Source organism: Barbus barbus, assembly GCF_936440315.1.
Source record: "Barbus barbus genome assembly, chromosome: 26".
In the NCBI taxonomy this organism is placed as follows: Eukaryota; Metazoa; Chordata; class Actinopteri; order Cypriniformes; family Cyprinidae; genus Barbus; species Barbus barbus.
Genome location: NC_136754.1, coordinates 25606886 through 25678974, shown reverse-complemented (window position 1 = coordinate 25678974; position 72089 = coordinate 25606886). Strand labels below are relative to the sequence as shown.

The 72089-nt window shown below is 36.5% G+C and overlaps 1 protein-coding gene across 2 annotated transcripts; it reads left to right on the top strand.

The window, feature by feature from the left end:
* The first annotated feature begins 16281 nt into the window (after positions 1–16281).
* Positions 16282–42699, top strand: dipk2aa (divergent protein kinase domain 2Aa). 2 transcript variants are annotated; one of them, XM_079379008.1, is made up of 5 exons: positions 16336–16544; positions 23306–23591; positions 23671–24204; positions 34922–35225; positions 40431–42699. In XM_079379008.1, the coding sequence occupies exons 3-5, from the start codon at positions 23752–23754 to the stop codon at positions 40769–40771; spliced, it is 1098 nt and encodes a 365-aa protein (XP_079235134.1). In that variant the 5' UTR covers positions 16336–16544; positions 23306–23591; positions 23671–23751; the 3' UTR covers positions 40772–42699. The 2 variants fall into 2 exon arrangements, with proteins under 2 accessions (XP_079235133.1, XP_079235134.1); XM_079379007.1 differs by having other exon boundaries at positions 16282–16544; positions 23306–24204.
* Positions 42700–72089: the final 29390 nt, after the last annotated feature.

Sequence of the window (72089 nt, the reverse complement as noted above, 5' to 3'; positions counted from 1 at the left end):
AATATGACACGAGAGTCAGTAAATGATGACAGAATTTTCGTTTTTATATGAAAATTACATTAATGCAATGACATTCAGACATTAGGAAGTCTGATTAAAGTGTCCGAATGCATTTGAGAGGTGCTTTATGTTTTAATAGATGTTCCTTTAGTAGTCCATTAATGTTTAACAGTTTAAAGGTACTATATGTCGTTTTTTGATTGTACTAACATAAAAATACCTAATATGTTTGCAGATATTAAGAAAACATTCAAAGTTCTCATACTTGTTTCTCTGAAAAGCAACGCTACAGCTAATTTGAAAAGTGTATTCTGTATCCGAATGTCTGTTTTTGCTGTGGTCTGTGTGACTCCACCCACTGCCAGTTTACCCACTAGTATTTTGATGCCATTTGGTGGAAACCACAGCACATTGCAGCCATGGAAGCCAGCAAATGAACTGGATCAGATTGCAAATACTACCCAACCTAAAAAGCCTTGGCAGCCAACTAAAAATCTCTATAACGGAGTGATATTAAAACAAGGATAAAACAACTCAACTTATACTTAAAGCCTTGCTGCATCTCATTTTCAGTTCTGCTCATTCCAGTTGCATGTCCTCAATCTGGCAACCCATGTGAGCGTCAAGTCTGAGGAAGAGAGACGGGAGAAACAACTCTCTCCGATATTTTGAATTTACTGTGGTACCTGTTTCAACTCCTAGCTTTCAATATCACATACTGCACCTTTAAACTAAAACACTTCATGTTGTGTGTGTGTGTGTGTGTGTGTGTGTGTGTGTGTGTGTGTGAAAGAGAGAGAGAAACCTCAGGAGAGCAAATACAATTTACAGCAAATAAACAACAAGAGAGAGGAAACAAAATACAGCTTGGCTTGTGCAAATGTCAGGAAACCAGGGAGCAAAGGTCATTGTCCTCATCCTGATCTATTGACCACTGACTTCTGGGAATTCTTGAAAAAAACAATAACAGAACTTTAAAGCTGCACCTTCTTCATCCCAAAAAGCATCAGTGCTTTAATAAAAGAACACACCCAATGAACCGGCCCACCCTATTTAAACCACTTCTGTCTACTGCCCCTCAGGGTCTGTCTTGTTTTCGTACTCATAAATGCTTGCTTGACGTGGCAGAAGAACACCCCAGTCAACAGGAGTGCATTGTAGGTCTCTGGAGAGAGATTTGGTGTAGAGCAGCTCTTTTTCTCGCCCTCCCCCATTCTTTCCCTTCTGCTCTGTGGGTTGTAGTCTACTGAGAATACACTTATAATCGGTTTCAAGCTCTGAAACTCATGTCTATTGGCTATTGTGGACAAAATGTTTCATTATTTAAACCCCACCCTTAAAAATATAGTGCACTAATTATCTGACAAACAGAATAACATGAAGAAAAACCAGGCATAGTAAAGGCAAAATAAAGTTTAATGCTGCGTAGCCATCTATCTATCTATCTATCTATCTATCTATCTATCTATCTATCTATCTATCTATCTATCTATCTATCTATCTATCTATCTATCTATCTATCTATCTATCTATCTATCTATCTATCTAGACTCATACATATTTTTGGTCCCACTTTATATTAGGTGGCCTTAACTACTATGTACTAACATCAAAAAATAAGTGCAATTACTTATTGTGTTCATATTGTATTGCAAAACACTTTTGCTGCTATTGAGGTGGGATATGGGTAAGGTTAGGAACAAGTTTGGTGGTATGGGGTAGGTTTAAGAGTGGGTTAAGAGTGTAATTATAAATGTAATTACAGAAAGTAATTACAGATGTAATTACATATAGGTATGTTTAAAAATAGAAGTACAATGTAAGAACATATATGTACACAATAAGTGCATCGTATTAAATGATTAATTTAAATGTAAGTACATAGTAGTTAAGGTCACCTAATATAAAGTGGGTCCATATTTTTAACCCCATATAGACAAAATCAATCAATCAATCAAAAATATTTTTTAATTATATGATTATGATATACTCTCTGAAACCAAAAACTTCTGATCTGATGCTAAGTTTCTTTTTTAGTTGTTTATATATTTTTACTTGAAAAAGGACAAACATACTGATTAAGAAAACTGAAATCTGATGATTATTGAAATTAAAATCAGGGGTAAAAAAATCAGCGCTGCTACTACTACTACTACTAATAGCAATAATGTATGAGCAAATAGTTTTTGTTTTTAGGAACCATTTTTGTTTATATACTTTATATACATTACTTTTGTTTATAGTATTTTCTAGAAAAATGGAAAATACAGTTAAAGCATGTTTGTTTATTTTTTACTAATAAGGACTTTTTTTTTTATTTGATATTGGAAAAACAGCACTCCCAAATAACTGACTCACCTTTTTTTTTTGCACTGAATGTAAAGCAACTTTGAGAGAATTCTGAACATAATTAATCTGATGTTAGTAAAGACAATACAAATACAAATAAATCTCAGAATACATCAAATATCACGAAACAGTCAATAGCAAAAATATGCCTAATTGTCACAGAGAATCAGTGGTATATGTTCACCTGAACTGTGCCTTTTTACCCCAAAATGTTTATCCTTCTCTGAACACATGGTGTAATGATAAAATCTCTGATAGGTTCTGATCAAGAATCAGATTTCTTTAGCTACATTTGAATAATTTGGTCTTGTAGTGTAACTGTAAACTAGAGTCGGTCGCAGTCCCAGATGCCTGGCAGCAACTGTGACCAGACACACAGCACAGATGCCAGCAGCCCTCAGGCTCTCTCAGCTCACTGCTGTTTGTCCAGATGCTTCGTTATGGACAATATGCACAATATTGAGTCCAACGCTGATTTATGCCTGTTTCTCCTAGATACTTTACTGGAAATATGGAAAGCAATGCACACCTTAATGCACCTGAAGTCTTTTTGCCTTTCAGCCTTGGCACATCTGGACATGGTTATTTCCAATAAGAACTAATGGATGCCATTTTCTGTAAAAAATAAAATAAAATAATGAAAACATTGAGGGATATTGTGTTGTATGTGTCTGTTTACAGAGTGCTGTGGGTCAGCACAACTCCTAATGCTCTTTAATGAATAATAGCGCCGGTTACAGCTTGGTTTTAATATGGGAGCTTGTGGTTTGAGGCTGATGGTCTTCAAGAATTTAATCAATTTGAGTTTTATTGCTGCATTGCTTTGTTTTCTGTTTGTAGCGTAATGGCTGATTTCTTGAGTTAATCAGTGTTGTTTCAACTGAAATTAACAAAAACAAATTTGGTTAATTAAAATAAATCTGAAATAAATAAAGTGTAATATTAGATGAAAAACTGTATATAGAAAATGGAAATGATGAAAACTTAATTAAAATAAAAAACTAAAAAAAAACTAAAATGACAATTGTGACCCTGGAGCACAAAACCAGTCTTAAGTCGCTGGGGTATATATTTGTAGCAATAACCAAAAATGCATTGTATGGGTCAAAATTATTGATTTTTCTTTTATTCCAAAAATCATTAGGACATTAAGTAAAGATCGTGTTCCTTGTATATATCAAAACGTAATTTTTGATTATTAATATGCATTGCTAAGGACTTCATTTGGACAACTTCAAAGGCGATTTTCTCAATATTTCGATTTTTTTTGCACCCTCAGATTCCAGATTTTCAAATAGTTGTATCTCAGCCATATTGTCCTATCCTAACAAACCATACATCAACGGAAAGCTTATTTATTTAGCTTTCAGATGATGTATAAATCTCAATTTCGGAAAATTGACCTTTATGACTGGTTTTGTGGTCCAGGGTCACAAATGTGCATAACAAAATAACTAAAGATGAAATTGTTTTACATTGTTTCTTAGGAAAACCAATCTTGTTTTAAGGATCTAAAATTAAAAAAGGGAAGAAAAAGAAATATGTTTATACATAAAAGTGGGCTGATAAAGAAAATTATCATTTCCATGGGTTATTTGTGTGGTAAACTTGAGATAAATTAGCTGCAAGAAAGAGGGAACACTAAAGAGAGAGAAAATGAAAGTCATACATTCTAAACAAGCAGCTATTTCCTTGCAAATTGGATCCATGAATGAGAAAACAACAAACATAATAAAAAAGGATTTATATGTTTGTGACTACGAAACAGCCTTCTTTTTAAATCAAAAAGCAAACATTTTTAATAGACACGGGACGGTTTCACCCTGAAATCCAGGTTTCTCCATCCCTGCAAAAGTCATACAGTGCAAGAAGAGAATATTCACTTGCCTGCTTTTGATTTATCAGTCTGCGTGCTTGCTTTTAAAAGATGTGTTTTTCCTTTGTTTATGGTAATGAAGGAACCATGGCTTTGTTGGATGTTGCTCACTTTTATTACATTATATTAATAAAGTACACTGAATCAGGGGTATGTGAGCCGACAGCGGGCCGGCGTGGGCCAAGGAAGCGGGTCTTATTGACTGAATTAGAGCAAGGATTGATGGGTTCATGCTTTCTTCGTCAGTGCTCAGCAGAAAAGCATCACAATTAAATCCAGAGCTTTCTATTTTCTCATGCGGTTATTATAAAAGTCTGTAGCTGATCGTGCTGTCTACTAAGCCAAGTCAATATGCTTTATTTAATGATTTAAAGCTTTCGAATGATATCAACCAATCAGAAAAAGAGCTTTTCATTATTTTGTTGCCTTCAGCTTTTTGAGGGTATTTACACTCCATGATTCTGATTTTATTTGTCTGACTGTTGCACCAATATGTGATAAAAATGCTAAAACAAAATTCCATGAAAATGATAAAAAATCTGTTATATCATAAGTAGTGGAACATAATATTTTTGACAGTTAAAAATGATAAAAAATCTGTAGTCCTCCAAGATGTTTGGTCAGCAGAGCACTGATATCAGAGTATTTTTACACAACGATGTTGTACTAAAAACAGAAAAGTTTTTCCTTTGCGTTTTTGATAAGTTTTGCTTACAGATGTCAATGTTGTCAAAACAATTCCTGTTCACACAGATCCACAAAAAATCAAGCAAAAAAATAAAAAATAAAAAAACTGTATTAATCATGCTAGGCCAGTAGATGGCGTTGTCAAATTGTAAAGTAACGCTATGTGCCTGCGCACATAACTAGACTGAAGAAATAGTATTTATGCACACGACGTCACATTTTTTAGTTTACACACACAATAACAATATTGTTTTCAAAAACCTCAAGTTTGTGTTTTTCAAGTCCCAAAAACAACGCTGTTATTGTGTAAAAGAACAGCCGAAACATTTAAAAAGTTTTAGTTTTTTAGTTAAAAATGGTATCGTTTAAAAGCCCTCTCCGTATAACACTGTTGGGTCATTTCACTTTTGGCATTGCTTTGCTTTTCTTGACATTATGAGTCTGAGTGCGTAACGAGTAAGCTGTCTGTTGCAGTATCTTATTTTTAGCTCATCTGGAATGAAACATTTCCAGTTTTTTTGGAAACTGATCTCAAGCTGTTATGTCAGAGCCAACCGAGCCCCTATTAGCAGCAGATCCACCTTGACTTGCTTCTACTTGCCACATTCTTTCTGTTCCTCCTCCAGCCCTGGTGTTTCTCCAGGGTCTTCTGCTCATTTGTTGTTTGGCACGTTTACTACGAGTAACAATAACATTGCTGCTTTCTAGCCTTTATGTAAGATCAGTATATGGTCGATATTTAAATATCAATAACTCTGATACAGATGAATTGATAGGATGAAACCTTTGCAAATCATTTGTTTCTAACCAACGGTTTGGAGCATGTATTAAACTTCCAAAGTCACGTGATTTGTGTAAACAAGACATTTTAATGAGACATTTGTGTTATTAAAGGGTAGAGTAGTAGTTAATAGTCTCTTATTGGCCTGTTTAATTAATCAAATAACATATCTATTGGTATTGATATTGGTCATATGGTATTGGCCTGATAGTAGCCTACTGTATCAGACAGAAAATACAAACAAAATAAACAACACTATCAGTATCAAATTGAGTTGGTTTGAGTCAATACTTGTCTGTCTGGATCTGAATCTTTCTGATAAACTATCCTGACAGCTTGCTTGATTGTATCATTGTAGGCTTTTTCCTGCATCTATTTTTCTAGGATCTTGGATAATAACAGGACTTTTTTTCATTCATGTAAATAATATTATTTGTTAATACTGTCTATGTTGATACAAAATCTTAAATGTATATTATGTGCATGTGTGCGTATACACTATTTATTTTATATTTTTTACTAATATATTTTGTGTGTGTGTTTTTTTTAATAAATAAATGAACTGAATGAATTGAGTTTGCATGTATCTTTTTTAGAGCACTGAATTTCATTTTATGGCAAATGAGGCCATAAATACAGGTTGTCCACCCGCATGGATACAAATCAAAATGACCAAATAATTTCCAGCACACCGCTACTGATTCACAACATTGTCACAATGTCACAGTTACTTACTGACAACCTCACAAAGTTGCATTGTGTACACATGCAACAATTTACATCGCCACAATGAAATTTCGGTCATCAGATTAGGTTTCAGTTAAGCAATGGTCACATATTATGTTTAGCTGGGCCTTTGTTCTTTGTCTCTTGATGCATGCTGTAGCTGTATTATTTCTTTAGGTGATGGAGTAACTTTTCATGTTTTAATCTATTTTTTGTTACTGTTGAGTATATGTGTGTACATGCAAGATGTACTCCAGAGTGCATTACTCTGTTTAATTTATCTGTTTATCTCTCGTATATATTTAATTTATGCTGTATTTGTCTTATTTCTTGTAAACGGTGTAATAGAAAAAATAAATAGTTCAGTGGAGACCAATTTGTCTCAAATTAAATGTACCACAGAAATAAAATAACGTGATAAACCACGCAAAGCTCAAGCTTAAAGCAAAAAATGAAAGAGTGCATTTGAAGCCTGTTACGGGATACACAATAGTGGTGAATACAGAACAAGACAGAGCATTGTGAAAGAGTTTACACAGAGGCTCATTGAGAGGAAAGGGGCACTTAGCTATAATTGAAATCTCTTGGTAATAGACTCAATCTACAGGCAACAAAGCAACTACAGCATTTATGCACTCATTTAAATGATGTGCCATTAAGCTGTCAACAGGGCTCTACTGTTGGGTATGGGGCTTGATCTGCATGTTTTTTGTCTTTGTCAGCCTTGATATATAAACATTAGTATATGTAATGGAAGCTACACGAAAAAGTCATCTCTCAAATGAAACCAGTGTTTTTATTTTTCACTTGTGGCTTTTTATATCGTGACGTGAGCAGGTATCAGGACAGGCATTATCAGTTAAAGGAATAGTTCATTTGCTGAAAATTTTCTCGCCTTTAGGCCATCCAAGATGTAAATGAGTTTGTTCCTTCATCAGAACAGATTTGGAGAATGTACAGATTTAGCATTACATCACTTGCTCGCCAATGAATCCTCTGCAGTGAATGGGTGCCGTCAGAATAAGAGTCCAAATAGCTGATAAAAACATCCCAATATTCCACAAGTAATTCACACCACTCCAGTCCATCAGTTAACATTGTGAGGTGTTTGTAATAATAATAAAATAAAAAAATAAATCCATCATAAAGATGTTCTTCAAACTGTTGTTTCCAGCTAAAATACAAGTCATCTATCTATAATATTGCTTTCTCCAGTGAAAAAGTAAGGAAACAAGCAAAAACAGTCAAAAAAAACGTTTTCACTGGAGGAAGCATTATTATTATGGACTTGTATTTTGGCCAGAAGTGTTGGTTTAAAATTAAAATGCCTTAATGATGGATTTGTTTATTATAAACACATGGCTTTTCTCTTCACAAGATGTTAACTGATGGACTGTAGTGGTGTGGATTGCTTGTGGTTTATTGTGATGTTTTTATCAGCTGTTTGTATTCTGACGGCACCCATTCACTGCAGAGGATCCTTTGGTGAGCAAATGATGGAATGCTAAATTACTAATCTGTTTCAATGAAGAAACAAACTCATCTACACCTTGCATGGCATTAGGGTGAGTACATTTTTAGCAAAATGTTATTTTGGGGTGATCTATTTCTTTAATTCTACATTTTTATGATTTGGATAAAATTAAAATCTTATGTCAGCAAAACAGAAGAGCTGGATACCAAGGTTTGGTGGAAGCCTGCACAGTACCGGCTGTAGGTTAGTATAGCTTCTTACAATGACCAAAGCTACCGTGTGTTTGAACCAGACATTTAATGCACTGAAATTTCTCCAAGATGCATCCACCCTAGTGAATAAAGCGTCCCTTGGGTGCAACAAAAAACTCTTTCTTTCTGTTCTGTGATCATAAGCCTTTGAGGTAACAAAGAGACACAATGATTATATTAGTCGGCTCTATTCTTTCATTTCATTCTCAACCCTAAAAAAGGATTGCATCAGCTTACAAATGTTCAAAACTACTTTAAATTGAGCATAAAATGCAGTACCATAGTACAATAAGATTGAAATGAAGCTTTAATTTGGTATCTGATCTGGTCCAAAGCCTCTTTTTTGAAGCAAAACTGACAATAATTGTTTTGAAAGCTCGGCTTTATATAAAACAAGAGCATTTCTGTTTCATCCGTAATTTTCTAAGAGTGATCCAAGAGATTTAAATACTTACACTTCCATAAAAGAGCAAACTCTTTTAGTCTATATTGCAACCATTTCTTAAAAATGACTTAAACCAGATGTTCTGAGGATTATGACACAGACATATTTTCATACAAAGAAACTTATGTCCAGTAATTCTCCATGGAAAATTAGAGTCATGGTTGGATCCTGCCAAATCTTTAGAAGGCTGGAGGCTTGGAGGAGTGATGTAGCGTGCCTTTTTGGTCTATTTCTTGTCAGGGTCATTTCAGTTTTATGTGGTCAGCCCTTTCCATCAGCTAGTCCTAGAATAGTTTCTTTTCAATAAGAAGGAAATGTACTCCTGTCTCTCTTTTCATGAAATGCTCTTTGCAACAAAGCCTATTTTAAGTGATATCGAGCATTTGCCTGAAATATACTGTAGGGCAGAAAAAAATCTAAATAAAACATGCTCTCAGAGCGGTGTCAGCAGCTTATTGAACGAAGTCAACTCCTCACAGTCAGAGGTCATTGAACTCTTGCTGAGTGACTGGGTGCTACAGTACATGCCCTTAAAAAATTTCTTCCAAGAATAGCTTTTCACTTATTGCCGTGATCTCTGTGTATCTGTGTGCCTCTTCAGTCTGCTAAGAGAAAGAATGCAACACAATAGTGGTAAGACTCCAGGTCTTAATTAACTTAGAATGTAGGAGGTGTTAAAATATCCTCCTATATGATCCCTCAGGTTTGGGACAGAGGTCACTTTCAAAAGCAGTGGGGCCATTTTGGGCAAGTGTAATAATAAAAAAAAGTAAAAAAAAAAAAAAAAGTAAAATAAAAATCTATAATAAAAAAAATAATTTTAAATTAATAAATAAATTATATTTTATTATTTTAAATAATAATGCATTTTCTTAAATAACGTGTAAGTATAAAACTGTCCACAAATCTCAATTTTATGTCTGTCAACATTAATGGAAAAAGGTAGTCCTTAAATTCTAACAAGCAATTCTCAACAATGGAAATATAGCGCCATCTAGTGCACACTGTAAGTAAGTATGAATTAATAAGTATAATTAAAAAAGTAAAACACAAAACAGATGTAATGAAAACCAAATTTCAGTTGAAATAATGTAAGAACAGTTAATTATTAATTTAAATATCTAACAATATGAGTAATTAATTCAATATTTTTGTTACTTAAAGTTATAATTTGAAAGTTAAGAATATCAATAATGATGTGAGTTACAGGAGAAAAAAAAATGGCAGGAATAAATAATCCTAAACTCTAATACAAAGAAGAAGAAGAAAAAGTTCTTCATGCACATGGTTCTTAATAGGACTGTTATCATATATAAAGACCTTTAAACTTTTAAAGTGTATTTATCAAATGCTGGAATATATAAATGTATAAAACACATTGTTATGCACTCATTAAATAACTGCTCGCCTCATGCAGTTTTTTTTCGTTCATGTATTTGCGTGCCTACAGATGAATATGTAATTATGTTGGTATTTCTTTACTGATGCTTTGCTAGAATAAAATATGGTGCCTCATTATGCAGTAAATGTAACTCTTTGCCCAAAAAGTGTCCTTATTTGTTGTGTTAACTATGAGAGCAACTACATCCATTACACATTTGGAGAAATGGATCAAATTGACCAAGACTAAACTAGGACTGTTTGTGTAAAATAATTGTCTAGAAAGCAGAAAACAGTGTAATGTTTATAATGTTTATATAATTATTGCATTAAATAAATCAAATTCATGTCTTAAGTTTGACATATTTTGTATCTTTTTCTTTCATTCAATTTTTTACAGACCCCAATTTGAACCTCCTGCTCTAACAAACATTGCTGTCCCCCAAACCTGTTTTTCATTTTATTTATACACATATTTGTGTGGTACTGAAAGAACAAACACACCTTTATAGTATCAAGCCAACACAGATCTTTTTTACAGGGTTATTGCGTAATTCTAAATTAATTTCTGCTCTTTATGATATATGGTTTATAGCAGGTCTAAACAGATTATCAATCACTATAAAAGTTAATATAATAAATTATTTATAGGATTCTTGCAGCTGATCGTCATTCAGAAGCTTCAAGCCCTTCGATATTCCAAACAATCTTCTTGTCACGCAGTGCACTGTCGCTGTCATGTGTCGTTATTCGGATCAGTTCTGAATATTACGCATCTGTCTCGGGTTATGTGTTCTTCAGACTCATCTCTCCACGTCTTGTGGATTGTGGGTCTGGATCTGCAAATTCGGGGTTATGTACCTGCTGACCTGAATGGTTTACATTGGCACTTGGCTTCATTACCTGGGCCTGTATGCCAGGGTTGTGGTGGGTAGGTGCAGGGGCGGCCCTACACTGTCAGAAAAAAAAAGGTCCAAAAGCTGTCACTGCGGTGGTACCTTTCAAAAGATACACTTTTGTACCTTTAAGTTACCAATTTGAACCCCTCTTTAGGTCAGGGGTCACCACTCAGTTCTGGAAGGCTGGTGTCCTGCAGAGTTTAGCTCCAACCAGTGGCGTAACTTTGCTTTGAAAAGTGGTGGGGACACCGCACAAAACGTTTTGCTATTTGTTTATTTAATAACCGAATTTACTTGGGGACTGAGTTCAGAGTTGGAAATGCACTTAATTTCCACACATGCATCACATTCACAAATATGTCTATAAACATCCAAATAAGCAAAACGTAACATTCACAATGTGGAACAACTTGCTAAAAGGACAACTTGCTAAAAGTAGGTGTGATCAATGCACGCGCTGAACGAAGAATCAACATTACGTCAAGAGTCAAGACAAGCCCACAAAATGTTTCCTCATCCAATCAAATAATTTAACCAATCCTGAACTACGCAAAACCTTGTGTAAAACATGAATGAGAGTTCATTTGTGTTTGAAATAGTTAAACTACCTTTATTAATTAAATAATTAAATAAATGAAATTGTTTTGACGAAAAATTTTTTTATGACGTTTTTATAAAAGCTCTATTTTTTCCTCCCCCACCCCACATGTAAAGGCTAGTTAACGGTAAATGTTGCTACCTATAGCATAAATGTTAAAACATAAACAAAATGTCCAAAAGAAAGTGTGGAAGTGATATAAGAAGCTTTTTAGTGAAGCAGCCACGCACAGTAAAGGCCATTGCACACTGAGTCCGAATTTTTCGTCCGAAATTTTCGCACGTTGAAAAATAAATACGAACTCACGTTGTCAATCACGTTTGCACACTGCCTCCGAAATTGTCGTCCGTCAAAAAAAAATCGGATCGGGTTCGATTTTTTGCGTTTTTCGCATCCGTATAAAGCATTTTGAGATGCTTTGAGAAGTTGTTTTGACCATTTAGAGCCACCGTACAAGCGAAAGCCAAAATGGTGTCAGACAAATTAATACACTTCGTCTTGCAGCACAGAGCACTTTATGACAAACAAATTGCGGAATACAAAGATACAGAATATAAAGAACTGCTGTTGCCTATTTTTTTTATGCCTGGCACGCACCTTTCCGATGCCGCAGTTCGGGGTGTGTGTGTGTGTGTGTGTGTGTGTGTCTGTGTGTGTATCCATACCTCAGACAGTCTCTGTTCAGGATAAATTGGTTCACGGAAATTGGTGGTCTTCTTTTTAATATGTGGATTCAGTATCGCTAGCAAAGTATCAAACTGAGGCACTGACATCCTGAAATAAACTTTGAATCTCTCGGGATAATCCCGCAGCTCTTTGATAAGGAGGTGGAACTCTCCTTCATCTCTGCGCAATCTAAGGATTGGATGGACCCAATATTTCCTTTTTCTTTTTCTTTTTTTAAAAAGAGAGAGGCCAACAAAATCATCCTCGCTGCTTGAAGACATTTTGTATAGTTTTGCGAATTCTTTCGCAACGGATTAATTAAAACGCATTGGACTCAGTGTGCAAGGTCTCTGTGCGTGACGAATTTTTAAGATTGCGAATGCGAAAAAACGCATGCGAAAATTTCGGACTCAGTGTGCAGAGACCTTAAGACTAAAATACAGTATTAACATTGTAGACTACAAATAAATTTTAAAAGAGGTACAGGATCTGTAGACTAATTAATTATAGGGAAAGGAAACTACATATCCCATGACGCATATCGCGTATCTCGCGATAGTTTCACAACGAGACTTAATATTCATCTTTGAGGATGTTGAAAAGCTTCTGACCGGCGGAAAAATTTGTTAAATGAATGAATTAGATTATGAAGAGTGACGATTTGTAGATGGTGCTTTTCCTTTAATACATACCTTACGCAATCTATTTTTCAGTTACTTTTTAAAAGTGGTGGGGACAATATCGAGCCTGGTAAAAAGTGGTGGGGACATGTCCCACCCGTCCCACCCGTAAATTACGCCTATGGCTCCAACCCTAATAAAACCCTAATTTTATGTGTGGTAGGGTGTGAACCGGTTTTGACCCCTTCAGATTAATTCATGTTACTGACCTTTGGCTTATAGCACAAAGAGCATCTCAGAATGAGCCATAAAACAATGAACTACTTCACAAAGCACATTCAAATTCAATAACTCATTATTCAATAACATTCAATTCCTATTTTGTAATACATTTTTATTTGTAACATATTTTGTTACTCTGTCATATGTGTATAATGATAAATAAAAGCAAGAGAACACAAAATGTCAGTGTTTTGATATTTATGATCTTTATAGCCTGCTCTGAGCCCTCTCGTTTCCATATAAAATACAAAAGATCATTATAAAGTACACTCTTCAACAGACTTTAAAATCATAAGTTGCTGACAATAAATCTATCTGTTATTCACTGCTGATCAAAAGTTTGGAAAAATTGAGGTTTTTTAACGTTCTTGAAAGAATACATTATTCTGTAGTGTGTTACATGCTATTTCAACATGCTCTCTTGCACCAACAGAAATAAGCTTTTTAGAATCACCAATGCCTCCTGGTTATTACTAATATGTCCTATAACTACCTCTGGCCATTAGAGGGTTAAACTCACAGAAACTGTGGAGTGTGTAATTAAATAAATAAATACAAAAAACCTACGTAACACTTTATTTTAAGGTGTCCATAATACAGAGTAATTACCTATTAAGTACTTAGTATTAGCCGTTGTACTTACATGCAATAAAATGTACTAACACACACACACACACACACACACACACACTTCTGTCTGTATTTGCCAGCAGTTTACTTAATGGCTTTGGTTTTAAGTAACCTTAACCTTGAAGGCAAATATCAGTTTTGATATAATGGCCTATGGTCAACAAATAAAACACAAGGGAGTCAGTACTTAACAGTTAAAGTCATCCAGGATAATGAGCCAAAGCTCTGTGAGTGTGTGTGTGTGTGAGTAGTGTGTCTCGTCTGTCAACTAATTATCTCTGTGCTCTGATGGTGAATGAAATCTGACTGCAGACGGCATGGATTTCTCCCTCCTCTGGCTCTCTTAATGGACTCAATAATGGGATGATATTCCTATCATTCTTGTCTCTGCTCATTTGGAACATCAGGTTAATGACTCTTATTGGGTTGTGGCCACAGAGATTCATCAAATGGCCTCGGGAGAACTCATACTCAGAGACATACTATGTGGAAGGATTTAGGTTAGGATTTGGTTGCAGGATCAGCATATTGGCAGCATCTACAGTTGGCTGCAAACCTTTTTCCTGAATTTACATTCAGGTAAAATGATAATCATAAATATACAGAAAGAACAGAAAACAACTTAACTGTACCACAGAAATTTAAAAAGAATAACAATTAATTAAAAACGTCAGTAAATCACCTTGCAAATAGATGCCATAAGTCATTAAATCTAAATTTGTATGCAATTAAAAGGTACACTCTTAATAAAAATGGTTCTAAACAGTAGCAGATTTAACGGGGTTTTCAGCTTGTAATAATACACTGTAAAAAAAATAAATAAATAAAAAATAGTTGGGCAAACTTAAAAGTTTAAGGCAACCCCCAGCTTCAGCAGATTTTTGAGTTTTCTCAATTTCTTGTTTTAAGTTTATACAACAAAAAGTTGAGAAAATTCCTAAAAAAAAAAACCTAAAAAATCTGCTGAAGCTGGTTGCATTAAACTTTTAAGTTGGCTTAAGGTTTTTTTTTTTTTTTTTACAGTGTAGCAGGTGCTAAACAGAACCATTTTTTAAAATTTTTAAATTAAAATTAATTTAAAAAAAAAAAAAAAAAAACAACAACAGTGCTCTAAGTTTTAATATTATGAAATATTATGATAAATAAATAACTTGTTTTCTATTTTAATATATTTTAGAATTTATTCCTCTGATGGCACAGCTGCATTTTCATCAGCCATTGCGCCAGTCTTCAATGTCACATGATTCTTCAGAACTTATTATAATAAAAAAATCTGTCATTTTATTAACTGGATAATTGATAACTGACATTCAACATAAATAAAGACATAAAAAAACATACAAAAAAGATACAGTGAAGACCGAGTTCCAGTGAAATATCTCCACAGTCATATGAAGTCTTACTGTATGTCCATCATTGTAACTGAGTCGCAGTTTCTCCCAGCAGATGATGAGGTTGTAGGATGTGACAATTATTAGAAAAACAATTGTTTATGCATGCCCAAAATAGCCATTGGAGTATGTGAGTCCTTCACAATAATAATAATAAAATATTATTTGACGAGAGTGAAGAGTAAAGTAATAAAATAATAGGTTAAATGAACTGACTACACACAGAAAATTATAATACTGAAGAAAAAATTAAATAAAAAACAGCATCATTTGTTTGCAGATGGCACTTGGTACTTAAGAGTTTGATATTTTATCTAATGCAACTGGACATTTCCCACAACTGTGTTATGTGTGCCTTAAGGGTCCAAATACTTTTAGAGCCAGTTTATAACATTCATAAAATAAAGTCAATAAATACCACTAGATGTCACGAGAGTATTGATATCTGGTTGAGAGCTTTTTATTTTGTGACGAGGAGCGATTCATGGGTTTCTTCTAGGTTATCTCACTTTGAAAATGACATTTCTTATTTTAATGAATTTTTATTAATCAACGTGCTTTCATTAAATAATTTGATATAAGGTTAACCCGAGCCAAAGCTATATTTGCATTTTCTGTTCATTCATAGTCTAGTCATATATTGTGATAATACTAAATTGCATAAAATCCAAACATGTGTTTGCCAATGCAATCAGCGTTATACTTTCATTGCATAATCTCATATAAATGTATCCGGAGCCAAAATAAAGCTATTTGCATATTCATTCAAAGTCATAAACTGTGAAAAATAAAAAATGCTAAATTGTATAAAATCCAAAAATGTGATTTTCCTGCGTTATTGTTTGATTTCCCATGCGTAAATAAAAGGAAATGAATGTTCACGTCCTCACAGGAACTCAAAATAACTGCGTGGGAAAAAGCGAGAGACAAAAGTGGCTTTCAATCTCTTGACTCTCATCAATTGCAGCTTCGCTGTATGAAACAATTTATGAGTAATGTGGGTGTTCAGATCAAATGATATTCTCTTATTTTCATTCACTAGAGTGTTCAAATATAGCAGCTCTCCACCACGAAACAGGGTTTTCTTATAAGATGCCTCCAGCCTTTACACAGGTCAGGGTCCTGTTGGAAAGCCTGCACTCACTCCTGCAGGAGGACGCTTAAGAGATCGGGGGAGGAGATACAACACGATCACCTAGTAACCAGTAACGTAAACTGACCAGAAGGGTCGTAAATACGAAACCCGATCCACGAAGTCGGATCTTTTGTGCAGCTGCTTCAGCGCTCGCAGACTGAACTTGTCTCGAGATTGAAAAGACAGCCCTTGCGAATTTTACAGAAATAAAGAAACAGTAATAGCAGTGTGCACGCAACATTTGGACAACGTGGGAAAGCATGGATGCGCGCGGCTGGTAGCAAGAGTTCGCAAATAGACGGAAGCTTCCTCGAGCGACTGGAATAAACCGGGAATTTCACTCATTTTTATTTGGTAGGTTGTGGGATTTGCGTGTAATCACGATATGTGATCGGTTTCATATATGCAATGGTTTCTACTATACAATTTGAATGGACTTCTGAACTTTGCATCGAAAGTAACTTCAGTCGGTTGTTGTTCTCTAGTAAAGCGAATGAATCGAGAAAGTTTGCTATTTTGGTTGCTCAAGCATGTTTATTATTATTATTGCAATGAACATTCTGATATAGCTATCGCGTTATTCTTATAGACCACCAGCGGTGAAAATAATTAGATAATCAAAATACTTTGTGATTGTGTACGTTAATGCACATCACATACACGCGGTTGTCGTTTACATAACGATTGCGCTAACAAACAAAGTTCCTGCGAGCATTAACTTGTCTCCTTCCTATCGTTTACCTGCTGTTGTGCTCTTATCCGCAACATGAGGCGAGATGATTGTTGCCTTCAGCGTCAAGCTGGTCATCTAGTTTAAAGCACAACGTGTAAAGGTTTTACTTGTGTTTTTGTGACTATAATTAATTTGTAATGAGAACTTAAACCAGCTATGTTATTTTTATATTACGTTCGTTCGGACGTCTCAAGTGAATATGTTTGTAATATTTGGAAAGGTGCACTAAATACAAGCTCAAATCAAGCTGATCAGTTCCTGAAGCCTATCAGCTGAGTAAGATAATTATTACAACATTTCTTATATTATTACCAAACAGTCACTACGGAAGTGGGTGACACATCAGACGAGTAGTCCCATTTTTTTCTGTATTTTAGGGAATAGTGTTAAAGAGAGAGTTCACCTAAAAATAAACATTTTCTACATACCTTCATGTTGTTTTAAACCTTTATGGCTCTCTTTTTTTTTCATCTCTGGAATAAAGAATGAGATTTATGTCTCTTGTTGATTTATATTAACTAGTAACTTTATAGTATTATCCTCTATATGGTGACAGCTATCATTTGTTTTTCACAAAAAATCTATCCTATTCCTATTCTCTGCACACTGAGTCTGACATTTTCTCATGTTAAAAAATAAATAGGACCTCATGTTGTGTCAATCACGTTTGCACACTGCCTCTGAAACTTTCGTCTATCAAAAAAAAAAAAAAAAAAAAATCGGATCAGGTTAGATTATCTGCGTTATCGCATCCGTAGCATGCATTTTGATAGGAAAGGATGGGGAATACGAAAAAAAAAACTGAATAACGCATGTGAAAATTTCCGACTCCGTGTGCAATTACCTTAAGAATATGTTGCATGATCTGAATTAACTACTTTCATTATGCTTTTACTGTGTTGTTTTTGGTTTGATAGCCCCTGGTGGCCCATTGGGCCCCATTATATGGAGGTGAGCAATATTAATATCTGTCACAACTTTTGTGTGTTAGATAGAAATAGAGTTTGGACTGACATGAGGCTTTCTAAATGCTGACAGAGATTTCATTTTTGTATTTTTTTTTGGTGAACTGTCCCTTTAAGGGTGGTTCATGTAGGTCACCCACTTGCTTCCATACAGTACAGCCATCAATCATAAGAGTGTAAAGTGCAAGCTGATATCTGCCCCCCTCACATTCGTTGTTGGTTCCTGTTCTGTATGGCTTCTCACACGCACAGCATGGTTAATTTATAGCTCTTTAACTGGTTGGGTTAGTGACTGTTGTACTCGCAGCATAACGGCACGGCCACGTCGTGTGATCAAACATTATTGACTTGAACAGTCGATAGCTGTGACAACTGTGGTTTTTCATTCTCATTACCACAGAGAAGTGAAACTTAAAGCAGCATGCAACACAATAAATGGCCCAGCACACATCGTTTAAGCATTTATAGAGAAGAGAGCTGCTCTTTTGAGGACTTTAACTTTTAATTTATACATATGTGTTCAGATCGAGGTTAAGTCGGACCCCTTTACATTCTGAATTAGTCATTGTTGACTTATTTTAGCACTGAAGTGTGTGTGATACTAAAGAGAGAGGCCTGCTTTTGACTCATTTTAGTAAGCGTTGGTTCTTGCTTTTCGTATAACATTTTGGAGTCCTGCAGATGGAAATTTGTCAAAATATGATGAGAGAGAGGAGAAGAGTTTGCATAGTGTGACAGGGCTCATTTGAATTCTCAAACATCATCGTTTAAATTCATTTGTGAGGGTAAATGTTGAACGTTTTAACTAGAAACTGGATTTTGTTTCGCAGTCTTGGAGCCCAGGTTTGTTGTGAAGCTTTGAAACTGGTGTTGATGAATCATCTTGAAAGCCGTCACCATCTGCCAGACGTTTTCCAGGTCTGTTTACCCCTCGTTCGTGTGGCTTATCCTTTCAGAAGAAGTTTTACACTCTACACAAAGTCTTAAAAGTTGTGAGCAGCGAGAGCTTTGTGTCTTTTTCTGTATGGAAAACATGTCCGGTGAGCAGGCTGTTTAGTTATCTGAGCTCTCTCTCCATGATAAGGTGTGGTTTTTATTGGACCTTTTCCCCTGCTTGTAAAGTGCTGAGGGAGAGGCAGAAAATGACTACAGCTTTACTCACATCAGCCTCAAAGAACCGCATGAAACACTCTAAGCGTACGTGTTCTAGAAGTTGTCATGCTAATAATTTGGCTGCATAGTTGTGAAAGTGTTTTGATTTCCAGTACTATTGCTTTTTAATGCCTTTTTCATTTTTTTTCTTTTGTGGCATGCAAATCAATATACAGGTGCATCTCAATAAATTAGAATGTTGTGAAAAAGTTTTTTTTCTTGTAAGATATTTCAAAAAGTGAAACTTTCATATATTTTCGATTCATTGCATGTAAATTAAAACATTTCAAAAGTTTTTTTTGTTTTAATTTTGATGATTAGAGCTTACAGCTGATGAAAGTCAAAAATCCGTATCTCAAAATATTAGAATATTTACATTTGAGTTTCAATTAATGACATCCCTACAGTATAAATTCCGGGTATCTCTTGTTCTTTGAAACCACAATAATGGAGAAGACTGCTGACTTGGCAATGATCCAGAAGACGAACATTGACGCCCTCCACAAAGAGGGTAAGTCACAGAGGGTCATTACTGAAAGGTGTGGCTGTTTACAGAGTGCTGTATCAAAGCATATTAAATGCAAAGTTGACTGGAAGGAAGAATTTGAGTAGGAAAGGGTGCACAAACAACAGGGATGACTGCAAGCTGGAGAATACTGTCAAGCAAAGCTGATTCAAACACTTGTGAGAGCTTCACAAGGAGTGGACTGAAGCTGGAGTCAGTGCATCAAGAGTCGCCACGCTCAGACGTCTTCAGGAAAAGGGCTACCAAGCCACTTCTGAACCAGAGACAACGTCAGAAGCGTCTTACCTGGGCTGTGGAGAAAAAGAACTGGACTGTTGCTCAGTGATCCAAAGTCCTCTTTTCAGATGAAAGTAAATTTTGCGTTTCATTTGGAAATCAAGGTCCCAGAATCTGGAGGAAGAGTGGAGAGGCACAGAATCGATTTTGCTTGAAGTCCAGTGTGAAGTTTCCACAGTCAGTGATGATTTGGGCTGCCATGTCATCTGCTGGTGTTGGTCCACTGTGTTTTCTGAAGTCCACAGTCAACGCAGCCATCTACCAGGAGATTTTAGAGCACTTCATGCTTCCTTCTGCTGACAAGCTTTATGGAGATGCTGATTTCCTTTTCCAGCAGGACTTGGCACCTGTCCACACTGCCAAAGGTACCAAAAGCTGGTTCAGTGACCATGGTGTTACTGTGCTTGATTGGCCAGCAAACTCGCCTGACCTGAACCCCATAGAGAATCTATGGGGTATTGTCAAGAGGAAGATGATGGCGGGTGGTGATGGCGCAGTGGATAAGACACATGCCTTTGGTGTGAGAGACCCGGGTTCGAATCCACTGTGAGACACCAATGTGTCCCTGAGCAAGACACTTAACCCCTAGTTGCTCCAGAGGCGTGCGACCTCTGACATATATAGCAATTGTAAGTCGCTTTGGATAAAAGCGTCAGCTAAATGTAATAAATGTAAGATGAGAGACACCAGACCCAACAATGCAGATGACCTGAAGGCCGCTATCAAAGCAACCTGGGCTTCCATACCACCTCAGCAGTGCCACAAATTGATCAACTCCATGCCTCGCCGAATTGAGGCAGTAATTAAAGCAAAGGGAGCCCCTACCAAGTATTGAGTACATATACAGTAAATGAACATACTTTCCAGAAGGCCAACAATTCACTAAAAATGTTTTATGAATGTTAGCATTATGAAGTATTCTAATTTGTTGAGATAGTGAATTGGTGGGTTTTTGTTAAATGTGACCCTAAATCATTACAATTAAAAGAACCAAACAATGTAGACCCCCCCCCCCCCCCCCCCCCATTTTCAGGTGTTTTCTATATACAGGGTTTCTGTGGGTCTTAAAGTCTTAATTTGCCCTTCCCTTCCACAGATTTAAGGGACAGTTCTCCCAAAAATTTAAATTGTCATCATTTACTTAACCTCAAGTTGTTCCAACTGTTTGAGTTTCTTTCTTCTGCTAAATACAAATTAAAATATTTTGAAGAAAGTTGGTAACCAAAAAGTTGACGGTAGCCATTAACTTTAATAGTGTGGGAAAATATCTGGAAGTCAATGCTATTGTCACTATCTCTATAAGTCCTTTAAAAAGTCTTGCACCAGAGCAGAAAGTCTTAAATTCATTTCATTTTAAAATGTGTTAAGTTGATCGGCAGACACTTCTCAAGTAACTGTATCTTGTTATTTTCATATAGTGGTTGGGAACAGGATTATTCAAGCCTGTTCCCAACCTATTGTGTGTGTGTGTGTGTGTGTGTAAAATATTTTTTAGTAACGGAGATGGCTTGGTAATTTTGCTATTACAAATGACTGTTCCCTTCAAATTATTCCTTAAATTGTCTTTACTTGGTCTTAAAAAGGTCTTAAATTTACCTGCAAACCTGACAGTTTTTTGACCCTACTTTAGTGCTGTCAAACGATTAATCGCGATTAATTGCATCCATAATGAAAGTTTTTGTTTACATAATATATGTGCGTATGCTGTACATTTATGATGTATAAATACAAACACATGCATGTATATATTTAAAAAATATATATTTTTATATATTAAATATATTTATGTATAATATAAAATATAAGCATATGAATATATAAAAGTATAAACGTAAATGTTTTCAAAATATATACTGTATGTGTTTGTATTTTTATATACATAATAAATATACACAGTACACTTATATAATGTAAACAAAAACTTTTATTTTGGATGCGATTAATCGCAATTAATAATTTGACAGCACTACCCTTCTTACTTTTCCCCATTATTGTTTTATCAGCCATTTCAGATAAATGACATGTAATAACAAAACAAACTGTGGTTGAGTGCATTAGATGCTGGTCTCTTCCTGTCTAATTGAGTTCCTCTTTACCGAAATAAGCTGCAAAGTCGACCACACTATATGCTCATATATTGAGGCTACTAGTACAATGTGCCGAACACCGTTTAACACATACAGATACATTTATGAAACATGAAAGACTTTTGTGTACAAAGGGGTTGTACTATCATTTCAAATAGCTTTACCCTTCACTACCCAGTATTTAGTCAAATACTATATTCAAAGTATGCTTTGTTTGAAACATTGTTTGATGTAATTGAGTCATATCTAGTTTGAGCTGGACACATTTGACTAGCCCGATCATGTCTGGATTATCTGCAGATTGACTGTGTGCTGTTCTCCACTATTCTCTGTGAGCTAAACATTTCTTCTTTTTTTATCTCATCATTGAAAGCAGCCAGTTTCACACTGAGCTCCATATTTGCGATTTATGCAAGTTATGTTTTTTATTTGAGTCATGTTTGTTATTTGATGTAATTATGTATAGTATCATACTGTAGGATTTCACACTATTACTCCTTAGTTGAACATATTTTGAAGGATCATACAGGTATACTAAGCTGCAATTTTATTGGTTTGTGCTGTATCTTTTATGAGGTTGAAGATGATGAGCAAAACCATGCCTAAACTTTTATAGTCTTATACCACATTCTTCTGGAAATATTATTCGCAACAGCCTCTGCTTTACATCAATGGGATTTTCGAGCCTCCTATCAACTCTTGCTAATTGTATATTTTAGTATTATAAAGGTTTGCATGAACAATTCTAATTAGCTAACACATTTGAATGTACTCTAACATGCTGCTTAACCTCACTGTGTAATTCTGTCTTTGTCTAAGCTGTCTGCTAAAGTTAAATGCTTTGAAATATACACCACTGTATTTGAAGCATTAATAGGTCACATTAAACGGTGCTATAGTGTAGAGTGAGCTAACATTTAAATTTTGTAACATCTCCCACTTCCTGTCGCTGTCCCCACAAGACTGGGGTTTGGCTATTATGTTAGCGCTTACAAACTAACATGAAGATTGATTGTTCGTCTGTCTGTTCTCTTAAAGGGATAGTTCACTGAAAAATGAAATAATTTACTCACCCTCATGTTGTTCCAAGCCTGTATTTCTTTTTCTTCTGTGGAATACAGAAGAAAGTCAAAATGGTAATGAAAATCAATGGTAACCACAACTGTTTGGTTGCAAATGTTCTTCAAAATATCTTCTTTTGTTTTACAAGGAAGAATGAAAGTCATACAGGTCTGGGTGAGGGTATGTAAATTATGACAGGATTGTTTTGGGGTGAACTATGCGGATAGCTCCGAAATGCCAGCTGATAATGTCCTCATTACACTTACGACTTCAATGTATGGTTTTATTAATCTGATTTCATTTATCTGTTTCAGGTAGAGTGATTTCTGATGTCGCAGCTTTATGCCAACTCGACGTAAAACCATAAATCCCTTCTGTAAAACATGGTGAGAGGGGCTCTTGAAACCGATGAGCTTACCAGGCAACACTACTGCCAATATGGAGCACTCTAACTAACGTGAACGTGATGGGGATGATGATATTACACAAAGCAATGATGGAACAGCCGCATTGACAAAGATTAACTGCACTTGCTCTCAGTGCACTGCTGCCAATCAGCATGCTGCGGATACTGTCACTCAAATTTGGCCGCGTCTACCGGTGTGGCAAGTTCCTCTTCATCGTAGCTCTTTTTGTGATCCTGCTGATGAACACTCACAACCTCTTTGCCTCTTTCCAGAGGAACGAACTCACCGACCGGCGATTCATCGGCCTCAACAAGTGTCCGGCCTGCTTTGGCACTAGCTGGTGCCGCAAGTTCATGAACAGCCAGGTGACCTTTGAGATGTGGGGTCGCCTGCGCTTCCTAGACTTTTTCAACGTAAAGAACGTTTATTTCGCTCAATACGGAGAACCCAGGGAAGGAACGCGCAGGGTCGTGCTCAAACGCCTGGGCTCCAACCAAGAGCTCGCAGAGATCGATCAAAAGATCTGCAAACGGGCCACTGGAAGGCCTCGCTGTGATCTCATTCAAGGTATGTACAAAACAGAGTTCGCCCGGCTTAATGGGGACGTAAGGCTGCTGACCCCAGAAGTAGTGGAGGGCTGGTCGGATCTGGTGCACTGCCCGTCGCAGAGGCTTCTGGACCGGGTGGTCAGGAGGTATGCGGAGACCAAGGACTCTGGAAGCTTCCTGCTGAAGAACCTTAAGGACACGGAACGAATGCAGCTGCTGATGACATTGGCGTTCAACCCTGAGCCGCTTGTGCTGCAGGTATCTACACACTAGCCACTAAAATATCTTCTTTAAATGCATTTTTAAGTTGCTTTTGATGCTGAAGCTCTGTGTCTGATGCCCGCTTGGAAGTTAAAGGGATTAACGGTGCATCTTTGCATATTTTAAAGTTGTGCACAAGACTATGTAAATAATAGATACTTTGTGTCTGTCGGTGGTCACATAGAGATTTCTCTGCTTTGGGCAACAGCGTGCTTGTCATGAAGAATTCCTTCAGACATAAATCATAAAGCGTTTATTATTCCATAAGCAAAGTTTAAAAACACAGAGGTGGCGTATTGTTCCAAAAGTTGTTTTGTTCAAAACTTGTTTTCGGTTTGATAAACATTTTCCACTTAAGTGTGTATAATACTGACAAAAAAATGTGTGGTGGTTAATTCACAGCAGTGACAGAAAGGAACTTTTCCCATTAAGGACTGATATTTACGGACTGGCCCAGTAGTGCACAACAAATTTTAGACTACACAACGAAAGCTCCACAACACAACAAATTGTGATATCCAATATATTTTTCTGAACCATTGAAGTTTCTATGGGACGTTATATATCAGGCCATTTCACGATGTTGTTTCTATAACAGAGTGTCTAAACACTAAGTGCAATTTACCCTCCTTGTTGACATTTAGGCGGTTTACACTAACTCCACCCACCAATGTCTTGTTGGGCCACACAAATTAAAAATGACACCCGATATTTAACAGCTGAAGTGGCGTTGGGAGTAAGGCACATAGAAGAACCATATGACGCAATTTAGTTTCAGTGAAGAAAGGCATTTACTATCAATGAAGGAAATATTATTGGAAATAATGTGCAGAACGAGTGTCGCACATTTATATTAATAAACCATATAATTCATAGTAATGAGCCTTTAATTGGCTATAACCTATCAGTGCTCAAGCGCAAGCATTGAGAAGCAGAAGTAATGATTATGAATGCTTCAGGGAAAAAACTGCAAGAATACTACCTTAACATCCTCATAATTCATTGACAAACACTTCATTGTGCTTTCTGTATTTTCGCGCAAGTTCACAGTGACCTACATGGCAGAAAGCACACCCTGCTTGCTTTCATTATTTTACAAAAAGCACAGGTTTTTTTTTGTTCTTGTGAGTGCACACAAATGAAAATAGACCTTTTACAGATTCAAAAGGTGTATTACTCTTATGACAAAAGTGACAGGAGTATTTTAAAAGTTAAGCATGTTGATTTCTGGGGAATACAGCGTCTGATATAAATCTTAAGAGAAAAGGGGAAAAATGGTCCTGTATGTCTTGAAGTTTGGGGCATTCTAAGTAGAGTTAAAATGGTATGTAAATTTGGGTATAGTGATCAAAATGATCCCCGTTATCAATATTATCACAGTATTGCTTAAATGTGCTGGCAGTGTTCAACAAACTGACCCACACTAAAATCACTTCACCAAGTTTTGTCAAAAACAGTGAAAGTGACATACTTAAAAATGTCAGCTGGCACGTTGTTAAAACAATAATTGCCATATCATCATTGACAATTTATACCACATACCCCTATTTCCAGTGTATTTTGTCCTGTGCTTTTCATTCACAGCAATGAGAGTACTTGACAGCTCTCTTTTTTTGCACCCCTCGGTCCAGCATTGATTTTCAGACCCAGCTAATCTATTCCAATTTCTTTTGCGATTGACCCAGCTTGTCGAAGGCCTGGGCAAACAAAAGGACATCTCTGTGTGAGCAGCCAATATCCGTTCTCACCTCCCATCATTCACTCCATCTGCCACACCTCAAGCATTCTAGGTGATAAAGGCAATCTGAGCTCTCTCCGGAGAGCGAGCCGCTCGATTTGATTAGCAACATACAGTTTAGCCCCCTTTTGCCCTGCAACCTCTGCAGCGGTTCGGTCAACATAATGACATGTCATTAGTTTGCTGTGGATGCCACTAATGAATTGGCTCCTAATCCATAGGTGCGATTAAGTGTGATCTTCACCAGTGCTTGCTGTTCCTTCCCCTGCTGAAAACATGATGTTAAAGCTAACAGATGCTTGTCTCCTCAGAATGCTCTAAATGATTCATCTCACTTCCTGGAGCTAAGAAAAGCCAGTTTTCTAGTTTGCCAGAAGTTGTAGCAACCTATTGCAGTTTCATAAGGCAGGCAAAATCTGCTTTCTGATTTTTTTTGATTGTGTTTGAAACCTGAGGCAGCTGCCTTGCTGTCAATCAAGGTGTATGAAGGTGCCTCTAAAACACCATAATGTTGCGTTTAATAGGGCTGCACAAAATGGAAGAAAAAATGTGATCAATTATGAAATTGTGATGCGATTAGTACACATTGGAACCTGATAAAAATGCTCATTTTAGAAGCAAATTTTTAATAGCACTTAGAAGCTTTTGCATTTGAACTCTTTATATATTTACTATTATGTTTACTATATTACATTTACTAGGTTCCAACAATGGTTGACCCACACACAGGATTGTAGGATATCGTAGGCAACAATGGATACATCTAATCTGCATTTAGAGACGGAAGGCAACTTGGTAGACTGATATATAAACCAATATTGCATTTGGACATGCTTCATTGGCTTTCTTCCTCTATATTCTGCTTGCGAAGGCATTTTTTGACCATAAAGGAGACACAAAGGTCTCTTTTAGCAGATATAAGGATTTCTGTATGGAAAGCTGAATTTAGATTCTATGTTTGTTTTCCGTTTGCCCGGCTGGATGGATCAATCAAATTTAGATTTTTGTGGTAGCTGTGTATTTTTAGGTTTGAGTAGAAAAAATAATAGACTAATTTGTTATGTTAGGAGTTGATGGGAGTGCTGCTCTCAAGTGGTGGAAAAAAAACACCTATGGAACCGGAGACTAGCAAGACAGTGAGAGGATTACAAAATCAGCGTGTGACAAGAATTCAGATGTCCCTTCATGTAGATGTTTTTTTTTAAAGTTTTGCCCACTGGCATTTTTACTGCTATTTATAGCCGTAAAGGTCAGAAACACAATTTGTTCCCCTTAGCCTGGTATTGTGTCAGATTGTTGTGAAATATGTGTCCTCTGGAAAAAAGCTGCTGTGCTTGACTTTGTGCTTGCATTACTCGTGCCTCCTTCCTTCCATTGAGAACGGAGGCCCATCTGCTCGGTGAGGCTGAGAATAGCACAGGCAGAGCCCTGAGGGTCACGTCCATCACGGCATTAATCTTGCACACAGCCCAGTGTGTGCGTTGTGCGCCTCCTCTCCCTTCACCTGACAATGAGGTTATTATGAGGTTGCCATGCCCGAAGCACCTTTCTAAACAGTCCCAGAGCTGACAGGAGTCAACTGCTGTTTGTGTGTAAGGCTTTCACAAACAAGACCGAGCACAGCGAGGTTGTTATCAAGGACATGCCTATTATTTAGTTCTTGTAAACTGGTGAACTCTCCTCCTGTTGAAGAAAAGTGTCCAGATAGCGCCTGCAGTACTCTAAAAAGTGTGTTTGAAGCGATTCCCGGAGTGAGATTTAATCTAGGTTCCCTCAGGTTTTTAAAGTATAATGCCTTATATAAAATGTAAGGTCATAAAAAGTTAAAATGACTGTTTTATATCTTAAATAGTACAAAAAATGTCTGATTTATTGTTTGCAGACATCGTAAATTTGGTGGAAGAGAGACAAAAGGTGATTAAGGTACCTTAATACTGTAGAATCAAAGGAATAGTTCACCCAGAAATAAAAGTTCAGTATTTGCTCACCTTCTTGTTGTTCCAAACCTGTATGAAATTCTTTCTTCTGTTGAACACAAAAGAAGATATTTTGAAGAATGTTGCTAACCAAACAGTTTCTGGTCTTCACTGATAGTTTAGTTACCCATATTCAAAATATATGTTTTAATAAACTGAAAATTCAAAGCTCAAAGTCTTTCAGCAGCCATTTTTTTTTTGCCTTATATTATTATATTGTGGAAAGCATGACACATTTTTTTTTAAAGATTCTTTGAACATTAATGTCTTTACTGTCTCTTGTGATCAATTTAATGAAATATTTGCAATTAAAATAACAAAAAAATGCTTTTCTTACTTAGATTTTTTTGTCTCGTCTACAGCCAAAATATCCAAAAATTCTTAAATCAAGAAGGAATTTCTAGACAAGTAAAAATAATTGTCTTGTTTTCAGAATAAAATAGTCAAAATTAAGTGAGTTTATGCTTGTCTAGAAAATCCTTCTTGATTTAAGAATTTTTAGATATTTTGGCTGGAAGACAAAAAAAAATCTAAGTAAGAAAAGCATTTTTTGCAGTGTTTGAATGAAGACACCAAACAAAGATGTAAATGTGTTAATGGCATTAAACATTAATTAATCCTACACATTCATGTTGACTTTTTTTTTTTTTTAAATCCAGTCTTTAGAACTTGTGTGAGTCTCAGAATAGGTCTTGATTTTGCTGACAGCTTCTTATCCTTCTGTATCCTGTCTTTTCTTGCTCTGTAGCTGCAGCTGACAGGTTGCATCGTGGATTATATCGGTGTGAATTTGCTTTTTGTTCATCCTAGTTTGAATTGTGTTAAGTAAGTAAGTCTATGGGGCAAGACGTTGTGGTGGTTTAAAAGCAGAAATATGCTGGCTTTTTAAAACTTTGTTTGTTAAATGGCATATATTCTTCCAGAAATGTGCTACTTGAGCTATAAACATGTTGACTATGTTCATACGTCTTTTCAGTGCTAGGCAGATGATTATACATTATCATTATAGTTCCTGTGGGTGACAGTTGCAGAGTTTTGCAAGTACAAGGTTAGTGGTTTTATCACACTATAGTCTTACGTTAATATTAGAGATCGACCGATATATCGATTTACCGATAATTTTCCCGATATTTAAGCATTTTTCCATAATCGAATATCGGTTTTGTAATATCGGATTCCCCGATAAACACCGCCATCTTGTGGACGTTTTCAGAATTGCGCGCAGGATCGCAATTGCAGCGCATCTGAGGGGAGACGAGACAGCAACGGCGTGCAGGTACTTGATTTGCTGTAGTTAGTAAACTATTTAATATTACAGGCATTAATGCACAAATTAGATGTATTACATAAATGCCTGATATATAGTTTAAATGCAACTTGGCTCTAAGAAATATGATAAATAAGATACTCTGTCAAGCCCTGTCCCTATAAAGATAGGCTATAACTTTGCCTGAAATAACACAGCCATGAATTAGCACATGGTGGAAATAAAAGCGCTGAATTTAATTCTCTCTGTGGTCTATTAGTCTCGTGAAGTCGGAGTCACATAGATAATCCGTCAAGTCCTCTCCCAATAAAGACGTAATTTTGCATGAATTAAATAATACAGCCATGAATGATTGCATGTTGGAAAGAAAAGCATTGAATGTAATTCTCTCTCTGTGGTCTATATGCTCATCATTAGTCTCGTGAAGCCGCTTTCATATTGCAGTTCACTCAGCGGTTGATGCTCAAGAAATGCTCAGCACGGCCACCGCATGTAACTTTTAACAAGATTCACTTTTTTGAAGCACCCTAAATTGTATTAACACTTACTATATAACCATTATTTCGTTTATAAACATCTAAATTAATACAACTCTATGGAAATTAATTATTTATTATCTCTGCGATTGATCGCAGTTTGAGTAGCTTGTAGTTCTGTGTAAATGCAGATAAACCGCGCTGTCAGCAGCATAATTTAGAGCATGCCAGTTGAGAAATGCAATAAAATACAATGCTTGTTATATTCCAATATTCCAGAGAATATTATTCCGTGAATTAACATTATCCAGTGAATTATTCTTCACTCTTTATCCTATTAAACAGCTTAAAAAACTGTTTTTAAAAATGAAGTTGATATGACTCCTTTCCTTTATTTTCTCCATTTGAAAACATTAGACTTTCTATGTTCATTTTGCTTACTGCTAATATTAGTGTTGCTGCTAAAGCTTTTTATAAATAAAATGTTTTTTATTGTTGTAATACGAAGATTAAATTGAACATGACAGGGCTCTAGACTGCGACCAAAATGGTAATTGTTTGCGAGTTAAAATTTGACGTGGTCGCATTTGTACGAGTGCCAGGTCTGCGCTGCTCCAAAGCGTCTGCTTCATACAGCGCGCGCTGCCAGCCGCAGCACATTATAGCAGGAGTCAGATTCCACTGATCACGTGAAGAGAGGTGCTTTCAGCGCGAGCGCTTCGTGGGTAGAGCCTGGTTTATACTCGCCGCGTCAGCACGAGCGTGAAGGTGCGCTGAGCGCAACGGATGGATTTGTTTTCAAACTAAAGTAAAAGACTGCTTCTTAAACCAGAGAAGGTGAACATGCTGGTATTCTTGTAGAAAAAACTCCTGTCAGCTACAGCCAGTTTAGTTTTACTTTTCTTTTTGTTTTCGTTTTGAGAAGCTTGTTATCTTTGCTGTTTACCTCAGGTTATGCTATGGAGGCTTTCCTTAATTAAAAAAAATATATATATTAATATGTATTTGCTTCCTCAGAGTTTGCTAAACATTCTGTAATATACTAGGTATATAGTACATCATGTGATGTGTCCTATGCCATGCCTTGTCTTATTCGTTTTTGTTGATAAATGTTATGTAAGAGTTTGTCATTGTCAACTTACTGTTTTATTGTTGTTGCGCTTTTTAATTAAGAATAACAATGAATCCATCTTTTGTTTTAGTCTTAAAAAGTTAAAGGTGTATAGATATAAGCAAAACAGACAATGATCTTTTCTTGTAAAATGTGACACCAAGATCGCAAATTTGAAAGTAAAAAGCACACGAAAAAAGGAATTCCTGTTCACAAAATTTAAATCACAAATAATACAGATGAAAAAGATATAACTATAAACTATGATAAAAGTTCATCAGCATGCATTGATTAATCAAATGTTGTAGCAAAAACAAAAAACAAATTGCAACCAAATTATGTCATCGTGCGCAAATGTGAGATCAGTGGGAAGAATGAGTCTAGAGCCCTGCATGAAAGACTGCTAATTCTCAAAAAAAATTTTGTTAAGATGACTGAAAGGAGGAAAAACCAAAGTGAAGTATGGACTTACTTCACGCAGTCATTTATTTACTTTATAACAGTAAATAAATATCGGTTCTGCATATCGGTTATCGGGCACATAGACATGCAAATAATTGGTATCGGTATCGGTTTTAAAAAATCAATATCGGTCGATCACAAGTTAATATGTATAATGATTGCGTCTTGTTTAGTAGAGCTTGGGAATGGAATCGGGGGAAAAAAATTGCAGGCTGGTTTTAAATAACCATTACCCCACATGAACATCAGTATGCTGTATTACGGCTCCAACATATCCATATTTTCAAAATAGCACTGCTGTATTCTTTTACAGTTTGTCACTTAGAGCACAGCCATCTGTGCAGAGTTGATATTCCCTCCTCACACTTCAGCAGCAGTTTGACAGTCTCTATAATTGCAGAGAGTGTGAGCAAACTGTAGACTTGGGAGCTTCGCCACCCAAATGGAAGTTGCCGTTCTTCATTAGTTGTCAAGCAGATCTGTTTGTATTTAAAGAAACTTTAGCGCAAATATTACAAGAACAGTCTTTCTGAAGTCTCTTGGCGATTGGCAATCCAACAAAATCTCAGTTTCTGGAATTGGCCCTATCAAGGTTGACACCAGGCTTTGGGTTTCATGGGCTGATCTCATTAAGCTGCCACTACACTAACTAAGGTTGGGTTGATGTTTTAGCATCGACCAAGGTATCGATACTGAATTGGTGCCTCGACATAACCATATGGTCAATCATTTAATTTAATTTTGAATTCTATACTGCACAGCCCTAACCCATTAGCAGTTTAGATTTGAAGGGTATTTGTACAGTACATGACTAGCACCTGGCCGTCTGTCATGTGGTGTTGATGGTGCTTTTATTAAAACAAACCTTTCACCTGCCTCCAACCACCTGTTTTGAGCGTCACACAGCCGTTTGGCCATTGTTGGCATTTATGAAAGGGTCAAGTGCAAACATGACGGGCTAGAATTTCCACTAGCTCGGAAAAACAAATAACTATCTTCCCGGAGGCGGTTCTGTCTGCTCGCTCTTGCACGCGTTGCTTGTGTTTGTCACTGATTCCATGCATTACCAATCTTACAACACTCTGTGATAAAATGAGTGTGATTTTATTGTTCATGAAAGCTGAGACATCAGCTGGCAGACAATAACCTCTTGATTTAATTTGCTCTTGAATGTGTTTGCAGCTTTTTCGTATTGTTAATTTTAAGCGGTTTACAGCTGTGTTTGTTGATTCACATGCAATAATAGCATGTTTGTGATTTGAGGATCTCTTTGACCTCTGTTGGTAAAGAGATGCGCATCACCATTGCATAGAAATGATTTAATACATTTTTGAAGGTTATGTGCATTGTCATCTTCTAGAGTCCTTGACCAAAGGCAGAGCTCTGCGAGTAAGGATGTAGAGTTAAGTGTTAGTCAATGTTTCAATTATAGCTAGAACAGCACTTCAGGTTGGGGAGAAAAAAAGAGAGGAGGAAGAAAAAGCTTGCATCCGGACCGTGCTAAGCGGCCAACTGCAGCTCAACAGGTTTGTAGTGTGTTGTGCTGTTTTATTTCACTGAATTTCATGTTAAAACCTGGTTTCGTTTAAATTTATTATAGTGTATAACTGTATATGGATTTTGTTTTCCTTCACGTTTGGTAATGATGCACATCCTTGGAAATTTGATAGCAGAACAGGAAATAGGGTATTGGCCCAGTGATGTTTGAAAATGTCATGCAAAATGTAAGGAGAAAATGTTTAGTGCAAGTAAAATACGGTTTGACGTGCAACTACACGGTTTCTGCTAGTCATGAGCATGCATGTTTCTCCGACAAAATGAGACTAAGTTTCCTAAAAGAGAAAGAGGCCTTTAGACATTATATATTTTTATATGGAATGTATGCTGGAGTTGAAAAATTTCATATTTTTGATTTGCAAAATGCTAGAAATTATTATAGAATGCAATTTTAGTACATTTAATCAGTACATTAAAACTAATTGAAATATTAGAATAAAAAAAGTGGAGTAAAGATGCATTTTCCCTATAAAGCTTCTCTACAATAGCTTTTTCTTTAGTTTTTTTTGGTCTGTAACAGTGGGAGTTATTGGGATTTTTTTTGGTGGTCATCTATTATTTATAAAGTTCAACAACTGAATGTAGGGGCAACCACTTTCTGCACAGTGAAGCTTTTTTCCAGGAACAAATCCTCACTCTCACACAGGACGTGGCCTTCCACAGACATTCAACACTTTCAGAGAATGAAACTTCATGATGACGTGTAACCCAGAAGTAAAAAAAAATTCTAGAGACACAGTGTTCCCTTCTGTAATTGACTCATTTGTCACAGACCGAGCGGTTACTCTGTTAGCACCTAATAATTTAATTCAACATTCAGTCTAATTCCTAAAACCAAAATGTAGTTTTAGTAAAGCTAAATAATTATCATGGTTAGCATTACAATTATGGTTGCAGATTTCCATTTAGATATATCCCTATTGCATTTTTGTCACTGTTGTTTGTTCTGGCACACAGTGTGTAGAAAAGTGCTGAAGATACATTGCCAGACAGCCAGAACGAAGCTTTAGAAATAAATCAATAATAATTATTGTTAATTTCCAACTATTTTGGATTCACCAAATGTCACGTCACTCAGATGCAGTGTGGATGCTTTATACCCAATATACACTATTAGCAAGAAACGTGGAGAACTTTTTTTTTTAAATCAACAAAGCATATAAAATTTATTCTGCAGTGTGGACCGCTTTGTTTATAATAATAGGAGCATTTGTGAGAATCCAGAGCTCACACTCAACTGTAGAGCTCAAAAAGTTGTGATTATAATAGTGTATTGTGGTTTTGGTTGTTTATAATTTATTTAAAAAAAAATCAAATAACAGTTCTGTTTCGATGCTACTCTGAGGGCTAATGTGAAGTTCACAATTTAGTCTTAATTTACTGAATAAATTGCGATAAATGTCTGTTTTGGATGTGTAGCTGCACAAATGTCTGATTCATCATGCAAAATGACATTTTTAATAAATATTCCATTAATCTACATTACTGATTCTGATTACAATGTCAAAGGAAATAGTCAACAATTGATTTTGTCAGTATCATTATGAGCATTAGAACTGGTCAAGGCAAGAGGAAAATACAGATCTTGTAGGTTTTGTCTCCACTTGATTCACTCGTGACCCCAAAAAGACTCAAGGACAGGACGGGTGTAACAGATTGGACACTGCCTCCTTCAGTTATCAGATTTATTATATTTAAGAGTGTAAGCTGGGAAAATGTTATTTATATGACCGATTCGCTTTGCCTGAGTCCACAAGAAACCATGCCTATGTCATGAAGAGCAGGAAACATCCTCTCCACAGCATGATTCAGCCTCTCCAGCTCAGACCACAGTGGCCAGATGTTGGAAGCTCCGAATGGTTACCGAATGCTGTGTTTTGTCCTCTAAATTATTTGAATCTCTAAGATTAAAGTTTAATGGTCACTTATTCATATTTAATGACTCGACTTGAAATGGGGCTATCGAATATCCGCAGCACTTAAGAAAAGTTTGGTACAGCTACTTTGCTCCAAGCTAATGATTGTGCAGTTTGTCTATGTCTTAATTGCCTTTTTTGGACATGGTGTGGGTTTGTGTCAACGGAGAACTACTCTCACCTTGACTCTCCTCGGGTTTCATCTCTGCAGAGTTTTCCCTCCGATGAGGGCTGGCCGTTCGCCAAATACCTGGGGGCCTGCGGCCGGATGGTGGCGGTGAATTACGTGGGCGAGGAGCTCTGGAGCTTCTACAATGCACCCTGGGAGAAAAGAGTGGATCTGGCCAAGCAGCTGATGGACATCGCCGAGCAGCTGACCAACAACGACTTTGACTTTGCCCTTTACCTCCTAGACGTGAGCTTTGACAACTTTGCAGTGGGTCCTCGTGATGGAAAAGTCATCGTCGTCGATGCAGAAAACATCATAGTGGCAGACAAGAGACTGATTAAGCAGAGTAAGTAACAACTTCATTCCAACATCTCCGTGCTCTTGCTCTACAGCATTATTAAATTGTGCAGGAAACTGTTATCCAGTTTAGACAGATTTTCATATGTTCTGACCCACTTTCAGTTTTCCCTCAGATGGGCTGGAGCACCTTTTTTTTAGGCCTGTTTGTTTCTGTACTTTGCCTTCCCCATCAAAATAAATCTTTTTCAGGACTTTCAGGAAGAATTATCAGTCTCACAGACCAGGTGGAACCCTGAACGGGTCTCCCACGCTCTGATTTTAATTAAAGAGCTGTTTCTTTTTTGGGACTTTTAAGAACTTTACACAAGAAAAAGCACAGAAGGCTTTCCTGTAACACTGGCCAGAAATTAATGGGAGCAAAGATAGATAAGGGTGCAAAAAAATGAAATTATGGCTGTCATGATTGAAATGAAATGTGAACATGAATGTAAAGTGTTGATTATGACATTAAATTTAGATCTTGAGTATAACCAGTCACGCACATTTCTGTTAAGCTTATGAATGCAGTAACCAATCAGAGGTATCAAAATGAGTCATTGCTGAAAACTGACTGAATTCTGAATCTGTACTTGTACGAAATCTCTCATCACAAAAAAGCAAAGTGCAGTGCAAGTAAGATTAATTTTGCAGTGTAGACAGCGTCAGTGGTTATACCATGAGTTATTGCATGAGTGCATAACTCGTGCTTGACTTAAGTCATGGACCGCTTCAGTGATGGAGAGCGTACTTTGCTCGCTTTATTCCCAGTTTAAATGACGTTTTGTTTTTCATTCTACTAAAATAAGCAATCTGAAGACTTGATTTTCGAATGCATAAAAAGTAATTCATGAACAGTTCATGAACTTTTTTTTGTCAGGAATATGACATGTCGTTTCCCCAAACCCAAAACGTTTAATAATTAGGCTATTAGAGCAATAATCAACAATTATAGTTTTTGTCATGATCTTGCAGCCTTGCTTTGTAGTGGATATAGTGAACTTGCTGTTATTCATTTACCATATACATTTATGTAGGCTATTTAAATTGTTGTATAGATACATATACCACCTTTGAGCAACATTAAAAATAATAGCCATTTCAGATGCAGCTTTTGTTCCATCTTTTTTTTTGGTAACAGTCTATAGTATTCTGATTTCTTAAAGTAATAGGCTAAATGTAAGTATTTGACATAAACAACACCGATACATTAAATGAGGTAATTATAAAAATGCCCCTGAAAATCAATTCCTAATTGAAAAGTTAATTTCTGGCCCAGATAGAACCCCTAATTTGATAATGCATGGGATTTAAATTCCAGTTTCACATTTAAGTAAGCATTGCTATTGAAGTGTTTGCTTTGCAACAGATGAATGTGGCCCAAAGCTGCACTTTTGATTCTGGACGGTAGTGAGTTGGCATGGATGGGTGCAGTGCTGGACCAACAATTCGTGCCAGTGCCAGACTGGGCTGGCAGATGAACTTGGAGCATGTGTGCTACATAACAATGGCTATTTGCTTCAGCCTGCCAGCGTTTATCTGAATGGAGCTCGTGTGTGTGCGCGCGTTTGCTTGCAGATGGGTCTTTTGAAATGTTAGATAACACAAGCTTTTTTCATTGCGTTAATATTCTGAATTGACGTGTGCTTCTGTCAAACCACTTCATTGGACATGTGTGGGCATCAAGGTTGGAAATCGTTTTGCAGAGGGCATTGGATAGATGGGATTTTTTATTCATCTTTTAATTTGAATTAATTCTGCTTGTAATATCTGTTATTTAATATGAACCTTTTAAGGATTGCCATTCATGGATTCAGAAATGATTTCTTTTCAAAGGAGGTGGTTTTTTATTGTGAATATCTGTTGGCAATTTTTGTTGATTTTAATAACATTTAATGGTAACACTTTCTATAATAAGATTTCATTTGTTAAAGAGATTAAGTTCACCCAAAAATGAAAATTCTGTCATTAATTATTCACCCTCATGTCGTTCCAAACCTTGTAAGACCTTCGTTCATCTTCGGAACAAATTAAGTTGACCGTAAGTTTACGAAGCTACGAGAATACTTTTGAAAATACGTTCAGATCACAAACAACGTAAACCGCATACATAAGTTGCATACATTTGTTTATGTATGTGATCTCCAAAATGGCACTACAGGGTGACGCGGAGGAGACGAATTGTTGAATAATGTCATTATTTTTGTTTTCTTTGCTCACAAAAAGTATTCTCGTAGCTTCGGAAAATTACAGTTGAACCCCTGATGTCACATGGATTATTTTAGCAATTTCCTTGCTACGTTTCTGAGCCTTGCTCATGTAAGGATCCTTGCTGTCTATGAGAGGGTCAGAGAGCTCTCGGAATACATCAAAAATATCTTAATTTGTGTTCCGAAGATGAACAAATGTCTTACAGATTTGGAATGACATGAGGGTGAGTAATTAATGACAGATTTTTCATTTTTGGGTGAACTATCCCTTTAACATTAGTTACTGTAACTACATTAGTTAACATGATATAGCAATGCTTCTACCGAATTTATAACCTTAGTTTATTTTGATCTCAGAATGTATTAATACATTTTAAGGTCAAAAGTTGTTTGTTAACACAATAATAACTTTTTTATTAACTAACATTATGAGACTTTACTGTAGTGTTACCCATTTAGTTCTAGTTATATTCTGTGGGTGAGCAGTTCATCCAAAATAAATGTTGTCATGTTGTTCCAAACCTGAAAGAATTTATTTCTAAAGATATTTTAAAGATTGTTTCATCTGTTGAAAGTCAATGGGGTTCATTTGTGTTCCATAGAAGTGACAGGTGAATAAATGATGAACTGTCCCTTTAATTTAAGATTTCCATCAGTTCTGGAACAATATTTTGTGCCGTTCGTCCATAAACCTCTGGATGTGATTATCAGCACACACAGTGAAACAGAAAAGCGCCGAAGCCAGCGTGTGCTCCGATTGGCTGTGGCACATTAACTCCTCTGGATTTCATAATTGGCTCCCACGAGAGTGATTGACAGCACGGTGACTTCATTTTCTCTAATTAGTTATCGGCGTGATATTGAGCTGTGTCAAATGACCAAGACAGCAGTTCCCCAACTCTTTAAGGCGCTTTATGACTCAATATAGCTTTGCTGATGAGTAGATGTCACAGCCCAGTCTATTTCTGCAGGATCCTGCGGCTTTATTGATTTGTTCAGCATTAAAATGGGTGGCTAGAGAAGAACTCCACCTGCTTTCAGGAGAATTTTTTATTTGTCTTCTCATAGTGAAGAGCTGAATCAAGTCAGTGTCTTTTATTCTGCAGATTTTTGTTCAATTTTAGTGTAGGTTGTGCTTTCTGAAGAAGACTGAAATGCTACAAGAAAGCGATGTGTAATGATAAAGAGCTTTGTTGCCTGGTATACAGAATTTAACAGCAAGTTGTTTTTAAAAGGAAGAGCCAGTGGAATACGGATTAGGCCGTATTGAATAAAAGTCAGCTGACTGAGACTAGGCATGTTATGAACCACAGAGGAGAAGTTCAATCATTGCTTCAGCAAAGAATAGTGAACTTGTGTTGAATGTTAACATGAAATAATACATGTTCCTGGTCTTATTTTTTTGACCAATAGCCAAATAGTTATTTAGGAATTGTTTCAGCTTATTTTAATAATTAAGAGTAATTAAATGCCAGTTAACATTGTAATGAAATCTACTGCAAACTACATGCAACAGTAATGACAAAGCTGAATTTTCAGCAGCCATCACTCCAGTCCTCAGTGCCACATGATTCATCATACTAATATGCTGATTTAGTGCTCAAATAACATTTCTTGTTATTATTAGTATTGGTTTTGGATTCTTTGATGAATGCAAAGATTCTGTAACCCTTTAATGGTTTCTGCTGAAGCTTAACTTTGTCTGCCCTACATGCTACATCAAGCTACCACAACTACAAAACGATAACAGGTGTTAGGCTGTTTTGATTAACTACAACAAGATATTGCAATAACAGCTTTTGATTAGCTGTTACGAGCGGCTGCCCCCATGGGGTCCAATCCGAACGGTGCTGTACACGGGTCCTAACTCTTTATGACACCAGCGGTGTTTCAAAACACTGCACACTCTCATTCTGCTCTAGCACCACTTCATAGGGCCAATGAATTCAATGTTTTTTTTTATTTCATTTTAATTGTTAAATAAAATTTTAGTAATCAAAATGTATTTAAATCATGAAGCGTTTAACAACAATTCATTAAAAGGTAATTAAACCACTTCATTAAAGTTTGTAAAAACACAGTTTAGCATCACTTTGCAAATTTTTTTTATTTATTTTTTTTTCCCAGAAACGAAGGCAACAAAAAAAAAACTTTTAAAATGTAATCACATAATTTATGTGCTGAGGTTGACTTTTAAAATGAAAGACATGGAAAAAGTTGTGATATTCCTTAAAACTATAAGTTTTAATAATTTTGTTATTATTACATCAATTACAGTCTACTGTGCAATAGTATTATTTCCATCAAATTTTCTTGAAGTTCAACCTAACTTTTTAGAAGGGTTGTCATGAAGACCTTTTGAGCTTCTGTATCTACTCCATGTGACATGAAAATGGATAAGACACATGCCTTTGGTGTGAGAGACCCGGGTTCGAATCCACTGTGAGACACCAATGTGTCCCTGAGCAAGACACTTAACCCCTAGTTGCTCCAGAGGCGTGCGACCTCTGACATATATAGCAATTGTAAGTCGCTTTGGATAAAAGCGTCAGCTAAATGAATAAATGTAAATGTAAATGCTGATGAAGTGAACCCTCAGAGCAGCTCTGGAGATGAAGTGTTCATGATGTATTCAGGTCCTCATACAGTGAGACGGCAGATGCATCGTGTGTGCTTGTTTGTGTAGTAGACGAAACTGTGCTTCTCAATCATATAAAAAGTACACTTAATATTAAAATAGCTGTCTTTTTGTACTTTAATATTCATAAACGCAGGTCCACATCATGAATTAAGCATACAGTTCTACTTTTGACTTATTCATGTAAAATTGGCAAAATTTTATTTTATATTGTAAATTTAATTTAAAGGGTCCTAACTTCAGCCTTCAATATTATCGAATATCCATTTTCACCCAGAAACATGAGATGCAAATGCAATGTTGATTTTGAGGTTTCTTCTCTTGTATTGTTTTGACATTATATTTGTGTTTTCTTTAATCCACTCAGATAAACCAGAGAACTATGACGTGTGGTACGAGAGCCGCTACGAGGAATGCGACAAAGAAGCCTGTCTTTCCTTCTCCAAGGACATCCTCTGCTCTCGAGTCACCGTGGACCACAACTACTACGCTATCTGTCAGAACCTGCTCTCCAGATTCGCCACCTGGCGTGGCACCACGGGCGGTCTCCTCCACGACCCCCCTGCCGACGTGGTCAAAGACGGTCGCCTCATAGCCCTGCTGGACGAGTGCACACGGCCTCAGAAACTGTACGGTCGCTTCCAGGCAGCTAAAGAACTGCGGGAGTTCCTGACACAACTCACACAGCTGAGCAATACTAACAGGTAGTGTCCAGAACAGGGGACCCCCCCACACTCAGAAAAGACCTCTAAAGTACTTTTACACATGTGCTACCAGATTCTGGAACACATTTGTTCACCTTCAAGGGAGTCACTGTTTCGTTGCCGCTATCAATCATGCCAACATTGGCTCCAGTCCTGTCCGGGGCTAATTAAAGACGTTTGCACATGAACATGGATTAAAGGGTCGTGTGAAAATCAGCAGAATACAGGCTCAAACTGCTGTGATCACACTGGTGTGTGTATGTGTGTGTGTGTGTGTGAGAGAGTTGATTGTAATATCCAATGCTTCAGTGAATACCCTTGCTGCTATTACAGGTTCTGATCAGGATCCTGTAATACGGTTTCTAATTAATTTAGAAATTGGGTGCTGTAGGTGCACCGTGAGCAGGGGTTATAACTGAAGTGACACCGGGAGCTTTATGTTTGGATGAATCTTAACAAAAACATGTCCAGGTCATGTTTTAACCCAAAACAAAAATAAATAAAACTTTGAATATAATCCATTTCTGTTTTGGCCCGGAATATAATTATATTTTAGAAGCATTTTTTAATTCAGTGTGTGTGTGTGTGTTTTTTGTTTTGTTTTTAGTTTTTTTTTTGCACATTATCATAATGCCAAGATGTTTAAGGTTTTTGTTTGTTTGCCATGTTCTGTATTTTTTGTTGTTGTTGTTTTTTCTTACGTTCTTTTCTTTTTTTGTTTGTTTTGGTTTGTTTAGTTTTGTGTTTTTTGTTGTGTTGTGGTTTTTTTTATTCTGTTTTGTTTTTGTTTAATTTTGTGGGTTTGTTTTGTAAAACAAAAGAGTAAAATGCTGTTAAAAAGATTTTAATTTTGTATAAATTTAAAGCAATATAATGAAATATTACTCAAATATAAATTTAAAACGGTATACATTTTCTTTATGCAAAATGAGATTTTTGGGTGAAATATCACTAGGACATGTTTTGAGATTCATCCATTTGTGTTTTATTTTAGTCTCTATATATATTCAATTAACCACCTGGTTTCTTTGCTATGGGAAGTGAAGTCTTAACTGAATTTGTAAGTGTGCTTGGTCAAATTATGCCTCATATCGAGGGGAAATTTGATCAAGTGTTTCCTGTTACAGTGAACCATTTTGGTGAGACATTGATGCCTTTTTTTTTTTTTTAAGTGGCAGTCAATGCCAATGATGGATAGTTTGATGACTTTATTTAAAAAACAACCCTAAAATGAAAATACAAAAAGGAGAACAAAATGGGTTTGAAACAACTTAGTATGCAAGAATAAAAATACCAAAGAATAATGTCACCGTTGTGTGGTTCATTTTTTTCTTTTAGCAATCCTTTGACCAAGATTGTTCAAAAGGGAGCTCTTATTTTTCTTGTTTCTGTCTTCATGAGCCTGTTAGTGTTGTTGTTGTTTTTACCTTTTTAATTTTTTTTTGTTTTGGACCAATGCAGTTTAATTTCTCATATGCCGGCAACCATGACATACCGTCTCCTTCACTTGTATTGTGTTTACAGAGACAAGTTGCACTACATTGTCAGATCATAGTTTTTCATTATAGACCCTTTAATATTTTCCCTCATCAATTTTGTGTCCTTAAATATTTTTTGTGCATCTTTTAATGTTGTTCTTTTCCCCCTAACAATGTTACTCATGTGCCACTTTCCATGTTTGTAATAAGCAATATTGGGAGTTGATAATGAATTATTGCTTTATAAATTTCTATTTCATATTGATTTGTAGGCATTCCAACTTTTGAAATCCCCTGTTTCTGTTAAAATATGATTTATTCTGTAAGAAAAGTCTGCTTTCTGTATGTGTTTGTTTTGAGACTAAGGAAAAGTCTGGTCGTACTGTGCCTTCCATTCAAAAGTTGTATTTTCGACTGGATGAGAATATGAAATTATATTAAAATATCTATACTTAACTGCTCTGATTTATTTTGTTTATTGAATCAGCAGTACTGAATCCATTATGAGATTTGATGATGGTAAAAAAAAATTAAGGCTGCATCATTTTGATTCCTGTGGTAATAAAATATCTTCAGGTGTGTGTGTGTGTGTGAGAAGACCTCCATATGGTTTCATCTGGAATGAAGCCAACATACATATCATGAGAAGGACTGTGAGAAGACTTGACAAACTGAACAGCACATGAACCTTTTTTTCAGTCCTTTAGCTTCAACAGAATGTGAATTGCTTCAGGATAAGTATTGTCAGGGAAAATGTTATTTTTGTAGGCCAGTACCCTGTAAATAAATACAAAGTGTTCGCTGTTCGGTTGACCACAGAAGTCATTAATATCAGGGCCTGAAGCTGGAATCAAGGTTTGCGCTCCTTTGAGTGTGTTCCTGTGATGAATGGAGCGACTCTGGGCTAAAGTTAAACACATTCACCCATGGCATCTAAATATAGATTTCTTCCTCTGGTTGCAAAACCCATGGCAAGGATTAGAGAATACAGAGTCAGCACTGCTCTGACAGTTCTCGAAATCTAGTGGAGAGGTAAAAAAAGACATCCAATATCCCAGACAGTCCGAGACCGTTCATATTATTCACCCTTTCATGCACTCCAGACTAAATAGAGCCAAACTCCAAACAAGCAAAAAGTTTCAGGCTTCTTAAAGGGGTTCAGAAAGTGGAAAATGTACACAAGTACCAGCGTCAGAAATGTTTTTATTTCGATTTTTTTTTTTTGTGGTGATTTTAAGGGGGGGGGGGTGCTTTTTTCAAACCATATATAAAAGTGTACTTGTCCTATCAAATGCTGAAAGGCATGTTTAATCTTAATAAATATGGCTATTACTTATAAAATCATATCCACATTAAAATATACAAAATATACAAGGCATGCATTGCCAGATCAGTTTTTTAATGTTTTGAAAGATTTCTTATTGCTCACCAAGCTACATTTGCTGCATCTTTATGATCAAAAATATATTAAAATTGTGATTATATTGTGAAATATATATATATTTTTTACAATTTTAAATACAGGTGCTGGTCATAAAATTAGAATATCATGAAAAAGTTGATTCATTTCAGTAATACCATTCAAAAAGTGAAACTTGTATATTAGATTCATTCATTACACACAGACTGATATATTTCAAATGTTTATTTCCTTTCATTTTGATGATTATAACTGACAACTAATGAAAGTCCCAAATTCAGTATCTCAGAAAATTAGAATATCAATTAAGACCAATGCAAAAAAAATGATTTTTAGAAATGTTGGCCAACTGAAAAGTATGAACATGAAAAGTATGAGCATGTACAGCACTCAATATTTAGCTGGGGCTCCTTTGGCTTAGATTACTGCAGCAATGCGGCGTGGCATGGAGTCGATCAGTCTGTGGCACTGCTCAGGTGTTATGAGAGCCCATGTTGCTCTGATAGTGGCCTTCAGCTCTTCTGAATTGTTGGGTCTGGCGTATTGCATTGTCCTCTTCACAATACCCCATAGGTTTTCTATGGGGTTAAGGTCAGGCGAGTTTGCTGGCCAATCAAGAACAGGGATACCATGGTCCTTAAACCAGGTACTGGTAGCTTTGGCGGTGTGTGCAGGTGCCAAGTCCTGTTGGAAAATGAAATCTGCATCTCCATAAAGTTGGTCAGCAGCAGGAAGCATGAAGTGCTCTAAAACTTCCTAGTAGACGGCTGTGTTGACCTTGGACCTCAGAAAACACAATGGACCAACACCAGCAGATGACATGGCACCCCAAACCATCAATAACTGTGGAAACTTTACACTGGACCTCAAGCAATGTGGATTATGTGCCTCTCCTCTCTTCCTCCAGATTCTGGGACCTTGATTTCCAAAGGAAATGCAAAATTTACTTTCATCAGAGAACATAACTTTGGACCACTCAGCAGCAGTTCAGTCGAGACGCTTCTGACGCTGTCTCTTGTTCAAGAGTGGCTTGACACAAGGAATGCGACAGCTGAAACCCATGTCTTGCATACGTCTGTGCGTGGTGGTTCTTGAAGCACTGACTCCAGCTGCAGTCCACTCTTTGTGAATCTCCCCCACATTTTTAAATGATTTTTTTTTTCACAATCCTCTCCAGGGTGCGGTTATCCTTATTGCTTGTACACTTTTTTCTACCACATCTTGTCCTTCCCTTCGCCTCTCTATTAATGTGCTTGGACACGGAGCTCTGTGAACAGCCAGCTCTTTAGCAATGACCTTTTGTGTCTTGCCCTCCTTGTGCAAGGTGTCAATGGTCGTCTTTTGGACAACTGTCAAGTCAGCAGTCTTCCCCATGATTGTGTAGCCTACAGAACTAGACTGAGAGACCATTTAAAGGCTTTTGCAGGTGTTTTGAGTTAATTAGCTGATTAGAGTGTGGCACCAGGTGTCTTCAATATTGAACATTTTCACAATTTTCTAATTTTCTGAGGTACTGAATTTGGGACTTTCATTAGTTGTCAGTTATAATCATCAAAATGAAAGGAAATAAACATTTGAAATATATCAGTCTGTGTGTAATGAATGAATCTAATATACAAGTTTCACTTTTTGAATGGTATTACTGAAATAAATCAACTTTTTCATGATATTCTAATTTTATGACCAGCACCTGTATACTCAAAATAACTATTTAAATATTTAGTCATTAGTATCACATGATCCTTCAGAAATCAATCTAATATGCTGAATTGAAAATGATTAAAAATGCCTATTAAAAACAGTTAATATTGCAGCTTAAAATTGTTGTGGAAACTGCTAATTTTATCAGTAATTTTCAGTACTGAATGAATTTAGCTGAATGAAAAATGGAAATCCAGGAAGGTTGACAAAATGAGCATCATAAATGCAATTTATTCAGTACTGAAAACTGTGATTAATATATTTTAAATTATTTAAAATGACTTTTTTTAAGATTCTTAGATGAATATAAAGTTAAAAAACAAAAGAGAATCAATTTAAAAGATTATATTATAAATGTCTATACTGTATTATAATTTTCTATACTGTAACTTGAATAAACAAACAAAAAAAAAGAAGAAAAAATAAAATTTCACTATAGGGACACTTTTTAAACACTGCCCTTCAAAAGTTGGGAAACACCCCTGGCAAAGTGAGGTTTTGGACAATATCAATATCAATAATCCTTATCATTTTTTGGTGCAAATACATTAAAGTAAATTGCCATTATCATTGAAGACCAGCAATAATAATTTTCATTTTGATTACATAATAATGGCAATATATACATGCCCCTTTGCCAGCTGTGATGCCTGGTTACTGGTTTAAACTTGGCCCAGGTTTTTAAAAGATGTTTGGGTCAGCACACCTTAATACTGTAGCTTCATCAACTCATTGCCAATTCAAAGCCAGTGTTTGAATAAACTGACAGCTCGGATGCCCAGATTATGCAGAGCTGTAATAGCTGCTAATGGTGGATATTTTGATGAATCGAAAATTTAAGTTTTTTCTATGTATAAACTTTTAATGTAATAAAATAAGTTTTTGTAGTTTGTGTTGTCCCTTATCAGTGCAAAATTATCACAAATTAAAAAGGATTCATGCCAATATTGTCCAAAACCCCACTTTTCTAGGGTGTTTCCAAACTTTTGGAGGGCAGTGTAATAATAACACAACAATAATATATATGTATGTATACACACACACACACACACACTCTCACACACAAATTCACAATTTAAATATAAATTCCCATAGCATTTTGACTCCAGGGGCCTCATTTATAAAATGTTGCGCAGAAACCATCCTACATTTGATCTTACAATCATATCTCGAATATGTGAATATGCATTTAATTCATAGAATGAACGTACGCGTCTCTTTCAGATGTGAAATCTAAGAATCGCAAATGATCTTGAACTTGCATGCAATTGAATGGTTTCTGCCTTGTAAACGACTCCTAATTAATGTCATCAGTAACATATAAAATATCACCATAATTTAGAACAGCGAGCTGCAAGAACAGCTTACATTTTAAAAAAACCTGCAATACTCTGACACTAAAAAGTTGTACGTCTGCTCAGACCCTGACGTGAAGCTAAGCACTTTTCCACATCAAAGACCGTCTTTATAAATATGAACGCTGCCGTGGATTTAAGCGTATGCACACTCTACGATCAAATCTGAGCGTATGCACACTTTATAAAGGAGGCCCCTGGCTCCTAATTTTTGACCTTGCTCAACACTACAGTAATGTTACTAGCCTGTGCCTGATCCAGAGCTTTTTAGGACAGATGAGGTTCTACCATGTCTTTAGTTGCAGAAGGAAGCAGAGGAAGGGAGGAACTTTTCCTTTAGACATGATCTTGTTACATAGTCTTGGTTAGTCATGCGTGGGCCCCTTAATGGCCAAAAGTTCAGAAGCCATCATTATTTCATTGACATGACAGTGTGAAGATGTACAGGTCAAGATACTGGTCATGACCTCAATGTACAGTACAGTTTAAAACATGCTGGAGTCTTTATTTTTATCTGATTGTGCAGAAAAGTCTATGCAGAGCATGCCTTTGCCAATGCAAACTGAAGCATCACAGGTTGTTGAGACTGGAGTTACTGTTGACTACAACTTCCTTCAGAATGGAAGTGTGGATTTATGACAACTTTATATGAAGAACAGATCAGATTTGAGCCTTTATTTATTCTAAAGTCAAATTAGAACCATTGAGGTTTGCTGTTAGGCGTCTGTGTATGCATTGGATAATGTACTATTTTATTTGAATGTTGTTGCTTCAGAAAACACAGGAAGATAATGGTCGTTCAGATCCTAAATTAGAACACATCTGCACGTTATGGTCAGAGGACTGTCCAGCTGTGTGAGGTTTCATTATCTGGACGTTTGGTCAGGTTTACAGAGTGAACTTCATGAATCAATTTGGAAGTGGCAAATTTACACCTGCGAATAATAAAATTCAGTCTCAACGGGAAACTTTTGGACATTGCGGCCACTTTGTTGCTGATTATGCAGACAAAAACATCACATCATAAATGTCAGCATGTACTCGGAAGAACCACATGGTTGTGGTTTTCAGAAATTTGAGCTGTAAGCACAGATGTTACAGCTATATTTCACTGTAAATAGGGGCAGCAGGAAAGAAGCAAATACGCAGCTTCTGGAGGGGAACTGTGCTGTTTTTTATCTGAACTGGGATGAGAAACTGAGTGAAAACAAAGATAAAACAATTGAGCTCTAAATGACAAGCACCTGACCTGACAGTACCGAAAACACCATTAGCTGCTCTATATCTACTGTCAGCTGAGAGCTCAAATCAGAACACATACAAGCTCTTTCTAAACCGTAGCTATAGGCTGAGAGCATCCTGCAGTAAGACAAATATAAACTCATAAATGACTGATTTGAACACTTTACAAAGGCATTAAAACTGTACCCACTAAACTACTGAAAGAGTTGTTACCTGTAGCAGAAGAACTGCTTCTCAATATTATTAACTCATCGTTATCTTTAGGTCACGTCCCAAAACCATTCAAGCTGGCGGTTATTAAGCCTCTTATTAAGAAACCACAACTAGATTCTAACGAACTGGCAAATTACAGACCCATTTCAAATTTTAGAAAAAGTTTTGTCTGCTCAATTGTGCTCCTTCTTGCAAAAAAAATATCTCTATGAAGAATTTCAGTCAGGTTTCAGGCCTCACCATAGTACAGAAACTGCACTTGTTAAAATTACAAATGACTTCTTGCGTCAGATCAAGGCTGCATCTCATTGCTAGTATTACTTGATCTTAGTGCTGCGTTCGACACTATAGACCATGATATACTCATAGATCGATTACAAAACTGTACTGGTATTCAAGGGCAGGCTTTAAGATGGTTTAGATCCTACCTGTCCGATCGCTACCACTTTGTTAATTTAAATGGAGAGTCATCACAATTATCACCAGTAAAGTATGGAGTGCCACAAGGATCTGTCATAGGTCCTCTGCTATTTCAATATACATGTTGCCTCTTGGTAATATTATTAGAAAATACGGGATTAGTTTTCATTGTTATGCTGCTGATACTAAACTATATACAGTATCTCAACAAGACCAGATGAAACTTCTAAACTATCTAAGCTAATAGATTGTGTAAAAAATTTTGATTTTGAAGATTGGATGACCAATAATTTCCTCCTATTAAATTCAGATAAGACAGAGATATTACTTATTGGACCAAAAAACAGTACACAGAATCTCTTGGATTACAATTTGCAACTAGACGGATGTACTGTTACGTCCTCTAAAGTCAAAAATCTGGGTGTTATATTAGACAGCAACTTTTCCTTTGAAAATCATATTTCCCATGTTACAAAAATAGCATTCTTCCATCTTAGAAACATTGCCATGCTTCGAAACATGCTACCTTTTCTGATGCAGAAAAGCTAGTTCATGCATTAATGACCTCTAGACTGGACTATTGTAATGCACTGCTAGCTGGTTGTCCTGCATCTTCAATAAACAAGCTACAGATAGTCCAAAATGCAGCGGCTAGAGTTCTTACCAGATCAAGAAAATATGATCATATTACCCCAATTTTACAGTCTTTGCACTGGCTACCTGTTAAGTTCCGTATCATTTACAAAATATTATTACTTGCCTATAAGGCCCTAAATGGTTTAGCTCCTGCGTACCTAACTTGTCTTCTACCACGCTACAATCCAACCCGCTCCCTAAGGTCGCAAAACTCTGGACTTTTGGTAGTACCTAGGATAGCAAAGTCCACTAAAGGAGGTAGAGCTTTTTCACATTTGGCTCCCAAACTCTGGAATAGTCTTCCTGATAACGTTCGGTGTTTAGATACACTTTCTCTGTTTAAATCTAGATTAAAGACACATCTCTTTAGCCAAGCATTGACATAATGCATCTTATAATCCTGTACTGCAGTTATATCTGATCAAATGTACATTATTATTATTCTTTAGCTTGGGTTGAACAAATCGTTTTTGCTTAGATGGAACAGCAGCTACGCTAATTATGTCTCTATTTGTTTATCTGTTTCTCATCCCGTGGTAACTAGGAATGACAGAAGCTTCAGTCTGGATCCAACACTTAAACGATCTGAGATGACCGAAAACCTGAGGAAATATAATGCCAACCCCACAGAGGACCTCAGAGGATGCCAATGCTCAGACAACATACAGAATTACCAAATTTTGCCATAAGTTAAACATATTAAGGTTCTGCAATATATAAATATATTGTGGAAACTTAAATTCCTGTAGAGCTGCTTTGCAACGATTTGTATCGTAAAAAGTGCTATACAAATAAAATTTAATTGAATTGAATTGAACATTTTCTCCTTTGATTTATATTTTAAGTGAACTAAATATATGTACCACACACAATTCTGGGGTGAAATATTCAGTACCAATAGTTTTCAATATTTGATGAATTATAAGATGAATTACTATTATGCATATTAAAAATTATAACTCCAAGATGGTGGGTGCGATGAGGATTATAAATATAATTTATTCGAGCATCATATAATGAGCCATGTACAGTATATTTATGTTAGTGAGCAATATAAACCCAAAATTGTCGAAAATGCTGAGAATAGATATACGTAGGAAACACAATTTTAGAGGTAAAATAGTCATTTTTAAATTGTTTTAATTTTACTGATAATTTTCCGAATTTATATTTTTGGGGGTCAAATAAATAGTTAAACAAATAATAATTATTTTCAAGCAATTTTATAGCTCTGCATATTTATTAGTATATTTATAATCCACATTTCATCGACCATCTCGGATTTGATTATTCTCTGAGCGAATTGTGTAAATGATATATGTGTGTTTTGTTCAATTTTGCCAATGAAGATATTACCTATAAAGCCACAGAAGAATTATTGATTCAATGATTGTGAATTGTCAAACAGCAGGTACGGCTGATTCATTCAGGGATGAAGTACACGGCTTTTATGAATGTGCTACTGAGTCATTGATTCACAATATTTGATAATTCACAATCATTGAATCAATAATTTGATGAATTTGGTAATAAGATTGGCAGCATAATGTAGTTGTCTACCATTTGAAAGAAGCTTCTCATCTGGATTACACCTGGTCTCTTAAAATGGTACGTATGCAGGCAGCTCACTAGGTTTTGGAACAGAGCTACAGTCTTTTCTGTCAGCGCAGCCCTGTGAGATGGCCACAGGCACTGAGGTTAGAGAAACAGAGAGTGCTTGGAAAACCAACACAGTGGGGCGTCTGAACAGCTGTGCCTCCATTACTCTCACTGCCCACATGACCACCCCACAGAACGCGCATAGGATGTGATTACTATTGACCTGAGAAGAAAAAAAAGAAAGAACACCATCCACACCCCCCTGGGGGAATTTTAGAGCTGTGTTGGCCTCATGATTACAGCTCTGAGTGTTTGTGCGTATGTGTGTGTGTGTAGAACTACACACTGACCCCTCTGCCATCCATCTCTATTACTAGCACAAATAACACAGCACTGCAGGACACAGTGTTGTTCAGTTCTTTCTCATTGCTCCTGTCCATAACCACAAACTTCAAAAAGTATCAGTTTTATTTAAAGGCAGAATTCACTGACAAAAAAAGTAATCTACTCTTTCTAATGTCACTCTAAACTCGTATGGATCAATTCCGTTCATGGAATGCAATAAAGATATTAAGAAGAATGTTCACGCTGCCTATTTCCATGTACATGTGAACAGAGACAAACATTAATGACCTATTGATGCAGGTTTGATTGACATCAGTGAGAATTCAGTGTTAACTTTGTGTGATATAATGTAGAATATAATGTACAATATGTGCTACTTCAGCAAAGACCTTGGCGACTGCACAAGTCCTCAGCAAAGACCTTGGCATCTAGACAAGCCCTCGGCACAGATTCCTACAGCCAGCAATGAACGTGTTGGGCCAGGACCAGCTGAGACCAAAATGCAGTTTTATCAAGAAGAACGTTCATTGTCCTTAAGGCCAGTAATAAGCCAGTCATCTATTACTAACTGGCTAAAGAGCAGCTCTTCCTTTTTTCGACCTGCTGGATGCAATACAACTCTTCCTTCCCACTTAATGCTGGTATGATTACCTCGATCAATATCATACCAAGTTCATTCGCTTCACCAGAGGAGAACTGATCCACTAACCCAGCCTGGTTTCTCCTAAAGTTTTTTTCTCCATTTCTTTCACCTCATGGAGTTTGGGTTCTTTGCCACTGTCGCCTTCTGGCTTGCTTAGCTGGAGTCTGAAAGACACTTTTAATAATTTATTGATATGACCGCATTGACTGACACCATGAGAACACAGATTAAGATTAAGCTGGATCTAAATACTGGCCTTCCTAATGAGAGCTGAAAATAATATGAAACCAAATACGAATACAGATACAATATCAGTATGGAGAATTAAGGTGTTATAAGTGACTTTTCAATGTGGCATGGTTGTTGGTGCCAGACAAGCTGGTCTGAGTAATCCAGAAATTGCTGATCTACTGGGATTTTCATGCATGTCCATCTCTAGGGTTTACAGAAAATGGACCAAAAAAGAGAAAATATCCAGTGAGCAGCAGTTCTGTGGGCAAAAATGACTTGTTGATGCCAGAGGTCAGAGGAGAAAAGCCAGACTGGTTCAAGTTGATAGAAAAGCAACTGTAACTCAAATAACCACTCTTTAATAATAATAATAATAATTTGTTACATTTATATAGCGCTTTTCTAGGCACTCAAAGTGCTTTACATACAAGGGGGGAATCTCCTCAACAACCACCAGTGTGCAGCATCCACCTGGATGATGCGACGGCAGCCATAGTGCGCCAGAATGCCCACCACCCACCAGCTTACTGGTGGAGAGGAGACAGAGTGATGAAGCCAATCAGTAGATATGGGGATGATTGGGAGGCTATGATGGTCAGAGGCAAATGGGCAAATTTGGCCAGGATGCCGGGGTAACACCCCTACTCTTTTTCGAAGGACATCCTGGGATTTTAATGACCACAGAGAGTCAGGACCTCGGTTTAACATCTCATCCGAAGGACGGTGCTTTTTACAGTATAGTGTCCCCGTCACTATATTGGGGCATTAGGACCCACACAGACCACAGGGTGAGCAACCCCTGCTGGCCGCACTAACAACCAAGTACTTTACAACCAAGGTATGCAGAAGAGCATCTCTGAACTCACAACATATCAAAAGCAGTTGAAGCTAAATCCCACTTATCAGAATGATAATTATATACAACTTGCTTTCATCAACAGCACATTCATTCAGATCTTTATAGTTTAGTACCAGTTAGCAACAGCAAATTAGCACATGCTAATGTAGCTATCTAAAAGACTCACAACAACATTTGTATGTAAATAGTAAAAAAAAAACAACCACACGCTGTATACATTAGTCTTAAAGTTTTGACGGATGTTCAGATGTTCGTAGCGGTCATGAGGGATTTTTCACTCTTCTCTGTGTCAGAGGTTATATATAGGCTATATATACATATATAATACATAATTAATATACTTTAAAATATAATTTAATTCAGTGATGCAAATTGCAAAAAAGATTTTTCAACACCTCTTACTCCAGTTTTCAGATCCTTCAGAAATCATTCTAATATATTGATTTATTACCAGTGTTGGAAACAGTTTTGCTGCTTAATATTTTTTGTAACCTTAGACATTTTGTTCAGGATTCTTTGATGCATAGAAAGCTAAAAAAGAACAGCACTGATAATAAATCAACATATTGGAATGATTTCTGAAGGATCTGAAGACTGGAGAAAAAGGCTGATGAAAATTCTGATTTGCATCACTGAAATTAGGCTACATTAAAAAAACTTAAAAAAAATATAAAAAAACGGCAATACACACATTACATAAATTTTATATATATCTAAATAAAAATAGACTATAGATATACAGTTTATGATGAGTTAAGTAACTAGTAACTACTTGAGTAGTTTTTTTTATCCGATACTTTTTTACTCTTACTCAAGTAACTATTCAGACTATTACTTTTACTTTTACTTGAGTACAGTTTTTGGGTACTCTACCCACCTTTGCTAGGAACTAGAAAACTGTCAGGGTTCTGTCACTTCGGTCTAGTTTATTCATGGTTTTGTGACGGAGCCCTGTCACTCCCTTCTTGTCTTGTTTTCTGGTGAGCGCGCGGCTTCGAGCGAGCTCTTGTCTGCTTGCTCTGTTTCATGTTGGGGCGTGGTGCTCGGATCCCGGCACTCCTGTCTTGTTCAGACTCGGTTCTGGTTTCGTGTCGGTTCGGACACTCACACTCCAGGTTTGTTGTTGCTGGGGAGTGTGCGATTTCGAGTTCGCTCGGCCCGTGCGCTCCTCTGTCCTCTGTGTGTGTGTTTTGTTCGGAATGCGGTTCGGTTTCGGCCGCGTTTTGTTTTGCTCAGTGTTGCACGCAGTTGGTGTTTTTTCATCAAAAAATAATTTTTTCGTCAATTGTCTTGACCCCACCCACCTTGTTTCCTGATTATTGGTTAATTTGCCCCACCTGTTACGTCATTACCCTCCTCATTTGCTCCCTGTATAATCTCCTTGTGTTTGCAGTCCTGTGCCGGTTCGTCGTCATGTTCCCCTGTCATGTGCTGATCCTGCCTTGCCTTGTAGTGCCTGTCCTGCCTTGCCAAGCCTGCCAGCTGTCCTGTTTTTCCCCTACGGGGTAGTTTTGGTTGGTTTTGTTTATTTTTATTATTATTAAAAGCCCATTCTCTGCAGTACTGAGTCCTCACCTCATCCCTTCTCCTCACAACCCTGACAGAAAACAACATAATTTTAAATTCACTTTACTACAGTGACATTTTGAGTTTACAGAACTTATTTCAATTAAATCCAATGAACTTTAATTATTATTTGAGTGAAATTAATTAATTTCTTTTCATTCATTTCACTGTTCGGTTTTACAGTCCTGTGACTATCTTCCAGCAGGATAACACGCCATGTCACAATCCTCAAACTAGCTTCTTGAATGTGATAATGAGTTCACTACTCAAATGGCCTCTATAGTCACCAGATCTCAATCCAACAGAGAAACTTTGGGATGTGGTGGAACAGAAGTATATGTTGCAACCTTCATTTAAAACATTGTCAGATGATCAATATTTAAATCTCTCGCAGATGTGATAATGTCACAGTTACTCTTTTTTTTAAGCTCCAGACTACTTTTATGATACTTTTAAAGTGTTTTTTTTCAGCTTGACTGTCATGTTACTGCTTACTTTTGGCATATGGAAACTTAATACTTCACCGAAAGAAACACAGCAGATATTCTGCAACCTCTGAATAACTAGAAGCATGTGTCCAAATACATCAACATTTAAATCTTTGAGATATTTGACTTTGTTGGTGGTGAGTATAATGAATATCCAATTTCCCTTCCACAGTTCCTCTCGTCATCTTTCACTTTTTAAGCAATAAAGCTCGACTAAGGGCTTGAAAACCTCTATTGAGCCTTTTTGTGCTGAATCTTCAGTTTTCACCTTTGAGAGCAGACCAGGTTTTCCATCTCTATTAAATGAATGAAGAGTAAAGACCTGAGGTGCATCCACAGATCAAATGCATCGACATGCTGACTCAGGCTCAGGACGCTCGGAGACGCCAGCAACTCTTTAGCATGGCAGCGTCGATCGATAGAGCAAAGCTTGTGATTCAGGACGGCGCCGTGCCGAGCCAACAAATTGGGATGCTTTGACTTCATCTTTTGATCAACATTTCACTCTGATAAAGATCAGTGCTGAATCAGTACAGAGCAACATGTTGTTGACAACATGCGTCTCCCACAGTGAGCTCACTTCCAAGGATGATTACAAAAGGTCACTGGGTTTCAACCATGTGTGGATTGAGGGGCTCACAAACTTCTGTAGACAAAGGTAATTTGAATGAATGAAATGAAATTGGTCAAGGGTGACATTTAGGATGTTAGTATGTCAAGAATCCTGAAAAAGGTCTTGGTTTCTTAAACATTTCTAAGCAGCACAACTGATTTCAACAATGATAATAATAAGAAATGTTTCATGAGCAACAAATCAGCATATTAGAATGATTTCTGAAGGATCGTGTGACACTGAAGACTGGAGTAATGATGCTGAAAATTCAGCTTTGATCACAGAAATAAATTACATTTTAAAATATATTCAGAAAAATCAATAGACATCAACTATTTTAAATTGTAAAAATATTTCACAACATTTTACAGTATTTTGGAAGAATGAAATGCAGCTTTCCCACTTTTAATTAATTAATTAATTAATTGTTAGATAATACATTACCCCAAAAGTCTGTGAAGTGTTACGTTTGTGAAGCGCTCTTATTTTTTGTGTGCAAACTTTTACAAATGCAGAGCCAAAAAACTTTATTAATCTTTTCGATGGCTAATGGAACAGGCTCTTATTGTCTATTTCTGGTACGTTTATAAATGAAAATCCACTAATGGCATACTTGATGTAGTATAGCCCTAGGAACCATGCATTTGTACTGTGAATTTAGCCTGTCTGAGCAGGGAGAGATTAACACAGCTCAGTGGTCTCAGCATGTCAGGTCTAAGTGGGAATCACACTAAAGACAAAGCAGCCAGCTGGAGCCGCAGCTCTGTATGTAATTCCTTGCAGTATTCAAGCGTGTGGCATATTGAATAAACCCAAAGAAGTGGAAAGCCAAGCGTAAGGCCAGGCATTAGACCGACATAATTGCTGTCCTCTCTAGGGCAAATTGATATGGGTGTTAAATAAGTTTCACGTCTAATTGTGACAGATCAGCCACGCTAGCCATATGTAACATCAGATGACTCTGATTCCCTCGCTTACAGTGTGTGTGCTGTAAGTGGAAAATGCTGATGCTAATTTGTGCTAATTATAAAAGCAGAACCACACTGAAAAATAGATGAGTGTGGTTTCCTCAAGGGAAGCTTTCTATAAATGTTGAACACTCATTGCCAGCATGTAATGGCATTTTAGATAAGGGGAGATAGGAGGCGATGCTATTTTCGGATGCATCAAAGTGCCACACCACCATAAATAACAACCAGCCAAATCTGATTCGAAGTGAATTTCCTGCTGAAAAACAGAGGCAGACGCTCTGAGACACACAAACAAAAACGAGTCAGACGCTGCGAAGGAGAAAGCTAACTGCGCTAATGTGTTGCGTTTCCTCATTTATGCTGATGCTTTAGCAACGGCTCCTGTCCCGGTTGGAAATACTTAGAGCTCCCTTCGAGACTTGGAAAGCTAGCGTTAAAACTCACGCGGTGCTTTCAAAATGGGTCTGTGTTTATTTTCTGAATGGCCAGCCATCTGGTGGAGCACTCGTCTGGTGAAATTTGATGTAGTGCACACTTGGAAATGTGTCATTTAAGGCCATGGTGTATAATCTGGACTGCCATAAAGACGAGTTACAACTTTAAAAGGCATAAACTGTATTTATAAGGAGAGAAATTGCATCGCTAATAAGGTTGTTCTATTTTAAGGAAAATTCATCTTCATTTTTCAACATCTAGGCTTGAGTGATCTTGGTAATAGGGGAACACAGGTGGTGTCTCTGATAAGGTAACAAATGGGTTCGCTGTCAAAGCGCACTGCTGAAATATTTGACCAATCTCTCATTCTCACTCGAGCAAAAAAAGTCAGCAGCAGATTGAACGGCAGATGATCAATAAAGCTCAGAAAGCAGTGGGTTCCCTTAGGGCATATGCTGATGCGCCATCAAAGCTAATATAGCCAGCTGTGTGCGGTTGCCAGGAAAGAAATTATCACTGCCAGTAATTGGCACAAATCTTAGTGACTTAGATCGTAGTGACAAATCCGAACCAAAAACAACTTTGCTGGGTAAAAAAACCAACAAACTGACACTTAGAACTGCAAACTGATTCCAACGCGATATGAAAAAAAGAGAGAAACAACACAAAAAAACCTCCTGAATTTCTTAACTTTACTGAAGTTTAGAAGGCAGTTTCAAAAGTATTTTGAAAGTAGTTCAAAGTTTTTGTTGTTGTTGTTGTTGTTTTGGACCCCATTAACTTTTATTTTATGGCCAAGACATTTCAAAATATCTTCTTATAGAATACAGAACAGCTGCAAAGTGACTCTCAGTTAATAAGTGGACTATCAAAATAAAGTGTAACCCAAATATGATACTGATTTTACACATCAGTTCAATAAACAAAAATATAATATAAAGTGACTTACATTTTAGACACAATAATGTCAAAATTGTGAGTTTTTGGCGAATGAGAGTAGTTGAGAGCAAAGCCAAAGTAGATGTCAATGTTTATAGACCACCAAGGCCTTACAGTATATGGACTTTATCAAAAAATCTGATTTTCTTTCAGATATAGTGAACACCGTGGATAAGAGCCTTTAACATTCATAAAGATGATGAAAAAAAGATTATTTATTAGTAATTTACTGACACCCTCAACTCGGCTTAGATCATTCAAAATGTCCCTGGAACCACTCACTGTCATAATAACACAATTTTTATAATTCTGTCACATATGATTGATGCCAATAACAGCTACTGAACCACAGAGTGATATCTCAGATCACTCAAATACGTTTAACAAATATTATTTAATCTACACTTCAGCTTTGACACGGTGGAACAACTGGAGAAACTGATGAGGAGAAAGTGGAACCTGTAGCAAAATCCCATGAGCTGTTGTAAGTGTCAAGCTTGAGGAAAAGCACAGGGGTGCTAATCATAGCAGCACAAGAACTTTGCACCCGATCAATAGAAAGGTCTACAATACAAACAACCCAAGATGGAGAGTGTACAGAGAATCCCCATGGACAATCCAGCTCCTAAGAGCAGGATGCAACATGCAGGAACATCATACACTGACAAGCACACTGAAGTCAGCAGGACTGAGTACAGGAACATCTGCGCTGGGTATTTGCTGAGAACTCTCAAGTTCAAATGGGATACTCCACAGAAAGTGGTTGAAAATCACAAGGCTAACATCCTGTGGGACTTTGGGATCTAGATCCGAGTAAGAACTGTTTATCCAACCAAATATTGTGATCAAAGATGAAAAGCAGCCGTGATCTCAATGTTATAGAACAACCAGAAACTAAAGAACCTGAATGAATGTGGACTGGTAGTTCTGCCAATAAGCAAAGTTCAAAAAGATTTAATGGAATTTTCAGTTGTATTTCGTTAAATAAATCAACATTCCTTTGTGAAAAATAAGTATACTTCAGCATACTGATGATACAGAGCATACAGATCAGCATACAGAGCTGATGTTTTTAAACTCTTAATTGTATGTTAATTAAATGAAACTGCATCATAGTTTAAATATATGTTAGTTAAACTTGAGAGTGATTTTTTGACCCACCTAAGTGGGACTTACGTACATCTTTATATGTAATTTCATAATTACTGACTTTGAAAAACTGTACTGTCGGATGTAGTTTATTATGTAGTTTAATGACTTTCTTTATGCAATTCTGGAAATCAGGAATAAATATAATGTCACTACTTACTTTTTGGAATGGCCTGCACATCTGGAGTGTGTCTATGTTCAAATGTTATAGGCAACTCACTAGATTTTGGAACTATAATGACAAATGTTTAAACTTCCAGATCTCAGATGAAGTAACTACCACCCAGAAAATGGATGAGGTGTGAGTCATGATTTATTGATTTACCTTAATGTAAACAGTAGACCTATATATAGGGCAATATCAATAAACATACCATCTATTATTCACATACTTAACAGCATGAAGGTCATGAAGTTGAGGATTTAAGCACTAACAGTAGAATAAACCAGGTCACTGATTAGCTTTCTGACTTACCAGATGCTCAATTCCCCCTTTGGCCAAAAAATAAAAAAATAAAATGCTCCTGAGGGAGGGGAGAAATAATTGAATAGTGACTTTGCTCCATAATATTATAAAGTGTGTGTGTGGCCAAGCAGCAATATGTGAAACATTGGAGTACAATGCCCACAAAATATCTTGAGTGTGTGTGTGGGCAGTGTGGTGGAAATCTGCAGGGATCTGCATGGTAATAGAATATTATATCAATATCTAGACTATGATACTTTAATATTGTGAGTATCTATATATTTAGTGTATTTGATTCAGAATTACATTATATTGCGATCCTACACTCATTTTTCCCATTTGTCTTCATAGCTTTGAAGTGCTTTGGGGCCTTGTATAACGAGTGCTGAAGATTCTGGTTTATTTCATTGTAGAATCATAGAAATAGAGCGATGAGCAGTGGTTCTCACACTTCGGTATCATCTTTGATCAAATCAGAACATTCTAATTCCACATAGTAATAACAATGTGCACAATTTTTTTTTACCTCAGCACCGAGCAAATTGACTCTTTGATCACGTTGCCGCATGACCCACATCAGTCTCTTCCCTGGCATTTTTGCAGATCTGTGGAGGGAGCACCATCTAGTACAGACACACCATAATAATACATTTTAGAAAATATTTCAATGCATGTTAAAATGTATGCTATATACTATATATATATATATAATCTTATGTTTTTGCTGTTCATTTCATAGTTACTTTTTTTAGTCCACAGTAAGTCAAAACTAAGTAATACATAAATAAATATGAATTAGTTTTTTTGATTTATTCAGAAAACTTAAATTGCATTACGCTTCATTTTCAACTTTAATATTAAGTACTGTTAGTTGCACTCTGCCAAACAAGCATTGCATGTATCATTTGACAACGCAACACAATACATTATGCTGGGCTCAGTGAAATAATAATGATCAAGATAGCGGATGAGGCAAAAGAAATGTTTAATTACAAATAAATTCATATTTCAATCAATATTGAAAAGCATAAATAAAAACAGTATAATTAAAATGGATTATTTCCAGGGTTGCCAGGTCTGTAAAACAAAATCAGCCCAATTCAAAACTAGCCCAATCACAGTTTTTTTCCCACAGTTTTCTCCTCTGTCGAAATTGCGTTCCAGGTTGGGGGAAAGATCGCTTTAAACCCACGGACTAAAAATCAACCCACGGTAACTGTGCAAAAGCAGCCCAATTCTGGGGAAAAACCATAGACTTGGCAACACAGATCATTTCTAATATTTTATACATTTTTAGGCTTAGCTTACCAATGTGAAGTTGCTGCTCATGTAGAGTGTACCAAATCAGTCACTTACAATGAGGTTTCATGTAGGATGCTGTGATGCAGTTCACTATAGGTTTTACAAAAGAGACACACCTATTAGTAGTGGTCTGTCATTTTTTTAATGAAAGATGTAACTAAAAATATTATTAGTTTAGGATATGTATACTTTATGGTAGAGTATAATAATACCTTGAATGTTCTATTTTTCCCTCATCTCCACAGAGAGGAGGGAAATTCTCCCACGATGGGGTATCATATGGCGGCTGCTGTCTCCAGCTCTAACAGATGGACCTCTCTCTAACAGTTTATAAACTTCCTCCCTCTCTCTTTCACTTCCTCTCTGGCTCCTAATCATGAGAGCCGAGGGGTGAGGCCAGGGCAGCAGGATAAGAAGCTTAGTGGCAGTGCTTTGGCTCACTTCTGTAGATGAAATAAAACTACTTTAAGGGGCTCCTGTGCCCTAGAAAGAGCTACTGGGAATAAGAGCGAGCGTAACCGCGTGAACACAAGTAATGGCATTAGGACTCGCATCTTTCCCTAGTTACAGTATATTTAGCAAAGCGGTAGGATTAATGAAAAAGTATTCTGTCATGAGGAAATTGATGTGTGCCAAATGAGCAACAAAAGCCATTTGTTCTTGAGGTGGTCTATGCGTGTGGGATTATGGAGTGATTAGACGCGAGGCTCAGGCAGCGAGAGCAAGAGATTGACACCAGAGCATGTTATATATAGACAGAAGTTCTCTGCTCTGCACTGCCTGTCATCATGAGTGATTCGTCCTGTCACGGAGCACAGTGGACAGCAGCTTCGTTTCTGTCTTTGTCTCCATAAGGAGAAGATTGCTTACGACCAATTTCTCCACAATAAAGGATGAACTGAACTGGTCATTGTTCTGCTAAGAGAACTAGCTGGCATTCGGTAAATATTTTAGGTAATATTTTAACTATTTACATCGGCTCTTTCTTTGACTCATGACTCTTCCACAGTCAGAATCTGAGTCAGAGTCAGTGGAAGCTTTAGCAGCATGATTGTTTTGCCAAGGATTGTAATATTGACAAAAAAATTCAAGGTTGCTACATAGTGGAGATATAATAAATACATTAAAACATATGGATATTGTCTCTCTCACGGAGACTTTTACATACCCAGCAGGCACACAAGATGTTGATTTTGGGTCGGTCGGGTGACTAAAATTCAATGTCAATTCAACATCTAATGTCAATGTTAATTTGATTATCCGATAACAACGTCAGCTAATGTTTACCTTTGTTGTTTTTAGGTTGTGTAACCAAAATTCAATATTAAGTCAACGTCAAATTGGTGTCAATTACTGACGTCAATCTGATTTTCATTCTCAACCAAAATGCAATGTCTGTCCGACGTCATGTCCAGCATCAACCTAAAGTTATATTTACGTCCTGTGCCTGTTGGGTACATTTTCTTTAAGATTCTTCTTTCATGGTGCAGGTTTGGTGCTAATTTTAAAAGTTTTACAAATTAAGAAATAGTGTTTTTGTGAACAGACATGTTGGTATACACTTACATGAGATTAAGACTCTGCTCATTTCTGTCAGGACCACTATCGTCAAAGATGATTGACAATTAGCATATAGTTTGGATTGGCGGTATGGTTCTGTTCTGGGCAAGAACCCCATGCGCATCCATGCAGCCTAGCATGGATGAGGGAGAGCAGCGATAACCCCCCAGGGTAAACAGAACAGAACCAACAAAAGTATTGCAGATTTGTTAAAGCTCAGTAATTTTATGTACACATTTTTGAATTAGTCTGATTCAAAAGAGAATCAGAAAGCTGAATCCTGACTGACAGAGGAGGAGTTGGGGATGGAGGAGGGTAATTAGCTATTGAGCAACGCAAAAACTGCTGATAATACTGACGGACCTTGTATATGGATGTTTAGATAGGTGTCATATTCCTATAAGCAGATGGGGATCAGCTGAGAGTCAGCTGATGTGAGCTTGACTAACGTGACCTGCCAGAACTAACGCTACGCTTGACTTAGTTTCAACAAATAGTATTTTAGTTAAAAATGGTCGTAACACTCAATGTATTTTGCTGAAATGACGTGTGTTCTTTGGTGATGCAAGGAGCGAAAATTAAACAACGAATCACTCGTATTATTGTGCTCTACCAGCAGAGACAATGAAAAAAATCAGTACCTAAGAAAATGCCTGTAGACGACAAAACAGGAGCGCAAACAACGGTACGGTAGACACGTGGTAAGATTCGATTTCTGGGTATCCTGAGTATTGATGCAATGATGCCCAAGCTGCTTCTTTTTTTTGTTGTTGTTGTAAGGGAGTTAATTATTGCATAAACCACTCTCAAAAACACATTAGCAGTGTAATTTACTTAAAACTTGTGCTTAACCATCTCGACAGATAGCATGTCTAACACTACTGTGGCATTGTTACTTTGAATTTGGCATTGTACAGAATAGCTACAGAACTAGATTTAGGTCTAACTTAAAGGTTAAGAAACATTAACAATAATAATAAAAAAAAATCATTATTATTATTATTTTTTTGTTTGTTTCCGCTGCCCTTTTCCATCTAAGGCCTTGGGCTTGTAAAACCATGGGAGACCACAGACATGAAGACAGTTTCAACTGATTTTTAGATTTATAATCCTCTGAACGCACACACTAGACAATTCAACCAGACTGTGAGACTGTGGAACCACACAATTGTTGATTGTAGGAATGATTTCACAGTGACACGAGATCTGAAAGAGATTGGCGAGATCAAACATGACTAGAGAAGAGAAACACATGGAGGATAATCAACATTGTCAGCTGGCTCTCCTGATTATTAAATAATTGTAATGACACCACACAACAGAGCATTTTTCGGCAAAAAATCATTTGCGACAAGCTTACCCTTGTGAAAAAGAAGTGTGCTTAATTGCAGTAAAAATGTACTTTTGTGTACTTCCATTATTAAAAGCATACTTTTTAAAAAGTGCACTTGCAGATAATATAATCTAATCTAAATTAAAGGCCACTTAAGTGTACTTAAAGAGAGTACACTTTAATGACAATAGGTGTTAACATACTTAAGTGCACTTTATAATAATGCCTAATTAAGTATCACTTAAACATACATTTTACATAATTGTGATGTTATTGTGTTTTAAATAAGTACACTTATTTTGATATATTTATCAATATACTATATTATATTGTATATTTATCAATATACAAGCACATGTAAAATAATTGATTTTAATTTAAACTTAAGTGTGTTCTTAAAAATTACATTTGTTAATGTATGTTAAATGTATTTAGTCTATGTGCATTAATGCACTTGAAATGTATTTTTCTTCTAAATCAAAATACACTTTCATATACAGTATACTCCAATAAAATGTATTGTTGAAATTTTCATCACCAGCTCTTGCGCTATGAACTCTATGAAGTTTAATTTTCAACATAACATTTGACATACAGTGTCATTTATGAGAGTACTGTATTTGTATGTAATATTACTGTACTTTACATCTGTGTACAGAATACTTTCAATATTATTATGTTGTTCTCACTTAAACACACGTTTAATTGCAAGCAAAAGTTTAACAGATTTAAACAAAATTAATTTGCATTCAAATACATTTAATTTTAATTAGACTAGGCTACACTGCACTGTAAAAAAATGGCTGACTTTTAGTTAGGTGAATGAGTCATGAATGAGTCTTAATTGAAAATCGTGTGGCCAGCATATACTATAGTAGCCAGGAAAAGTACCACAGTAATTATTGACTCATGTCATGTGGTGTAACCATCAAATAAAAAAGTAATAGCTCATTTTCCTTACATGATGAATACTAAACATAAAAGTGTTTCAATATATTTTTCAAGGTAAAAAATACTTTTACAAGATCATAATTTACATTCATAAAAGTTGATCTTTCAAGGAAATTTATGTTCATAAACATCATAAACATAAATTTGCCATTTTAAGAGCATTCCTTGGAATAAAATCAATGTCGTACAGATTTCAGACAAAGGTAAGTAAATGATGACAGAACTTTCATACCAGTCTGAACTATTCAGACCGAGTTTAAAATATTCACCCTTTGACCATCGGTCTGGCCAGTGGGTGTTTTAGTTTATCCTCCAGAAAGGTTTTGACCCATCATGAAAAATTTAATCTGATCCTAAAATAATCTAGACTCTCCAGCTCACTTAGAGCCTCACTAAGAATTTCCCTTTAATTTCCTCTTTTCCTCACATAACCTAAAATCCCATCTAAGAGACATTTTGCTCACTTTTCTCAGAGAGTGATTTACAGCCAAACCTTCCGGTGTCATTGCCACCCTTGTTCTCTGTGGAGCATTTACAGACAAAGAGGCATTTCATGAGACTGCTGATAATTAAAAGGTGATAAAGTGTAAAGTACCTTCATCTTTGGGTGAAAACAATGAGTCCCGTGCAGGTGTCCCATTTTTCAAGACTCTCTGATCTGAGACTAGTCACAGACCTCGTCATTGATCTACGCCTCCATCTGTCTACCATCTGTGGAAGCGCGAAATATTGCAAGTCTTTTAAATTAAGCATTTGGGTGACATCAGTTATGGCAATGCTATTTCGCGGCACTAGTCCTCTGAGAAAGGGCTGTGAGAAACAAAACATTGTGTCAGCATCTGTCGCAACTCGTATGGTCCTAATGACGTTTCTCTCAGTGGAAAATTTTGAAGATGATCTAGATTTTTGTTTTGTTTTTTCCTCCATAACTCCATAACTAACATTTAGTGAGATAAATGATAAAAAAAATCATTGCAGGGGACTAGTTAGGACTTGCAAAAGGAATACAAAAAAAACCAAACATTTTGAAGAATGTGCTGGACAATATATAATTTAGTGCAAAAGCTTTCAGTCTTCAAAAAGGATTCAAAAACAACATATATTTATTAAAATGCACCATATCTTCTTATTCTATACAATAGCTTGATTAGGAAAAATTATATGCATTATTCATTGAAAAATTTAAATTTAAATTAGGCCTAGCTCTCAATGGCATCCCTTGTGAAAAAAAGAAGTGTGCTTAATTGTATTAAGTGTGCAATTAGTCCTGACTAAACGGCACTTTTAAATGATTACACTTTGTTAAAGTTAAAAGATATGTCAAATCAAAAGTTTTACTTTAAAATATATTTTAAAACACATTTTAATAATATTCTCTTATGATTTAAAGAAGTATGCTTATGCTGATGTGTTGACTGACATACTAATGCACATGTAAAGTACTTTAATTTGAACTGTAGTGTTTATTTGACATTACATTTAAAGTTAATATATTTTAAATATAGTGATTAGAACTTCATCATTACTAATGTGTAATTAATTACAAGTATATTTAAAAACATAACGTACACATTTTAGAAGTGACATTAAAGTACAGTTTGGTTTACCATAAATGCTTGTCAGAATTACGACAGCACACTTTAACCATATTTTAAAGACAAAAGAATTATCCCATAGACCGCAATGGAATTAATAGCATCAACGTCCAGAAATGTAGCAAGGAGATCGCTAAAATAATCCATGTGACATCGGGGGTTCAACCGTAATTTTACGAAGCTACGAGAATACTGTTTTTATGCAAAGAAAATAAAAATAACGACTTTTGATTTGAATGAAAACAGTGTATCCGTGTGGTAGGGCTGACACAGAACAGCATATGCTGTTTGCGTTCAGTGGATACTCTCCAAAATGGTGCTACGGTGATGCAGAGGAGACAAATTGTTGAATAAAGTCCTTATTTTTGTTTTCTTTGCGTACAAAAAGAATTATTCGTAAAATTACGATTGAACCCCTGATGTCAAAAGGATTATTTTACCGATCTCCTTGCTACGTTTCTGGACGTTGATCGTGTTAATTATATTGCAGTCTATGGGAGGGTCAGACAGCTCTCAGAATGCATCAAAAATATCTTAATTTGTGTTCCGAAGATGAACGGAAGTCTTACAGGTTTGGAACGACATGAGGGTGAGTAATTAATGACAGAATTTTCATTCTGGGGTGAAGTAACCCTTTAAGTCCTAAAACACAAAAAGGGGAAGTCGTGGCCTAATGGTTAGAGAGTCGGACTTGTAATCCAAAGGTTGTGGGTTTGAGTCTCGGGCCGGCAGGGATTGTAGGTGGGGGGAGTGAATGTCCAGCGCTCTCTCTACCCTCAATACCACGACTGAGGTGCCCTTGAGCAAGGCACCGAACCCCCAACTGCTCCCCGGGCGCCGCAGCATAAATGGCTGCCCACTGCTCCGGGTGTATGTTCACGGTGTGTGTGTGTTCACTGCTGTGTGTGTGTGTGTGTGTGTGTGCACGTTGGATGGGTTAAATGCAGAGCACGAATTCCGAGTATGGGTCACCATACTTGGCTGAATGGCTGAATGTCACTTCACTTAAGTCCTAAAACACAAAACAAACTACCAAACCAAAATAACATTCTTACGTTCAACAAATTGCATTTAATATATATATTTTTTTAAGTTTAATTTAATTGTAAATAACATGCATACATCAAGTATCCAAAAACATTACATTCAGTTTGCACGTAAGCATATTCTTTTAAAGTATATCATTTACATTATAAATATTTAAAGCATGTAATCCTTTTTCGCATAGGATGTTCAGAAGAGAAGTAATGCTGTTGAATCTTTTCAGCCAATGAGTTGATTCGGTTCACAAACCAGAAAACGGAACTGATCTGGGCCTCGACTTCAACTTGATAAATTCACAGCTGTTAACGGCTCTCTGGAGGGGACATTTCTTTTCAGTGAATAATAAATTACATTTCTGTCTGTTCTCACATAAAGCATCATATGACTTCACACGATTCTGAATATAGTGCACAAGTCATATGGACCAATTCAATGATACTTTTGTAATGCTTTGCTTCCTTTTTAAAGATTGAAGCCTCAAAATTAACAAAGAGCATTTAGTAGAATCTTCAAAATATTTCCTTTTGAGTACAGCACAGGAAAGAAAGGCATAATGGTTTGAAAAAAAAACATGACTATATAAATGTATATTATAAATTTCTGTTGAATTATTACTTTAAAAGAAAAGTAGAAATACAATCACAATGTTTCTTTTAAATTATGCATATTTTATGGCATTTATTAATATCAGTTTTGCGGCACTTGTGCTCAGAGAGAGAGCTTTAAGAGACAAAACACTATGTCATATAGATCAAAGGCTTTTCATGCCCAAGGGCAGATCCAGACCCTCTTTTGATTTGACAGACAATTTGATGACCCTGAAAACAGTTAAAAATGGTTTGAACTGCAATGCCCTTAAATTGTTTTGGGTCATTAGTTGTCAGCTGGTTCAACCTATGTTCAGTAACCTGGGTCAACTCAAATCTGCTGTTTCCAGCACACTGAAAACCCAAACGCTGCCATCTGAATGCTAACGCAGCTAGCCGTGGTAAAAAAGCCCACAGTAGCTGACTGCAGCGTGCATCGGCGAAAGTGCAAGATATGGGTTCTGCTCGTAAGGCTAACAATTGGCAAAGGGAACCATCCTCCCTGATAAACAACATCACGCTTTATTGAGAATGACAGAGCCTCTACTGCTCGCTTCTGCCATTCTCTTTGAGGCAGCGTGTCTCCATGAACAGAAGATAAAACCAGCGCCTGCTCTGTCTGAAATGGTAATGTGGCCTCATTAGAAGCGACATCCATGTGTGGATTTGACTAAATTTATGGTAATATATTCATCAAAAAAAGAGAGAAAAAAAACAGACCCAAAGTATGGATTTGCGAGTGATATGGTGAGAAAAAGAGAAGCAAAACGATCAATTCTAAATCATGTGTTAATAAAACTGAGTGTGGGAGAGGTAATGGCGGGGAAGCAAAAAGAATCGGCTTTTGTCTGAGGCAGCTGAAGGGACTTATGTCTTTTCAAAGGATCCCTTTTAAAACCGACAAAACAGTTGGAAGATAATTGCATCCTACAAACACCCTCGTTTTGGGGCATTATAACGGGCTGCAGAACGGAGGTCTTTAGATGCATATGTGCATCTTAATTTATCATTCCAGTAGAAAGGGTCCAAAACTACCACTCAGCCCTTGTGAAAAAGTTGTTCACTTGAGCATACTTTTAAAAAGAGTGCTTATTATGGAAATAATATACTTTAAAATAATATACTTAAGTGCCAACTGAGTGTTTTTGGACACTTATTTGCATGTTATTTACATATTTTACTTAATTGCATGCAATTAAATAAAAATGTATTTTAGTTTAAATGCATATTAAAAGCAATTAGTTGAACTTACGAGTGCTTTTTTGACCCACTTAAGTAAGATTTTAGTTTCTTTATACAAGTTCAGAATTACTTTTTGTCTTTGAATATGGTTAAAGTGTACTGACAAGCATGTATGGTAAATTACAAAAACTAAAATACTGTAATTTCTATTGAAACTTGTATAGTGTATTTGTTAATATACATTTTAATGATAAAGATTAAGTTTAATACATTTATAGTTTGAATAACAATACAGTTAAAATTATAATCAAGTACAGTAACACTTTATTTTAAGGTGTCCTTGTTACATGTACTTACTATTTAAATAGCAATAAATTATGTATAATTATATGCAAGTAACCCTAAATCAAACCCCAATCCTAACCCTAACCATATTGTAAGTACATGCAGTTGAAGTACATTATTATTACTCAGTACTTAAATATATAATTACACTGTAACAAGGACACCTTAAAATAAAGTGTATCCTCAAGCTCTTTGTGTATATTAGTCAACATTAAAAGAACTGTACTTTAAAGCATGACAATAGATTGATAAAACATCAAAAATAATAAATTTTTTTTAAAATGAAACTTTTAATTTACACTTTTTAGAAATTTAATGCAAGTAATGCCAATAACAACAGTTCAAACAAACACCAATAGCTAAACTCAGAACCCAGACATCCGATCTAGGGAGAGATGAATCAAAACAAGAACTCCTCCAATGCGACGGCGATCTCCCATAACCTCCATATCCCGTGAGTTCTCCGGCAGACTCATGCGTAAACCAGTCACCTGTAACTCGGGAATAAACACAGAGTGACTCACTGAGACGTCACACACACTCCCTAAAAAGATCCTGCATCCAATAAAAGATCCTGAAAACAAAATCAAAAGTGAAACAAACTACTTCCTTTTTTCTTTTTTTCTTTTCTTCTTCTGGCATCCATTACCCCCTCCCAGTACAACGGTGTTCTCAAAGTCCTATCAATTTTCCCCAAACTGCCTCTTTATCCCCAGCAATCTGGATCCTGAAAGCAAATTAAGACAACAAAGAGAGCAAAGGAAAAACAGAAAAACTGCTCCAACACAACAGTACCTATTCACTATAGTCAGGAACACAAGATAACGCATTTGCCACTATGTTATTAGCTCCTTTGATATGTTTTACAGTTAAATTGTAAGGCTGTAGAAATAAAATCCAACTCATTAACCGCTGACTTGGGGACTGTAAGGAATGAAGGAACGTTAAAGGATTATGATCAGAATAAACTTCCACAGGCAATCCTCCACCCACATATACATCAAAGTACTGAAGAGCCCAAATTAATGATAATGCTTCTTTCTCGATTACAGAATAATTTTTCTGATATGTATAGAACTTACGAGAAAAGAAAGAAACAGGGTGTTCGACTCCAGTCTCACCAGTTTGCAACAAAACAGCTCCAGCCCCAACCTGACTTGCATCCATTTGTATCTTAAATGCCTTATCTAGCCTAGGGGGAGCTAGAACAAGGGCAGAAGTTAACAACAATTTAACGTTGTCAAAAGCTTTGACAGTTTTCGCTCCAAACAAACTTGGCAGAATTTTTAAGTAAGTCAGTCATCGGAGACACAACAGTCGAAAAGTTAGGTCAAAACGCCCTATAATACCCCACCATGCCCAAAAACCGCATCAGCTCTTTATTTGTTGATGGGGGAGGAAAACTTTGTATGGCCAAAACTTTGGCTTGAATAGGACGCACCTCACCCTGTCACACTTCTTTAACCAAATATCTTACTGTAGCCTTGGCAAACTCAAGTTAACTGTTAGAGATGCCTCCACTAAACTCCTCAACAGCGCACGAAGATGAACCAAATGTTGTTCCTGTTACAGAGCTCCAAGGAGGAAGATGAGATCAGGGAAAGATAATCCAAAATAACAGTCTTTAATAACAATCCACTCAAAAGCGTGTAACATATACAATAACTGGCAACTGAAATGGGGAAAACTCAGGACTTATAAACCCAGGGGCTAATGGGATAATTAATGAAACAACAGGTGGTGACGATGAACTTAACAAGACACAGGCAAAAACTAGGTCAAAAACAGAAACTCAACACAGACATGTGACAGTTCCCAAGTATCACTAAATACAATTACGTCATCCAAATACATGGCGCAACCTTCCAGACCAAATACCACTTTATTCATCTCTGGAAGGTAGCGGGTGCATTTCTCAAACCGAAACTCATAACAGAGTATGAATATAACCCTGATGATGTAATAAATTAAGTTATTTCTTGAGCTCGAGGAGTTAATGGCACTTGCCAATATCCCTTTAAAAGATCCAATTTGCTTACAAATTTCGCTGCACCCACCTGATCCACACAATCCTTCGAGTAAGTGGAAAAGCATCAGGTTTAGTAATATAATTTAACTTGCGGTAATCAGTACAAAATCTATATGTAGAATCTGGTTTCTTTACCAATAAACATGGTGAAGCCCAACTGGAAGACGAAGTAACAGCTATCCCATTCTCAAGTTCAAGTTCAAGTTCTCAAGCGTATATTCAGAGTCCGCTTGCCGCTTACTGATAGGAACCCTGTAAAAACGCTGACGAATGGGCCGAGCCTCTCCCACATCTACATCATTCTGGATCAAATGGGTACGAGATGGTACATCTGCAAACAAACTAGGAAAATCAAGTACCAATGTTTTTAGTTCTAGTTTGACAAATGTGTTTGAAGAGTTACTGAATTCTTTAACCTAGGAAGCAACACATATCTTCAGCTATTCTTCTCCTCCTACAAAAAGAGAATTATCACGAGAAACAGAAGCAACAGTAACAGCAGGATTAATCACTTGAGTTTCTGAGTTACGAGAATGATAAGGCTTAAGTAAATTCACATGAAGGCATCGCCTAACCTTCTGCCGATCTGGAGTTGCAATTTGATAATTTTAATCAGACATTTTAC

Bases quoted from the DNA above. Each gene is read 5' to 3' on its own strand.
- dipk2aa (XM_079379007.1), top strand. From the start codon at position 23,551: ATGCTGCGGATACTGTCACTCAAATTTGGCCGCGTCTACCGGTGTGGC. The intron at 24,205-34,921 runs GTATCTACACAC...TCATCTCTGCAG, and splicing joins CTGAGCCGCTTGTGCTGCAG to AGTTTTCCCTCCGATGAGGG. The intron at 35,226-40,430 runs GTAAGTAACAAC...TAATCCACTCAG, and splicing joins CAAGAGACTGATTAAGCAGA to ATAAACCAGAGAACTATGAC.